The 61774-nt window shown below is 32.6% G+C and overlaps 4 protein-coding genes across 8 annotated transcripts; 3 read left to right on the top strand and 1 right to left on the bottom strand.

Moving 5' to 3' along the window:
- The first annotated feature begins 16945 nt into the window (after nucleotides 1-16945).
- Nucleotides 16946-20679, top strand: LOC114724281 (factor of DNA methylation 1-like). The gene is made up of 6 exons (XM_028910601.1): nucleotides 16946-17825; nucleotides 17979-18160; nucleotides 18698-18787; nucleotides 18912-19193; nucleotides 19748-19963; nucleotides 20443-20679. Exons 1-6 carry the CDS (start codon nucleotides 16946-16948, stop codon nucleotides 20677-20679), a joined length of 1887 nt encoding a protein of 628 aa, XP_028766434.1.
- A 3520-nt stretch (nucleotides 20680-24199) lies between these two features.
- LOC114724298 (factor of DNA methylation 1) lies at nucleotides 24200-30785 on the top strand. Of its 2 annotated transcripts, none has more exons than XM_028910629.1 (8): nucleotides 24200-24336; nucleotides 25809-26692; nucleotides 26838-27019; nucleotides 27567-27656; nucleotides 27771-28052; nucleotides 28625-28837; nucleotides 29521-29785; nucleotides 30491-30785. In XM_028910629.1, exons 2-7 carry the CDS (start codon nucleotides 25816-25818, stop codon nucleotides 29755-29757), a joined length of 1881 nt encoding a protein of 626 aa, XP_028766462.1. In that variant the 5' UTR covers nucleotides 24200-24336; nucleotides 25809-25815; the 3' UTR covers nucleotides 29758-29785; nucleotides 30491-30785. The 2 variants fall into 2 exon arrangements, with proteins under 2 accessions (XP_028766462.1, XP_028766461.1); XM_028910628.1 differs by having other exon boundaries at nucleotides 30478-30785.
- Nucleotides 30786-37761: 6976 nt separating this feature from the next.
- LOC114724297 (uncharacterized) lies at nucleotides 37762-48565 on the top strand. Of its 4 annotated transcripts, none has more exons than XM_028910626.1 (14): nucleotides 37762-38137; nucleotides 39047-39250; nucleotides 39402-39583; nucleotides 40299-40425; nucleotides 40505-40702; nucleotides 41354-41413; nucleotides 41797-42981; nucleotides 43097-43186; nucleotides 43798-43871; nucleotides 44574-44625; nucleotides 45186-45272; nucleotides 45361-45407; nucleotides 46008-46079; nucleotides 46151-48565. In XM_028910626.1, the coding sequence occupies exons 1-14, from the start codon at nucleotides 38036-38038 to the stop codon at nucleotides 48252-48254; spliced, it is 4584 nt and encodes a 1527-aa protein (XP_028766459.1). In that variant the 5' UTR covers nucleotides 37762-38035; the 3' UTR covers nucleotides 48255-48565. The 4 variants fall into 4 exon arrangements, with proteins under 4 accessions (XP_028766459.1, XP_028766457.1, XP_028766460.1 ...); XM_028910624.1 differs by having other exon boundaries at nucleotides 43091-43186; XM_028910625.1 differs by having other exon boundaries at nucleotides 37763-38137; nucleotides 43094-43186.
- A 4000-nt stretch (nucleotides 48566-52565) lies between these two features.
- On the bottom strand, nucleotides 52566-54506 carry LOC114724305 (CBL-interacting serine/threonine-protein kinase 5-like). Its single transcript, XM_028910637.1, has one exon. The coding sequence runs from the start codon at nucleotides 54129-54131 to the stop codon at nucleotides 52761-52763; it is 1371 nt and encodes a 456-aa protein (XP_028766470.1). The 5' UTR covers nucleotides 54132-54506; the 3' UTR covers nucleotides 52566-52760.
- Nucleotides 54507-61774: the final 7268 nt, after the last annotated feature.

Raw genomic sequence — 61774 nt, 5'->3', positions numbered from 1 at the left:
TACAACCAGCTAAACAAATTAACATTCAAACCAAAACCTACGTCTAATTATATTGCATGAGTAGTAAACTAAAACCCTAGAAGAAAACCAGAGTGAAGATATACATTGAACAAGCCGACTCCAAAAAAGGCAATAAGTGGCATCTGCCATCCATCATAGAAAGTTTTTTATTCAAGGAATCTCATCATCATGAGATGAACATTATATATACTTTAACTAAAGTTTTGGCCCCAAAGACGGACAAACAAACACAAGGAACCAAACTTGATTAATAGATCAAGTGAAGATTATATATATGTATATGTATTGTATATATCATGTGTGATTTGTCCACTCAATGTGATGCCTACCCTCCACTCCTCCCCCAACTTAATGAAACTTCTCAATCTTATCATAGCAAATTAACATAGGACCTCGGGCCAAGAGTATTAAGGTTAAAGTCTTTCTAACAAGTCAAACTTGTGTTTTCTTTCTTACGAGGGGTAAGACCATTTACCATCCCAACCAACAACTTGTTGGTAAACATTGCTAACATCATGACATCGAATAATAATAATAATAATAATAATAATAATAATATAATAATAATAATAATAATAATAATAATTCTTATTATTATTATTATTATTATTATTATTATTATTATTATTATTATTGATAGAAATGTGAAAGCAATGTTTAAACAGCTAAGGAACATAAAGAGAGCCTATCGACCACATTTTGTGTGTGTGTGTGTGTTGATTTTTCACTAGTCTTGCATGTGTCTATCTCTACCAAACAAAAACACTACTCTTTACAAGTCTGTCAATACCAATATTCGGTGTTGTGTCATTCAGTTGTATAATAATAGATTACCTCCGGTTCTTAATATAAGAACTAGGTAACTAATTTGAGTAAATTAAAAAAATTAATTAAGTTAATCATTTGTAATAAACATGTGTTGTCTTTTCTAAAATATTCTTGCTAATCATATGTATTAGACTGTTAGACAGAACTATTTATTTGATGAAATATTTAACATATGTAATTACAATAATGATTATCTTAAAAAATGAATAAATATTAGAGATAAAAATATATTAAAGTCTTATATTTAGGACTAAATTAAATGCTTTTATATTGAGAATCGGATGTGGTATTAATTAATGCATGATACACGCCTACTTTGGCTACCAAATCCAAAGAATTAATGCCAACAATCAATATTTAAATAGATTTAAAGTAATTCACATCATTAATGAGTCTCAAACAATGTATTTTGTTTTTGGGGTTTTGAGATGCATGGGCCCCTGCTTAAATTTTAGATGAATTAAGAGCAGTATGAACTACGGGGGTGTTTGGCTATCACCCCAACCATGGTTTGGGAAAAAAATCAGCCAAACACCCTATTTTAATATGAAACCACGGTTTGGGGGGAAACTATAGTTTCGGATGAAGCTATCTGGAGCTGCTTCTTGCTTAAAATTATTGATCGTTGGTGTGGGCCAGGGAATATGACAGAGAACGGGCCTCAATTATTTGCGATTCCTTCACTCTTCACTCTTGGTCCTATGCAACAGAGCTCTTCGATCCTTCACTCTCGGTCATACGCTCTAAAGAAAACAGAACCCTTCGGTCCTTCACTTCAATCTCGGTGCTTCGCTCTAAAGAAAATAGAGCTCTTTGGTCCTTCACACTTCAATCTCGATCCTTCACTTTTCAGTCCTTCGTACATCAGAAAACAAATTCAGCCAGAAGGCGTTGCCTTTCTCCTTTGCTCTGCCTGAGCCAGAACACGGTGCTGCCGGTGAAGTCGTGGTCGAGTCACGGTTTGAAGGCGCCGGTGAGAGAATCCTCTACTCTGTAGAAGAAGATCACCCCTTGGGTTGTGATCGTTCATTGTCTGGCTGGGTTCATCGTTGTGAAGCATTTTACGTGTTGTGTTCGTCTTGGTGAGGTCACCGTCGGTGGTTCCCTAGCTCAGATCCGGTGGTCAAGTAAGGCGTCTCCTCCTTTGAAAAATGAATTATTCCTCATTCCTTTTCTTCTTCTCCATTGCGTCGAAATCCTGGCTTCAATTTGCTGCTAGTCTCTATTTCGGTTGGTCATGCCTGTTCTGCCAACATGTAGTGCATCATCTGGTGGTCTTTATTTGTTTTCTTGGTTCATAGATTTGTTTCCTTCTTAGAATTAGTCTCACTGTAGTTCATTTTCGTTTCAGTGTTGGCTTGAGTGGTTGTTTGCTTGGTGCATAACTGCTTGAAGTTTTGCTTTAATGGTGGGTTGATTTCATTCCTCAATTTATTTGTGTAGCTTGATTTATTTCCTTCTTTGTTGAAACCGAAACTTCATGCTTGCTCTGGGTTAATTTGATTTCGATTTGCCTCCTCTGTTGAAACCGAGACATCGTTTATCTGATTTCAGTTTGCTTCCTCTGTTGAAACCGAAACATGATGCTACTCTACTTGGGATTGACTTGCTTTCAGAGTCTAAGGACATTGTTTGTTCAGATACACATATTTGTAATAATTTGGTCATTATAAATAGGTCTTAATTTGATTTAATTTGGTTATTAAATTTTGTGATCGTCATAATTTTGATAATTCTTTGTAATCAATTATTGGACTTTGTATTTCTGGTTATTACAATTAATTTCTTTTTTTTTTTATGATCATGAAAGGAATAGGAACATAGTTTCATTTTATGTTGGGTTAAAAAATTAATTACATCTATAAATACAAAGATTGAGTTTTTATTTGTTTGAAATAATAATGAAGGAAAGAAAAATGTTAATAGGGTATTCATAACTGATTTGGATAATAATGACACTTGTTATTTCAATTGATTTTGGGTTGATTAAGTTGTGATGACTGAAGAGCTGTAATTGTTTGTATAACATAATAAGTATGGATAAGGTGAGAGCTTCATGAGATCTAAAACTACAAAAGTATTTATTGACCTGTGCATTGAAGAAGTTCAAAAAGGGAGAAGAAAATAATGATGATGATGGAGTTGGATCTTTACATATACCCTCATCAATAGAATCTTCATCTCACATGGTTTGGCTTTCTGATTCCATAAGAGATCAAATTGTTCACTATACACAAGAATAGTCATGTCATTTTTATTTCTTTTTTTTTTTCCAGATAATGTAATGTGTTTGTTAAAAAAAACTACTTGGACAAATATATTTTCGTTGCAACCTCTATTATTAAGACAATTAATATGAAATTTTTTTGTGTGGTTATTTAATTTTGTGAAAAAAAATTATGGCATTTCATCTTTAAAATCTTTAAGAAATAATAATTTTTTTGGCAAAATAAATCATTTTCCTAAAAACATATTTAATTATTTTATTAATATATATACACATTATTTTTATTATTTATATTATTTATGTCTTATTTATTATGTTGTCAAATATATATTATTAACAAATTTATTACTTCAAATAAACATATATATGAAATATATCTTATATGTAATTATCATTTAAATTTATGCCTTTTTTAGTAATTTCTACACATCAAAAAGCACTTCTGACAACAACTATCCAAACACTCTCACTTTTATCAGAATTACTTTTTCAGAAAATCTATTCTTTCAAAATATTTCTCTCTAGAATCTATTCTCCAGAAGCTATTTTCCAAACTATGATTTGGCCTCATCCAAACACTCCCTACGTGCAGTTTCTAAATATTCTATCTGTCAAAACCTTGTTTTTTTATTATAGAATTCACTCCTTATGTACTATATTCATCTTAGCATAATCTATTTATGGTTAATAGAATTTAATCGACCTACTTGAATTAACGTCCAAAATGTTGATATCATCTTTTAATGGGAAAATATGTTCCCATATTTATATGCGAGCCAGAATAACATGCTCTCACTGTTATTTTTAAGATTTTAAAGTGGATTTAGAAAAAATTTTCTTTTCATTTCATCTAGAAAATTCAAATTTTATCTCATTTTATTTTCAATAATAATTTCTTAAAGTTTATATCTCTGGTCAAATTATTTTTTATTTAAAAAAAAAAATACTACTTCAAATCCATATATATGCATATATATATATATATATATATATATAAAGCTCTAATGCATGCATGTTAAAGAAAAGTTTCTGTAAAATGCAGGTTTGGAATATATTCTCTATAACAGGTGCGCATATATATGTATATATATGGTATATGTGTATTAATGAAGATTGATTTTTTTTTAAAAAGGTACAGTATTATATTGTATATTATTGCTATTCAATAGCTCTTTATCTATTTGAGAAAGATACTATTCCATGAAAAGTAGTGGAAATGATGAAGGGTGATTAATCAAGCCCATCATCATCATATAAAGATAAAGCCTGAAGAAAAGGAGTAGGGGGTTCTGCCATTAATGATTGTTCAGGATCTGCTATATGCAAATTTGATGTATGCTCTTTGAAAGGTGTTTGTGTGGAAGAAACTTGTGGATCTTCTAAAAGGAATGAGATATATGTACATCAATGTTTGAAACTCCATAATTCTACCTTTCAAACATCCAATCATATATAGCGGACAAAGATTAATACTCCTTGAAAATGTTCATGAAAAGATTCGGCTTTCCCTCCAATTATTGTCATTACAATTCCAAGTTATTTCGTTTAGGTCGAAATTTTAGTGGCACAAATTAATTTATGCTTTAAAAGTTATTAAATTTAAATTATCAAATTCATTTTACATCCGCAACTGTTGTGGTTAGTGGAGAGATGATCATATAATTAATGAAATATTTAGAACATATTGCGTAGATATTATATGTATTTTGAACCTACTGAGCCTATCAAAGTGGTCCATTATTATATCTATTTTTCCATTACAAAGCATGTTATATATATTTATATATATTTATAGAAGATCATTTGAAATTATTATTTTTTGTCATCTTTTACGCATTCATCTGTTTAAAAAAAATTCAAATTCACAACCTTGTGAATTCTTGCCTATATAGTTTTGTGAATTCATCCATTTACAATCAGATGGTTGGAAATAAAATGCTTAAGAAACCCCTGAGAAGTTCACATACGTCCAATTAACATGGGAGTTTAATTTGTTTACTTTAAATATGAGTAAGAAGAGTGAAAAGAAGTCAGAATGTAATATACGAATCAAAAGAAAAAACTAATAAATCGACTTAATATCATGCATCAAAGGTTTATGATCAAATGATGTCAACTCCGTTTCTATGCTTTCTTTCTTTTTCAAAATATAAGGCTCAACGCACACAGATCTCTCTAATATTATGTTCAAAAACTCTCAAACCCCAACAACCCAATTTGAAGAAACTTTATTTGGTGCCAATTTGTTCGATAAAAAGAATCTATTAATTTAGACTTAATAAGCATTACAAAATCTGGGATATACCAAAGTCCGTGTTCCTTCTTTCATTATTATCAATATTCACGAGGTCCATTATTGCACTCCTCTTGTCTTTAGTGTCTGAGAAAGAAAGATACACACACACACACACACACAATTAGGGAAGGTAGCTAGCAAATGGGTGAGTGAAGTGTGAAGAATTGGAGCCACACAAAAATCTGAGGTTTGAAAAGTGGCACTCCTCAAAGAGAATTATGAAATGAAAAAAGAGTCAAAATGAGTTGGCATTTTGTATCATTTTGTCGTCCACTTCATTCAGTCTGCATCAATTGGTCAACTTTTCTTTACATATATGAATTCTGCTTCACAAGTAAAGATATAAACCCTTCCTTAAGTTCAATTCAATTCACACCGTTCCTTTTAATTTCTTCTTTTCTTCTTATTCCCTTGTATCATGATGTGGATCCAATCATGTGATCTGTAGCCACTTGGGATTTTGCTAATTATGTTTGAACCTTGAAGATTATTAGCACTATGGTATGGGGAGATATATATATATATATATATGTCCTGTGCAAGATCTGTAGATTGATATATAATGCCAGTGCTAGAATAGAAGATGAGACGAACTTGATGTGTACTGACAATAATATTGTGTGTACCAAGTTCATTGCTTGTTATAATGCGAAAACTCATGCTTCTTTCCCTATTCAGATTTATTTAACTAGGTGATTTGGATTTCAAGAATCTAGATAAAAAATTCTTACAAAATCATTACTTGCCAATAGAGTCTTTACATTAATTAATGGCAAGATTGAAACACCTGAGGCGTTATAAAGCATGAGATTTTTTTTTTTTTTTGGATACAGAAGAGGGTAGAGCCCTAAAAGAAAAATGGAAACTATAACATGGGGGGAATTAATCCCAAACAGAAACTATAGCATGAGATTAATTGATCCTTACTAATTTACTGCTCAAATTTTGACTCAATATATGTAATAACTCGGTCCATGTAAATTATCGAGTTAAGAAACAATAGGAACTGGTGAATTGTGTCGCAAATTAAAAAATTATGAGGATTGAGTTGTACCAAATTAAAGTTCGGGATTAAACGGATAACTGAGAGAGAGGTTAAAAGAGAGATCAAAAGTTATACTTTTCCTTCTTTTTTTTTCTTTCCCCTCTTGTCAAGTTTATGGGAGAAATAGCTAGAACTTAAAAACCAGCTTTATAACTTAAAAAGAACACTTCAAAGAAAAATACTTATGAATTATTCATCAATGAAATCCTCGCATACATTAGCATGAAAATTCAAATAAAAAAATACTTATTTATTTGTGAGGTAACCTAATGAGTAGTGCTGAGATAAAGTGAACAAAACCAGAAGAAAACTCTTGGCTACCAGTCAAGATGGCCCAATATATGAAGAGACTAAGAGAGAGATCACTAATTTTTTTTTGTGTTTTGTTTTGCGCACTTGAAGGAAACTTCAATATCATCCATGTATATTCCCAAGTAATTATGAGTTTTACACACTGACATATCCTTTCACTCACTTGCACAATATAATAAAAAATAGAGAGAAGGAAAAAAAAGTAATGGTTCTCATTTCTTCACTACTGAAGAATTAATATTCCCTAAATATGATGAGTTTAAGCACATGTCCTGCCAACCATATGACCCAATCAAGACTCTTCAATAGTGCCACTTTTATCTCATCCATATCCTAGCTAATGCCTAACATATGGAATACTTTTTTTTTTCTTGTATAAAAAATGGAATAATTTCTTTTTCTGAAGTAATTTTGATTCAAGTAAATGTTTTTTTAATAAAAATTATTTGATTTCAAGTATTACGTATTGTCTACTCAGAATTCAAGTCATATTGGGACTTGAGAGAAAATTAATTTGTCAAGGCTTGTACCCAATACCTCATTATTAATTAAAGAGGAAATTATTTATTTATAGGCTTCAATAAGTTAAATAAAATAAAATATAAATAAGTTTCCTAATAGGTCCTACAGATTTAATATCTATAAGTGTCATTCATAAATGATGCAACTCAACTTATAAACATGAAATTCCTTGGATCTCTTAGTATTAAATAGAATTTTACGAAACTATTTGTATGTAATTTTCTTACATGCCCTGTAATTAATTTCTCTTATATGTACACATATATTCTATTTTCTTTTTCTTTTCATGTTATTTTATATATCACCACTTTGTGATGATAAAAATTCAAGTATTTTACGTAGATTGTGTAATTAATCTAGAAGAGTGATAATCAATAATATCAATGTAAAATATAAAATGTGTATAATCAACAGAACACACTATTTATAAGTTATGAACAATATAATATTTTTATTATATTAATGTGTAAATATGTAATATATATAACAATAGTGTAGAGATACTAATAATAGAAAATCGTACAAGATAAAATAAGTATAGGATTCATATTCATGCACATGAATATTTTTGTCAACGTTTTACTCCATTTTAGTGCAATAAAATATAAAACACACACACACACACACACACACAAAATTATAAAGAATGATCGGTGGAGTTTCTCAGGTAATGATTTTTTTTGTGTGCCACTCAAATTGAAAGTGATGGAAGCATTTAATTCTCTTTTTCTCTTTGTTTTCTTTGTAATTTTTTAAATTGGAAGATTCATCTTAAAGCCAAGAAAGGTTAGGGAAACTAATAATTAAGTGAGATTAAAAAAAAATCATTACACAAAAGAGAAGAAGCAATGTCCACCACACAAATTTTAGAAATGGAGGGCCTGACAGATCACATTGGTTTTATTGGTAAGCATGTATGATTAAAGTTTGATTTAATTAGGAGATTATAATTAAAGGCAAAAATTAAAAAATTAATAAAGGAGCTAATGGGTTGCTCTGTGTGTTTGTATTGCTACTAATTGTATTGTAATTTCTAAGCACATGCACTTTCATAACAAAATACTTTGTTTTTATTATTTTATTTGTACAATCAAACACATTGATTTACAAGGTTAATTATATTATTAGTTTCAATGGAGCGTAATATGCATTAAGGGACAATCAATTGTAGAACACGGAAATATATTCATGTAGAGAGCTTTTAAAAAATAAAATATATTGTGAATTAGTGACATATATACGAATTAATTTAAGGCCCATTCAGTTCAAAAAAAAATGAAGATTATTTATTTTCTAAGGTGAAAAAACTCAATTAAGATAATAAATCCTTCCTGTTTACATCATATCCACTTGTTCAGCGCTAAAAAATGCTCAAAAATAAACCACCAAAAAAATTGTTCAACACAAGTTACCGACATTTAAATTATTTAATCTTCAAAAGTTTTGCCCTTTTTAATCTATACTCCTAACAGCCGAATATTAACTCTAGACATTTTCTCTATTCTTTTTTACCTTTAGAGTATGTTTGGCTCAATGAGAAGAACGGGAGGGGAGGGATTTTAATGGAGGGAAGGAGAGGGGAGTAGAGTGGAAAAATTTTAATATTATCTTGTTTGGATTTATAAAAAAAGAGGGGATGGGAGGGAAAAATATTTTAATATGGACAATTTTACTCTTATTTTATTTAAGATATGGGTATAATATCACAATATAACAAAATATAGACATAATAGTCTCAACATAACAATATTGTCATTTCCTCCAAATCCTCCCAATTTTGGAGGGGAGGTTGAGGGAGGGATTTGGGTGGGTGGGTGGGTGGGTGGGTGGGTGGGGAGGGGAGGGGAGGGATTTTAATCATTTCCCCCCCTCCTCAACCTTCCCTCCAAAATTGGGAGGATTTGGAGAGAAATGACAATATTTTGCCATGTTATGACCATTATACTCATATTTTGTTAAGTTGTGACCATTATACCCATATCTTAAATAAAATAAGAGTAAAATTATCCATATTAAAATATTTTTCCCTCCCCTCCCCTCTTTTTTTATAATCCAAACAAGATAATATTAAAATCATTCCACTCTCCTCCTCTCCCCTTCCCTCCATTAAAATCCCTCTCCTCCCGTTTCTCTCATTGAGCCAAACATGCCCTAAAATAAAGCAAGAGGTATCTCGTGCATCCCTGAACTAATAATCATCTTTTGGCTAACTTGACCTCCTCCTATTCTTAAGACCAATAAAAGATAGTACTACCTCCGGTCCTAATTATAAAAGATAGTTGACTAATTTGAGGAGATTAAGGAAATAAGTTAATTAAGTTAATTATTTGTAATAAATAAGTATTGTCTTTTCTAAAATATTCTTTTTAATCAAGTGTATTGACTAGAATTACTATTATTAGAAGAATTATCTTGAAAAAAATGTATAAACATGAGAGACAAAATGGATTGGGGTCTTATATTTAGGACTAAAATAAAAATCAAACAAGATCTTATATTAAGAACCGGAAGTAGTATAAGAATATTAATATGTTACCCATCAACTATATCTTTTAACTAAATCTTAGGTTCTGACTCACTCTTTGTAGATGAACATTGTGGACAAACCCTTAGACAAAAAATCTCTTTGGTATTGAATATAGTGCTCATTTTTGCAGTTAGATGCGAGGAAGGGACAGTGAGAGGGGTGAGTGATGTTCATGAGTCAGCAAGCCTTTCAATGTGTATATAGGATTTCGCATGTCTCCTTTAGGACTTGCATTTCATTTTCCTAAATCTCGCAAAGACGCTGTCATATACTTAATATACTACCTTCAACCCTTGTTATAAGAATCAGTTGACTAATTTGAGTAGATTAAGATATTTATTATTTGTAATAAATAGATATGTATTAGGTAAAATTACTATTTGATGAAGCTTTTAATATCTGTAACTACTATAACGATTAGCCTGAGAAAAATGAATAAATATAAAAACAAAGTGAATCGGCGTTTTATATTAAGGATTGGAGATAGTAGTTAAGTATTTGTGATCTTTGATATGTAGGTTTAACTTTAATTCATTAACTTTTTCTAGTTAATTTCTTTTTAATCCCTTATCTTTTAAAACATGATCAAAAGTTTCCCTACCTCTCTAACACTACTAATGATATTAATAAAAAATGTTGACAGAACATTATTCCATATTAGCAAAACATTCATTCTTCAATGCTAACATACACGTTAATCCAACTCAATTTTTCATGAGGAAAAGGTGCAACTCATTTTGAGAAAATAATTATATAATTTTCTTATGAAAAATAAGCTATACTACCTCCAGTTTTTAATATGAAACATCGTTTGACTTTTATTTTGGTCCTAAATATAAGATTCTCAATCTACTTTATTTCTCATATTTATATTTTTTTTTCAAGATAATTCTTTTAATAATGATAGTTCTAACCAATATACTTAATTAGTAAAGATATTTTAGAAAAAACAACATATATTTATTACAAATAACTACCTTAACTTATTTTCTTAATCTAGTCAAATTAGTCAATTAGCTCTTATATTTAGAACCGGAGGTAATACTGTGATTAATTTTTATAAATTTTTTATATTGATTAATTTTTCAAAAACTTTAATCAAATAGATGTCATTTGTGTTATATAGGTCCAAATAAAAAGCATAAACATAAAAAATGAGTTGGATTAATAAGTCATTTTCATCATGACAAAATATTTTGCAAGTATTTGAGAACATCTAATGAACAATTTCCGTTAATTTTTTGATACATTTTTAATATTATTGGTGTTAGTAATGAAGACCCTTTTGATTCCATTTTAAGAAGTAGAATTAAGGGTGTGTTTGGATAGAAACCAAACCATGATTTCAGAAGTGCTTTTACGGATTACGAAGTAAATATGTGAAGGAGATTATCTCGTTTTGCGGAAAAGTACTTCTGAAACCACGGTTTGGGGATACCCAAACAGGCCCTAAAATGAGAGTGAGGGACCAGAGTTAGACCTAGCAAAAGTTTATATATATATATATATATATGTATAACACAAAAAGAAAGGGATTAAGCCCAATATAAATTGCACGTTATTCAAAGGTGGGGATAAAAATCCTAAAATGCCATATTGATGTATAAAACAAAAGAGGGCACCCCACTAGAGCTGGTAGAAAGAGGTCCCGGGGTAGGGGTATTGACAATCAGATGGTTGGCCTCTAGGAGCCCAAACCGATATCTGACCAAACCAGGCCTGAATATTTTCTGCGGCACTCTAATGAAAAACACTAAGATGATTTCTCATTCGCATCTTTTTTTTTTTTTTCTCATTATTTAAGAATTTTTCTGATTCTTGATATGAGAGCTAATTTAACTTTTAATTCAGTTTTAAATATAAGATCGCATTCTATTTTATCTCTTATATTTATCTATTTTTTTAAAAATAATCCTTACAGTAGTTGCACATATTACATATTTCATCGAATGGTAGTTTTAGCTAATACATATAAATAGTAAGAATATTTTTGAAAAAACAACACATATTTATTACAAATAACTAACTGAATTAATTTTTTTAATATACTCAAATTAGTCAACTTGCTCTTATATTAAGAATTGGATGTAATATTAAAAATAGTATAATTTTTTAAACCCTTTTTTGGGTACAAACCATATATTTTAAATCTAGGATTCAGGCAAAAATTAAAAATTTTAAACCTTGCTAGCTTTCTACCAAGTATGTATACACAGATGAATGAAATTTGAAAAATTTAAGAACTTTTGAGAGCTCAGCTCAGATAAAGGCAGAGACAAATCAAAGGAATCAATGGATGAAATGAGAAATCACTTCTCTAATTCCTTGCTTGTTCTAGCACTAGAACTTTTACTTGCAAAAAGGGGGAAGTTTGGTTGAATTTCGTGCCTCATAATTATTTGTCATGTTGATGCTGTTAGGATTATAGTTTTGATGATAACAAAGTCAGAATATCAAGGTTAAGTATTTTGATCGATCAACTGATCGATCAATCGTTTATCGCTAAGGTTTCAGATAAATGATCAAGTGTAAATCAGGTCTATAGTAGGCTTTTGGATCGAAGAACTATTCGATGAACAATTAATCGATAAAGTGATCGATTATCGCTAACGTAAAAATTACATAAGAGTATGGTTAATTATCGATAAACTGATCGATAATATCAGGTAAACAATCGAGTTACTGATAAGAGAACCAAATCTGAAGTGTACTTATCGATCAAGTTATCGATAAATCAGTCATCAATAACGACTTCGATAAAAGGTAACACAATCTACTTGTTCTGCACATTAATTCTGTTACCAATTTATCGATCATATTTTCGATCATTTGTTTATCGATTACGTGTTCGAACTTTATGCTCTAACTCTCTGAATGCAGGTGATCAAATTCACTGATGGATCGATAACCTTATTGATCATAAAATTATCGATCACATGATCGATAATCAATGTCTTTATCTACTCTTATTCAGTTTTTCCTCAACCAAATTATCGATAACATTATCGACAAATTTAACTTGTTTGCTTAAAAAAGTTTTCACATAACATGATCGATAAAGAGACTAAGGATTGATTTATTCGCATTAAGTTATGGTGAACTATTTTTCGATCAAGTAATCGATCACTGGTTTTTCGATAATATGATCGATCATAGAACTCATGTTTTCACAAAACGTGATCGATAATCTTTTCCTTTACCTTACAGGATTAAACTTCTTTCTTCTCTTTATCGATCACTTGTTCGAATGTTCATTGATCGATCATCTGTTCGATCATTTCAGATAGCTGTGTCCTTCATTGAATATATACATAACCATGTTTTATCGATAACATTATCCACCATACATTTATCGATAAGATGTTCGATCATCAATGACTGAAGCTTCAGTTCAATAACATTTGAATTATCGATAATCTGTTCGATCAAACATGTGTTCGATCACTTGTTCGATCATGGAACGATTTCCTCTTTCTATGATAATTCTTAGAGTCAATGATCCAACACTTGATCGATAATATTGGTGATCTAATTCGAAAAGTCTTCATTCTGTTTATCGATAACTTGATCTATCATCAAGTAATCGATCATCTTTTCGATCAAACTAAACCAGAATGACTTTCTGTTCTTCTTACTGATAAATGGTTTCGTCACAAATCTTTGAATGATAAATTTGTTTTCTTTCTGTGTTCAAGATTAAAGCACTCACCACAAAACTCTCATTTGTTCAAAACTTAAAATATGCAGATTAATGAAAACGAGTGCAACGGCTCTTCAACAGGATTACATAGACTGCGACCTACAGTGTCAGAAGCTCAGACGCATTAATGGCGGAGCCGTTGAAACCAGCGAAACACGCAAACGAAGTCACAACGGCTAGAAGCTCTTCCGTCTAACGGCTACTTAACGATATCAACTATAAAAGGCGCGAAGAAGCATTAATGAAGAGATTGAATACCGGAACTACCACCTGCGATTATTTAGTTACGCATTCAATACTCTGTTTTCACGTTACTACCGAGCATCAGTGTTTATCATTAAATTCACTCTGTAAGAGAGCCAATTACTACTCTTATTAAAACTTGAGTGACACTCAAGCGTGTGGACTCTTGAGAGGGGTTGTATCCTTACGGGAGTAAGGGGGAGTGATTGAGCGATTCAATTACTGTACCGAGGCACCAAGAGCCCTGTCGATCTTGGAAGATAGTGAAATACCCAGAGGTGTTCTGGGGACTGGAAGTAGGTCACGTGGTTTAGACCGAACCAGTATAAATCTTGTGTCTCCTCTCTGCGGTTAAAATTCTCCATACTCTGACTCTCTGTTTTTATTCAATACTTACACGCTTTTGATTATAATTTTTTGTAACTCACCCAATTCACCCCCTCTTGGGTGAGATTGTTTCTAACAGATGCATTTTACTGATTCAGGGTATTCTGTTAATAAAGTAAAGTAATACTATCTCTGATTTTAATATAAGAGTTAGGTTTGACTTTTAATTCAATTATAAATATAATACCCTAATTTACTTTGTCTCTCATATATATCTATTTTTTTTCTAATAGTTGCATACGTTAAATATTCTATCCAATAGTAGTTTTGACTAATACACATAATTTGCAATTTGTAAGGGTATTTTAAGAAAAATAACACTTTTTTATTATAAATAACTGACTTAACAAATTTTCTTAATTTATTTAAATTAATCAACTAGCTCTTATACTAAGATTGGAGATAGTATTATAGTAAATTACAACAAATCAAGTATTCTCCATTACAAAACTTTGACGGTCCATATTCAACTTTACATGAATCAACTATTAGTCTATAACCATCAATACCTTCCATGAATTAATGTGTATTTAGTCATTTATATCCTTTATTTTTTTTGCCTTATCATAGAGTTAAAAAGATCATCCCACATTTTTTTTTATTTTTATAAATAAAATATAAATTTCATTTCATGATTTTTTTTTAATGACATACCAAAAAATTTTTCCATAATTAACCATCATTTCATTATGCTATATATATTTTCTATGATTCTTTGAACCAAATTGTCATTTGGGACAATGAATTCAGTAATGAATGAACAAATTATTCCCTCCCATCTTCAATATAAGAAATAATATAGTGATTTATTTTGGTCTTAAATTCTAAAATAAACATTTTTACAACTATATTCCAATCCAATCACATGAATTATTAAATTACATCTTAACATCAAACTTCAATAGCAAAACCATAAAAAATTCACCATAAATGTGTTGCAAAAGTAAGGATGTTACATGTAACATCCCAAAAATTAGACCTAAATAGTTAGAAGTGCAAAATAAGAGGTATTGGTTAACAGATTAAACAAGAGTTAGTGAACTCAAGACAAGCTTTAGAAACATTTGGAAATGTCCAAGAATGCGAAGGAAAAATTGAGAAAAATGAGAAAAGTTTTAATAATGACAAGATGGTTCCAAATACGTTCGTGAGGCATTAAAATGATATTTCAAGAAGGAAAAATACTCCTCCGGTCCTTAATATAAGACCCATTTAACTAATTTGATTAGATTAAGAAAGTTAGGTAAGTTAGTTAATTATAAGAAAAGTGACACATTTTTCCTAAAACACCATAATCATCTTTTTTAATATCCCCTCTCCTTCTTCTATTTGATTATGGTTGAGGGAGTATCTATAGGGGTAATTTAGAGAAAATTGATAAATATAAGAAATGGGTCTTATATTTAGGACCAAAACAAACTCAAGAATTGGGCCCTATATTAAGGAGCGGAGAGTATAAGATTAGGTATCACATGTCGAGAGGATAATTATGGGATTACCATATAATCATTCTTAGGAGAAATATTTATTCCTAGATGGGATAAAATTAAGAAGGGAATGCTTGGCCAAAAAAAAAAAATAAAGAAGGGAACGAAGTGGAAGATTTTAATGTACCAACAAGCATGAGGTGAAATATATTTATTGTATAATACAAATAAGTTATTTTAATTATCTTACTAAAATTAATAAACATAATTATTAAAATTGTATAAAAATTATTTTAATTTTAATTTTTATTTTTAATCAAGTTCATAATTAAAAAAAATACATATTGTTTTTATCTCCTTGCCCAAAATTGATCCGAAAGTTATTTTTGAAATTAATAGAACGTTCCATTTTTTTTTTTTTTTTTAACCTTCACAAACGGCACTAAGTCCTTTCAGCTTCTCTTACAGAACCTTGAGCGAGCCTCTGCGCTACGACTGCGAGAAGAAGCATTGTGCCGAGAGTGCTGTTCCGTCGGCTGCTAACGGAGCTTTGGACGGCGACAGAGACCGCTCATAGTTATACGCAACGTTCGAAGGTACGCTGTTTTCTTCGCCATTTCCCTGAATATGTCGATGGAACGTTACTTTTGTTTGCGATGTGAGAGTGCAAAATTCCTGTTTCCCTGTAAAAGTCGACGGAGCTTTGTATGTAGCGATGTAACGATCTGAGTTTCAGTTTTAACCTTTCATTTATCGTAAGAAAAGTTTCTCCTTGTGACCAAATAGAAGGACCTCAAAAATGTGCAAGATGTGTTGCTTATTTTACAAGTTTTCTTACTGACTGGGGAGCCTTTCTTACTGAGTTTTGAAGGATTTTGTACCTGCTGCAATTTTCACTCCTCAAGAGAGTCTATGGGTGAGGTTACTTATTTAGTTATTTTTTGAGTGTTCTTGCTGATTTTACAACGTTTCTTGCCCAATTTTCAAATATTTCCCATTTGGTCCTTCATGCAAAATATGGGGCAAGGGGCTAGGCCCCATTCTCTAATGCCGCATGTGATGGCCAACCTCCCAAAAATTGTGCTTTTATGCCTATTAATTATTAGAATATTATATCCTACGTAAATTAGTGACATTTTGAGAGTGAAAAATTGTTAAAAAAAAAAAAATCAAAACCGCCCCATTTCACATCCCGAAGACATCAAAATGTCAATAATTTTATGTAAAAATCCTTTGAGAGGTTGGGGCGTCGTAAGTGGCATTAGAGGCCCCTTGCCCAAAATATGTTTCTCATTTGCTAAGTTATATAATGCTAATTTTGGCTTTGATAGTTTTTTATGTTCCCCCCAGAAAATTATACACAACCTTTGTTGATTGCGACTGATTTTGGTATTTGTATACAGAGCCTGAATGGACATCAGCTCTGGAGAAGAGTCAGATATCAGTGAATCTGAGATTGATGACTACAAGGACAAACCATATGAGCAACTAAGGGCTGGGAACTATAAGGTAAAAACTGCAAATGGCACTCTCAGATGTCCTTTCTGTGCTGGAAGGAAAAAGCAAGACTACAAATACAAAGACTTGCTGCAACACGCATCTGGAGTGGGTGTGGGTTCTGCTAACAGAACTGCAAAGCAAAAGGCTAACCACCTTGCTCTGGCCAAATTTTTGGAGACTGATTTATCTGGTGAAGCAGAGCAAGCCCAAGGGCCACCCTTACCACAACCTCTGAGTCAACCTCAGCGAGATGATCCTTATGTCTGGCCCTGGACTGGAATAATGGTAAACATACAGGACAAGAGCTTACATAATTCTGAGTATTGGCTCAAGGAATTGGCTAAGTACAGGCCCTTAGATGTTCGTATGTTGAATGAAAATGACGTAACTGCTCAAGCTGTGGTAGTATTTAGCGATGATTGGAATGGCTTTTTGAATGCTAGTGATTTTGAAAAGTCATTTGAAACTAAACATAATGGCAAAACGGATTGGAAGCTGCAAAACATGCAGCCAGGCTCAGACATTTATGGGTGGATTGCTCGGGAAGATGATTATCATTGTGAGGGGTCAATAGGGAAATACCTGCGGAAGAAAGGAAGCTTAAAAAGTTTGTCAGATATTGTCCATGAATCATCCAAAAGCAGACATAGTGTTGTGGCAAACCTAGCGAATGAAATTGATATGACAAATGAGAACCTCACAGAATTGCAATGCAAGTACAATGAGACGGCTCTGTCACTCTGTAAGATTCTTGAGGAGAAAGACCAGCTACAGCATGCTCTTCTTCAAGGTTTGTCCACTCCCTATCTGCAAAGATTTTGTCTTCTTGTATGGACTACAAATGGTTTCAATCGACCATTTTACTATTTTGATATGCATTATTATATTCTTATGTGAATCGAATGCAAGATATCAATGCATAGTTGCTTCATTTTTTTGTCAGAGAGGAGGAGAAGGCATCAGACTGCATGGGAGGTGAGACAAAGGATAATAGATGAACAAGAAAACTTAAACAAGGAATTAGAGGCAAGAAAGCGGAAGCTTGATTTGTGGAGCAGAGATTTAAACCAAAGAGAGGCATTAACTGTGCAACAGAGGCAGAAGCTTGAAGAAGACAAAAGGATGGTAATGATACACCACTCCCCCCCCCCCCTTTGTCTCAGCGTTTCGTCTTGAACATAATTTTTTCCCCTTGATCTTGCTTGCTCATCGCTAACCACCCAGGTAAATTTGTATGACAGTATTCGTTTTTGGTCTGTTACTAGAATCGTCAGTTACTATGATGAAGCGTCTTTTTTTCCCCTTTTCTGATCTAGCTATTCCCTTAAACCAACCCCAAAGCAGAGGCTTTTCCTCATTTGTGAACTTGACCTATGGTTTGTTCACTGTGGGAAAATGAGATATGCAAAAATTACTACAGTTTTATATACAAAGTGATTATAAAAAATAACTAGTATATATATTATATATGAAACATCTTAGCTTTGAAGATCCAATGAAATTTTTGCCATGATATTGCTTTTCAAAACCCATAAGCAATCCGGTATTAGATGTTTAATATCTCAATTTCCATTATTGTGGCAAGTTGGTGCCCTTTAATCTGAAACTATTGGCATTTGTGGTTTACTCCTATGAGATACTAATACCAATCTCTCTTTTCAGAGTGATGTGAGGAATGAATCCCTCAATAAGGCTTCTGCGGAGTGGAATAAAGCTGATGCGAATATTTTCAGAATTATTGAAGAGCAAAAGGTTTCTCTGCTTTATATTGTCTAGAATGCGAAATTACATTGTCGCAGTCTAGCATTTGCTTATTATAACTCAGTTCTTTTACACAAGGATCGCTTTCTGCTAATATGCATCTCAATGTTTTCAGAGAGAAAAAGAGGAGGCTATGAGGAGGATTTTTGAGTTGGAAAAGCAGCTTGATGAGAAGCACCAGTTGGAAATTGAAATAGAACTGTTGAAAGGGAAATTGAATATGAGGAAGCATCTTGGAGATAATGACGCTCTCCAGATGAAGATTAAAGAAAAGGAGGATGAATTGGAAGAAAAAATGTTTGACTTAGATGTTAAGAATTTAGAGAATCAAACACTTATTGTCAGGGATCGTCAACGCAATGATGAACTACAAGAAGCTCGTAAAGAGTTAATAGAAGTATGATTTCTTTTATTATATATTTATGCTTTATCCCTATGTTTGTTTTTATAGAAACTGAAGCTGACAATAAATAATAGAGTTTTCATTACCTTTAAATATAATGAAACAAATATCTGATAATTATTTGGATTCATGCTGCTCATGGGACTTTTGAAGCACTTTTAGATGTATGCATGTGAAGGAGTGAAGGAGAAAGACACACACATATTTCTTTCACATTTTCAATTCTCAATGGAAATAATAAGGAACAAATAATTCTGATATCATATGAACCATTGATCTTACATGAGAACGAGGTAGCTAGGGACAAATTGTTCTTGTTTCTTTACTAAATATTTTTTTTAGTGAAAATGACACGATTGAGGTTTTGCTGTTGTTATTTTGCACTATTACATGATTTCCTCCAAACAAATTTATTTTGTTTCAGACATGAAAACAACTAACTACTTTTGCTTATCAAAGTCATGCTCAACTGTGAACCATATTTTCTTGAGTAGGATTATTGTGTCTGGAGAGAATACTAATGTTTCTCCTTTATAAGTATGTTTCAGGGTTCAAAGAACATGCTAATTAATACACGAACTAGTATTGGGATTAAGAGATTGGGAGAGCTTGACGAGAAGGTTTTCGTAGATGCCTGCAAGAAAAAGCTCCATCTGGAAGATGCTCAGACAAAGGGTGTCGAGCTATGCTCTTCGTGGCAAGAGAACGTGAAGGATTCAAAGTGGTATCCTTTTAAAGTGATCCCTACAGATCATGATGAAGAGGTGTGCTTAAGAAAACCACAATACTAGTTTGCCATTTACTTACTTTAATCATGCTTTATCCTGGGTTGATTTGTATCTATTTAGCGCGCGTTTGACTTTCTTTTACAACCACCAAGACCATAGATTTTACCTGCTTCCATCAAAACCACAGTTTTTGTATTTCCAACATAAAGCCAGCCATGCTCTATAATAGATGAATAAAAAGAGTGGCTTAGCATAGTGTAAATGACACCGATGTATTTCCCTCAAAATTACACAATAAAAATGGTAATATAAATGTGTATGTGGGTGTGGGTGTTACACTTTTGTATCCCAAGTTTGGATTCGAAATAACTATGCATGTTATCAATTGTAGTTTTAGCCCCATCATGCTCTCCCCTGTTTCTTATTGTTCTGTTGTCTTTCTCCTTAGTTTCCAGTCAAGCTATTTGCATAAATAGTTTCATCTGGGATACAAAATCCATGTTACATTGATGCAGCTAATACTTAATGAAGATGATGAAAAGTTGCAAAATCTCAAGAAGGAATGGGGAGGTGAAATATACATGGAGGTCGTTACCGCCTTGAAAGAAATGATTGAATACAATCCAAGTGGTAGGTATATTGTTTCTGAACTATGGAACTTCAAGGAAAATAGGCAGGCTACTTTAAAAGAGGTCATCAGTTACATTTTGGGGCAGATTAAGCAACTTAAGCGTAAGAGGACAGCACGCTGAGCGTAAAAGTTGAGGTAAAGAGTTTTGGAGCGAAGCTAGATCCTAGTTTAACTGGTCCGTACGGTAGGGTTTTATTTCAGTTCAGTTCTGGTTTAGATAAGTGGCATTAATGGACTGATTCTTGAGCTCATGTTAATATTAACGTCATGTCTTCACTGAACCAAGCATGCTATATGATGTGCATCTTTTGGCGTGTAAATGTTTAAAATGTTTATATGTGGTTATGTTGAAATTCATTATATAATTTTAGTTGGAAACTTAGAAGTTGGTTGTATCTTTATGCACGTTACAATATATAGATTCTTATGGATGAGTGATAATATTGGTTTATATCAAGCATCTTTAATGATAATTTAATGTGCATTAATTTCTTAAATGCTATGGATCATAGTGGAACATTCACATTTAAAAAAAAGCTACAATATTAATTTGCATTAATCTATTCTAGAATCTGTCCAGTTTGTAGCTAGATTCATGTTATGTGGCATTTGTAATTTGCTCAGACTTGATGGACCTATCATACCCTAGCATCTTTTATGTAATACTACTATGTATTTAATATAAATTATTTGTAATACATTCTGGCATGCCAAAAAATGTACTAAATTGACGAAATTTTCCTATTTTATGTTTATTAAAGTTTCTCTAAGACATTTACAAGTCATTCATAAATCTCTCCCTTCTTTTTCTTCCCCTTTCTAATTAGAATTAAACAAGCGTAAAGTTGAAAAAAAAAGCATTAATTATGTTAGTAACTTATATTTAGTATCAAAACTTTCTCCTACAAGTAACTTACATTTAAGATTGGAGTGGTATATTGATTTTATGAACATTATAGATTTTTATTATCTTAGTTTTTTGTAAAATTTTAAATTGATTTTTTCACTTGATATTATGTAAAGATAATGGATAATTGTTAACTATGTATAATTTTAACAATGATTGCTTTTGATTCTGATGTTATTTTTAAAAGAAACATGTTTAAATTATGGTGGATGTTTTTGGGGGAAACTCCTGGAAAAAAATATCTCTAAAATTTTAAATTTTCAAATCAGAAATAACTACAAAAATATGTTATTATTTGCTTTTTAAACGTTGTTAATTCTTATTAAAGTGTAATAAACAAAAATGGTTTGAAATTTTAAAAGTATTTTTTTGGGATTCTTCCTATTTTTTTTTATATAAAATGAAATCATTTTTCACATTTTTAGCTATTTCTTTCAGTTTTTGCTGGACCAAAGCCGGCCCAAATAGGCTTGTATAACTTTCCTCTTGCATGATTCATGCTTCTCCGCTGCCTTTTCCATCGCATGTACTTCCGTCTCTGCACTATTCCCCATTTTTTTCCTTGGAAATATTCTCAAATCAAGTTTCTCTATTCTGTTTGCTCCTTCCCTTCAAAGTGGTTCTAATTCTCAATTTGCAAAAGATATTTTTCTAGTTATATAGGCATCTAAATATAGATTTCTCTTTAGGTTTTAAAATGATTAATTATTATTTTAAATCCTCCATTAGTGTTAGCAAGAGGGTGAAATTTATTCATGCCAAACCAAGCTCTGTATAGCCAATGGTCTCAAAGATGAGTAACATGAGATTTTTCTTTTAAGTGAAAATATTTTTGATCCACTTGTAACCTTATGTCATTATTATATACGTTCCTTTAATTTTCAAAAAATAGCACTTCGATATTTTTTTAGGGGAAGTTTGGCTGCTACAATTTTTTTTTTAAAAGCACGTGTATTTCAATTGTTGTATAATTTTTTAAAAAAATTTCACTGCATCCTTCAAATATACTTATGAAAAAATAATGAAAAATTTATTTATTTTCATGCCCAAAATTTGTTGGATTTTTATAGTTTCCTTATAATAATGAGTCTTGAACTCTGTACTTATAGTCTATTAAAGAGAACCGATATGAGGATTGGCTCAATAACATGTGAGTTTTCACAAAATAAAAACTAAATTTTAAAAATAAAATGATGGAATAAAATTTTTATGCTAATAATTGTCTCATTGTGCATATGATTTGTAATTGGTTTTATTCTGGTTTTATTTATGTCATGGGGCAAAATTAATTCAGGTATACCACAAATGAGAGTCACATCTTCAGCCTCTAGCTCTATTTTTCGTAACTAAAGATCAATGACCATGGAACTAATAAAATTATAAAACTAGAAAGACGTAATTAAAAAAAAAGATCTACAAGAACTTAACTAAAAATGAGGTCAATTACTAAAGGGATAATTAATATATAAGTCCTTATAGTTTCAACTGGTTTTTAATTAGGTCCCTATAATTTTTTTTTCTTTTTATCAGATCTTTATACTTTCATATATTTTTAATCAAGTCCTTATAATTTTTTTTCTTTTTATCAGGTCCTTATTGTTTTACTTTGTTTTTAATTAGGTCCTTGTAGTTTTTATTCTTTATTCTACAAATAATAACATTTTAAAAATAATAAATTATTGTAACAATCTTATGTTAATATTCTTTTAAATTTTTAGTTAAACAAATATATTATTTATTTTCAATTCGAATTTTTATAATTATAAAATTCAAATTATAATAATAAATTTATCTAAAATTAAAATATGATTATAAATAATTTATATTTAAGTATAATTATTATTCTGATTATTTATTAATTACTAAATGATTATATTAATTATTTTGTCCAATTATATAATTATTAATTTAAAAATGAAATTAATTTTAAAGAATAAAGTTAATAAATAATTTTTCAAAAACTACAAAGCACCTAATTAAAAAATAAGTGAAACTATAAGGGCCTGATAAAAAGGAAAAAAAAATAGAAGGACCTAATTAAAAATACACGAAAGTAAAAGGATCTGATAAAAAGAAAAAATTTTATAAGGACCTAATTAAAAATCAGATAAAACTATAAGGACCTGGAGATTAATTATCCCATTACTAAATTATAAGGATAATTAGATTAATTTTTACATTCTATTTTCGTAACAATAATACCAAATATTAGAAAGATATGTTTTTCTTTCATTTTTTAACATAATTTTATAAGATAAATTTAAATCTTATTTTTTTCAGGAAAAATTTTAAAATCTTTATTTAAAAAGAAAGTTAAGAAAAATGAAAGTAAAACATGGGTGTCCATTGTTTTAGAGAATTACAATCAACTTTAAAAAGAAAAAATAATTACTAATAAGTACTACCAGTTTTTAATATAAGACTTTGTTTGCTTTTATTTTAATCCTAAATATAAGATCCCAATTCACGTTGTCTCTCATATTTATGTATTTTTTTCTCAAGGTAGTCTTTCTATTAATGACACATCTAACCAATACACTTGATTAGCAAGGATATTTTAAAAAAGATAATATCTATTTATTACAAATAACTAATTTAATTTATTTTTTTAATCTCTTCAAATTAACTAACTCTTATAATTAGTATCGGATATACTAATTATTTTTTTTAACCGATACTAATTCCCCCGTTGTTGTTTCCTCTCCTCAGTTCTCACTCCTATTTCACCAGTAAAAGTAAGTCCACCCTCCGACCTAGGCGAGCCATCGTGCTGCGAGAAGCAGCATTGTGCGAAGAGTGTTCTGTCGACGGTGGCTAACGGAGGTTTGGACGGCGACAGAGGCCATCTTTCGTCTTCCGCGACTTTCAAAGGTATGGCGTTTTCTTCTCCATTTCGCCTGAAGATGTCGATGGGAACTCTTTTTTTTTTTTGGTACTGTGGGCTGTGAAATTCATGTTTCTCTGTTGATGTCGATGGAGCTTTGCATGATCAGTTTATCGTGGTCTTGAGTTTCAGTGTCAACTTTTTTGTGTATTAAATTTTTCATTTTCGATCTCTCCTCTTTTTCATCGTTGTCGTTGTTAATGGCGTTTCTCTTGGTGACATCTTCGGCTTCAGCATGCCCATGAGTGGAATCTCTATTTACATTCCACATGCCTATTAGAATAGCTTCCTCACATGACATCTTGAACAAGGAAAACAGCATATATCTAAGGACGAATTGGGGTTTCAAATTTCTAATTAAAGATTATTCTTTCAAATAAGGATGCTGTGGGAAACTGTTGGAGTGCAACATCAAAAGGACCATTTGATGCTAGGTGGATTCTAAAGGAACCTATAGCTGTTACTTGTTAATGAATGTTAACTGGGTATTTTGCTTGCGCACTGTCTTGTTCAAATTTCAAGTTTTCTTTACTTTGCAGTATACATCTCGAAATATGGTCTGTGGGTTTGAAATGCTGTTTTGTGATGTATACTTGGAAATGCGGAAGTTCTCGTTTGTGGTACTGGCGTTGAATGAAATTCATCATTAGACAGCAGAGATCCATTTTGAAATCCCATATTGTTCATGCCGTTTGTTTTGTGAATGCAATAATTCTTCATAATTTAAGGTTTTTGATATTGTAATGTGCCATTGTCATTTCAGATGAGCTATTTCTTCAGTTAGCTTCATGATAATACGTATTTTGTTTTGAAATAAAATTGAAGCTACTGGTTGTATGTGCTGAGTTTTTAATATGATAATTTGACAGTTTGATAATAGTATAATACGTAAACGTTTGGCATATGGCTAGGTATATTGAATGGTGGTAAATCATGTTGACTTCTCAATCGGCTTCAGGACATTTAACAGAGCAACAAAGATATCCAAATTATTGGTGGCTAGAAGCCTGACACTTTCTGAATTTAATCTTGTTTTATGTAACCGGGGGAAAAAGCAAAAGAAAAACTGCAAGAGATTTTTATTTTGTAAATGTTATAAAAGCATTATATATATTGCACGTACTGCATCTACAAAACCAATAATTGCATGTGAAGATGTTTAGAATTGACATTGTAGTTTTAAAGCCAAATTTTTCATGGAATATATTTTATTAGGCAGATATGTCAATGTTTATATCATTCAAATTGTAAAAGTAATGCTATTCTCAAAAAGGTTGGTGAGGTTCTTGGCATCCAATGGTATTTGTTAATTCAGTCTCATTTGGATATGCATCTGGGTTCAATATTATTGTCCAGCTTTTGCTAATTTTGGCTTTCATAATTTTATAGTTTACCTCCCAGCAAATTATACACAACCTTTCTTCCCTGATTTGGGCTGATTTTGGCATTTTGTATGCAGAGCCTTAATGGACATCAGCTCTGAAGAAGAATCAGATATCAGTGAATCTGAGATTGATGAGTACAAGGAGAAACCATATGAACAATTAAGGACTGGGAACCATAAAGTAAAAAATTCAAATGGCACTCTCAGATGTCCTTTCTGTGCTGGAAAGAAAAAGCAAGATTACAAATACAAAGACTTGCTGCAACATGCGTCAGGAGTGGGTAAGGGTTCAGCTAATAGAAGTGCAAAACAGAAGGCTAACCACCTTGCTCTGGCTAAATATTTGGAGACTGATTTATCTGGTGAAGGAGAGCAAGTCCAACCACCCTTACCAAAACCTGTCAGTCAACCTCAGCAGGATGAACTTTATGTCTGGCCCTGGACTGGAATAATGGTCAACATACAGGATAAGAGTTTACATAATTCTGAGTATTGGCTGAAGGAGTTGGCTAAATACAGGCCCTTAGATGTTCGGATGTTAAATGAAGATGACCCCACTGCTCAAGCTGTGGTAGAATTTAGTGATGATTGGAATGGCTTTCTGAATGCTAGAGATTTTGAGAAGTCATTTGAAGTAAAACATTTTGGTAAAATGGATTGGAAGATGCAAAACGTGCAGCTAGGATCGAATATTTATGGATGGATTGCTCGAGAAGATGATTATCATTGTGAGGGGCCAATAGGGAAATACCTCCGCAAGAAAGGAAGCTTAAAAACTGTCTCAGATGTTGTCCATGAAGCATCGAAAAGCAGGCATAAAGTTGTGGAAAACCTAGCAAAGAAAATTGATATGACAAATGAGAACCTTAACAAAATGCAATATAAATACAATGAGACGACCTTGTCATTGAGTAGGATGCTTGTGGAGAAAGACCAGCTGCATCATGCTTTTCTTGAAGGTTTATCTACTTTCTTTCTGTAAAGAATTTTTGTGCTTGTATGTGCCATACATTGACTATATACTATTTTGATATCATTTTTATGTTCATTAATGTCAAAATTACTTGCAAGATATTGATGTATAATTGCTTCATGTTTTGTTAGAATCAAGGAAAATGCAGCGGAGGGCACGAGAGGAGTTACAAAGGATACTGGATGAACAAGAAAAGTTAAACAGTGAATTAGAGGCCAAGAAGCGGAAGCTTGATTTGTGGAGCAGAGATTTAAACAAAAGAGAAGTAGTAACTGAGCAAGAGAAGCAGAAGCTTGAAGAAGACAAAAGGATGGTAATGAGACACCGCATTTTCTGTCTCAGTATTTTGTTTTATGCGTTGCTTTTTACCCATGATCTCACATGCTTATCCGTAACCACCCATGTAAACTTGTATTACTGTTTTGGTTCTTGGTCTGCTACCATTATTTACCTTTTTTTTTTTTTTTTTTTTTAAACTCCTGGGCTGAAGCCTATTTTTGGGTCCATCTATTTGCCTAAACCAACCCGCAAAGTGGAGACTTTTCCCTATCTGTGAACTAGACCTATAGTTTGTTTCACTGTGGAAAAATATAGATCTACAAAAGTTAGTATAGTTTTACATTCAAAGTGGTTATGAAAAATAGCTAGCATATTCATTTTATATGAAGCGTCTCAGCTCCAATGGTCCAGTGAAATTTTTTTCTATGATGTTGCTTTTCAAATCCATAGGCAATCCCGTAGTAGATGCTTAATAACTCAATTTCCATCATTGTTGCGGGCGTGTTAGTATTTACTCTGAGACTCTTAGCATCTATGATGTACATCTATGAGATACTAATACAATCTCTTTCTCCTTCCAGAAAGATCTAAGGAATGAATCCCTCAATAAGGCTTCTGTGGAGCGGAAGAAAGCTGATGGGAATGTCTTGAGACTTATTGAAGAGCAACAGGTTTCCCTACTTTGTATTGTCTAGAATGTGTACATTGTAGCAGTCTTGCATTTGCTGCCTATAGCTTAATTCACAATGATCTCCTTCTGCTTATATGCACCTCAATGTTTTCAGAGAGAGAAAGAGGAGGCATTGAGGAAGATTATTGAGTTGGAAAAGCAGCTTGATGCGAAGCAGAAGTTGGAAATGGAAATAGAAGAGTTGAAGGGGAAATTACAAGTGTGGAAGCATCTTGGAGATGATGATGCTGTCCAGAAGAAGATTAAAGAAATGAATGATGAGTTGGAACAAAAAGAAGTTGAATTAGATGATGTGGAATCCATGAATCAAACTCTTATTGTCAAGGAGCGCCAGAGCAATGATGAACTACAAGAAGCTCGTAAAGAACTAATAGAAGTATGATTTCTTTTATTATATGTTGATTCCTGATCTCTAAATTTCTTCATATAGCAAACATAGTTAACGATAAATAAAATATTTTTTTCACCAAAAAAAAAAAAAGATTTTTCATTTTCTTGCAATATAGTTTAAAGAAGTGTCTGCTAAGCATTTGGATTCTTGCTACTAATGGGACTGATGAGGCACTTTTTAGATGCGTGGTTATGGGAAGGAGTGAAGGAGATAGAAAAAGGTGTATATATTTCTTGGACATGTTCAATTCTCTGTACAAACAATAAGGAACAAATAATTTTGATATCTTGTGAACTATTGAACATAGTTGAGAGAGGGAGAGGTAGGGACAGATTTTTCTTGCTTCTTCACTAAATATATATTTGTAGCGAAGTTGACATTATTTTTTTTTTTCCTGCTGCTTTGTACTATTAGTTGATCTCCTCCCAGCAAATTTGTTTTGATTCAGATATGAAAAGAACTGAATAACTATGCTTAACTGTGAACCATATTTTCTTGACAAGGATTATTATATCAGGAGAAGATTTTGAACCCTTATGTTTCTCCTTATTTTTCAGGGGCTAAAGAATATGCTAAATGCCCGAACTAATATTGGGATTAAGAGAATGGGAGAGCTTGATGAGAAGGTTTTTGTGAATGTTTGCAAGAAAAAGATCGCTCTCGAAGATCCTCAGACAAAGGGTGTTGAGCTGTGCTCCTTGTGGCAAGAGAACTTGAAGGATTCAGCGTGGCATCCTTTTAAAGTGATCTCAGATCATGAGAAAGCGGAGGTACGCTAAAGAAAACCAATAATATTTGCTTGGCATGTGCGTACCTTTTTTTTTTTTTGGTGATAGGTGAGGCTTAAATTCCAAAGCAACAACAGAAATACCAGAAAAGACAACAAAACTTAACTACCCCTCCCATAGGCCACCCCTAAACAATTTGCTTGGCACGTGCCTACTTTAATTAATGTTTACCATGGGTTTGGCTGCTGTTGTTGGGATTACCTCCGCAAGAAAGCTCTCTCAATATATCTATAATCTTTTAATTTATCTTTCTGGTGTATGATATTTTCTGTTACCTTCAGATTCAAATTTATTTACGAGTTAGTTTGTCAGATTGTCGCTGATTTTCAGGGATTGTTTGTCTACTTCGTATCAATTTATCCCTCACTGAGATGAATAAAAAGTGTGGCGCAGTGTACTGCAATTGATACTGATCTTTTTCTCTACATGTGGGTGTGTTACAATTTTGTATCAGAAATTTAGATGTGCCTTCCAATCTATTTTAGAAGGTAACTATGCATATTATCAATTATGGTTCGAGTCCAACATGATCCCTTGCTCTTGTACTATGGTGTACTTGTTCTGCTTTCTTTCTCTGCAGTTCCCAGTCAAGCTATTTGCATATTACTTCCAGAACAGGTAAATTGATTGATGTGGGAAACATAATTGATGTTACATTGATGCAGGAATTAATTGATGAAGATGATGAAAAGTTGCGAAATCTCAAGGAGGAATGGGGAGATGATATATACATGACGGTCATTACGGCCTTGAGAGAATTAAATGAATATAATCCTAGTGGTAGATATATTGTTTTTGAACTATGGAACTTCAAGGAAAATAGGAAGGCTACATTGAAAGAGGTCATCAATTACATTGTGGGGCAGATCAAGCAATTTAAGCGTAAGAGGACAACGCGGTGAGCGTAACGGCCCCCTATGTTATGCTAAGGTAAAAGGTTTTGTTTTGTTTCAGTTCTGTTTAGTTAGTGTGGTGAGTTCACGACTCTCGAGTTCATGCTCATAATATTACTGTCATGGTCACTGAACAAAATAAGCTGTGTTGTGTGCATTTGCTTTTGTATAATTTTTTTAAAGGTGACTAATTAGAAATTTAAAACTTGGTTGCATCTTCATGAATATGTGAAATGTTTAGATTTCTTATGTTTGCTTTTATCCAACATTTTAAATAATCATTCAGTTTGCATTTCTTATGCGTTCTGGTTCCTAATTGAATATTCAACTGAAAAACATTAATGTATCATAGAATTTGTCTTTTTATTTATCTATTTTGGAATTTGTATGTTGACTATGACTTGACTAAGCTCCATAAAGGAACTGACTTTGTGACCAGCTTCAAGTTATCGACCGTAATAATCTTATATTTTGGCCTTGATGACAAGTCCCTCTTCAGTTTTGGTTCTTTTCTATTTACGGTTCTTGTTTCCTTTTTCGTTGTCTGCTGGTTTAACCTGAGCAGCAATTGCAGATTGTTTCATTAACTGGTGAATCTAGATCAATAATAATTATTGAATCACATAATAGGAGTAATGGTGACTAACGTGTGACCTCTAATTCTAAATATATTTCATTACACAGTTACCATATGATACTGAAATTAATATCGTCGATTGTCTATAACAGATCTTTGGTGCAGGCTCAGCAGAAGAAAGTGTGATATTTCAAGAGAAGATGGAAACACATTGGTTCTTTGCCTTGTGCTTCTGAGTCACAAGCCCTTTAATTAATGTTGCTGTGTGTGAGATATTCCTAAAATTGTCATTAGTAATGGAGATGAACCTCAGCAGAAACCTAAGTTTCAATTACAACTTTCGTTGTCTGTTTTAAATAATCGGACTCCTCCTTATGAAGGTTTAGCTGTTCACTAGAGGATGCAGAAAGAAATTTGCCTAAGATTGTTTATGCTCCTAACCCTTTTTTCCTTTTCTAGGTAAGGCAATGCTGGGATGGTTGCAATAAGTTGAATGGTTAGCTTTTGGGTAAATTTTTTTTGTGGAGAGAATGATATAAAAAGAAGTTGAAAACTGCAATATTCCTATTCAGGCACCTAAAAAGTCAAAATTCCAAAAAGGAAGCTATGCCTGACTTGGTATTTTGTAAATATAATTAAATGACAAAAATGTTTTGTATAAAAAGGTTTATGAACAGGTAATGATAATTATTAAATAGTATTTCCTTCGGTTCAAAATATAAGTTAAATTTTAGGGAAAATTACACTCAAGTCCCACAGAACACAATTAATTATTAAAAGGTCCCTTGAAATCGCGAAATGATTCTGAAGTCTCTAGGGACTTGTGTGTAATTAATTCTAATTGTGAAATTACGTAGTTATCCCTGTTAATTTGAACCTATTTACAGCCTCAACAGTGGCTGTTAACAACCCGAGAAGAGGTGGTTAACAACCTCAACAACGCTCCTGGTATTCCACACAGTGAGTTGTCATGAGCACTGTCGAGGTGTTAATCACGTCTTCTCGGGTTGTTAACAGCACTGTTGAGATTGTAAATAAAATTAGAACCTATTTACAACATCAACAGTGGCTGTTAAACACCCGAGAAGAGGTGGTTAACAATCTCAACAACGCCCCTGGCATTCCACAGAGTGAGTTGTCATAAGCATTGTCGAGGTTGTCAATCACGTCTTCTCGGGTTGTTAACAGCCACTGTTGAGATTGTAAACGAATTGTTACAATAAAATTAACAGGGGTAAGTAGGTAATTTCACAATTAGAATTAATTACACACAGGTCCCTGGGGACTTCAGAATCATTTCGCGATTTCGTGGGATCTTTTTGATATTAATTGTACTTTGTGGGATCTGAGTGTAATTTTCCCTAAATTTTATCCATTTATTTTATTAAGAAATAATTAAAATTAGTTTAAAACAATAAATATGTAAGGCATATTTTTTCCTCCCAAATATGTTCTTATTAATAAAAAGAATAAGTAAAAATGTAATAAATGAATCAAACAGAAAAAAAAATGAGGGTAAAATTAGAAAAAACTCATTAATGCTTAGACAAAAGTGAATTTTATGTTCTAAAAAAATCAAGCTCTTCTAACAAAGTTTAGCTTGTATTTTGAACCGGAAGGAGTAAATGACAAGAAATATACTAACAATGACAAGATATTTGTGTATATAAGTTGTAAACTGATAATGACAAGTGTTGAACAACTAATGACAAAAAATGTACTAGTAATAACAAATTTGATAGTTTTTTTTTTTTTAAAAAAAAAAGCTAATAAGAAAGCATTTTAGTTATGTGATTATATTTACAAAATACCAAATTGGGTACCATTTTTTTTCTTGAGATTTTGACTTTTTAGATGTCTGAATTAGAATATTGTATTTCCATTTCCTTTTATATCGTTTTTCTTTTTTTTAATTGATGAATAAAAATTAAGGTACATATTTGTTTGGGAAATTTGTTTAGGTTAGTATGGAAAATAGCAACCAAGTAATTCAAGACTCGTTTGTCAGATTCATTAATTCTGTTTTCACATTATGTATTAGTAAGATAATAAATTTATTTCACAATAATGCTTATAGAATTTTATAAATGTTGAAAGAATCGTCTGAAAATATATTAGGTGGCTTCATTCATGAAAAAATTTCTCTCTCTTCTCTCTGTTTTTTTGTTTGTGTGTAAAAATGTGAAGTCCTTGAGTTCCATAAAATTGGCGTCTCTTTGATCAGGGTGAAGTGGCTTATGGTACCTACTTTATACATCGGCCTCACTTTCAATTCGCATCCTCCGCTTCTTAATGGTATAGTCAAGAAGATATTAAGAAAATACAAAATGGTAAGTATAAAATTTCAGATACAAAAGAATTTCAGGTGGGGGGGGGGGACATGGTCAAACTAACCGTTTAAGGCATGTTTTAGAAGCCACATGGCATGCCCTAGCTGATAATTAGGAATTAATTCTCTCCAAACTCATTGTCAAAGTGGATTTTGCAATAATAAAGTAATAATTCCATCAAGCATTTCAAGAACCATAGATAAATTAATCAATATATTATTTTAAAGATTAACTCACCTGAATATCTATCTGTCTATCTATACCTATCATAGATTTGTTTTACAGTACCCCCACAGTATTTTATTTAAACATTATTTTTTTATATATGGGGCCTGTATTTTAAAAAAGAAAAGAAAACTAGGTGTGGGACCACATTAAAAAAATTGGACTGAGACCCACAATAACATTACAATTATTTTTTTGATACAATAACATTACAATTTAACCAACTAAAATTGGGTCTAGCTAAAGAGACTAGTCCCTTACGAGGTAGCGAACCAATGTTTGAATCTCTGTTGGAAGAGAAGTCCATATTTAGTACCCGACAGTACCTCCAATAGGAAAATACCTATGTTTTAGCAAAATAACAATAATAATAATAACATTACAAGTTTAACTTTACAAATTGTACAATTTTAATTATACAAATTGTATAAAATGGTGGTGGATCTTTTATTACATATTTCTTGTTTAAATCTAGTGATTTGGAATTCTCATCTAATTAACCTTATTTATTATGAAGATATTGTCAAGCAAATTATGAATTTACCTATCTCTTGTTAAATCTATTTGACAAGTTAACCTGGAATGGTAACCCTTCATGTGAGTACCTTGTTAAAGATAGAATGGAGATCCTTTGGTCTACACCTACTATTATGAGCTTAGTTTCTTGGGATTTTTGGTGTCTTTCGTGGAACCTACAGCTACCATATAAGTAGCTAGTATTTATTCGGAAACTGTTAAATCAAGCATTGTTGACATCTGATATCCTAAAAATTCATCATGTAAAAATTCATCATGGCGACAGTATTACTTTGTGCCAGTTTGGTTTTGTTGAAGAGGAATTCTTAGAACACTTGTTTTTTTCCTGCCCTTATACTAGGGCTCTTTGGTATGATTGTTTTTCAATTCGGCTTGAGCTCGGCAGCTTTGAGGATTTCAAAAACTGGATCACTTCAACTTTCCTTGCTTTGCTAAAACAAGGTTATTCCCCTTTAATTTGCGGTATTATTTGCGTATTGCATACAATTAGACGGAAAAGAAACAAGTTTCTACATGAGGGTAAAAAAGATCATCCCTTGATAGTGATTCAGGAAGTTCAACATATAAGCTCATTCTCTACTTTGCTTTTGACAATATTTGTGAGCAAATATGTCTACAGCAAAATCTTCATTCGGATCCCCCTCAATAAATTATTCAGATGCATGATTGGGATATTCTTCTATATAAATATAAAAATGCTCACCCACTATTGCCCTGGTATTCTCTACTATCAATGCAAACTCCTGAAAGAATTTCTCTAGCAAAACCTCATTCTGGCAGGGCAACCATTTCTTTCCAAATGTCTCAGGGCATGTTTATTTTGGATAAAATAATCTACCATGTTAAGCCCTCAAGCCAAACTATTGCTGGGCATCCATAGTATTGACAAGAGATTCCTTCAACTTTCAGCTTGCTCTATCAACCATTCATTTATTTATTACCTGGCAACAAATCCTTGCGCTTCTTCACTATTATTTTTATTATAAGTTTCATGTTATTTCTAAAGACTGTTTCTCTATTTAATTCCTTTTCTTACTCTCAGTATGTACTTTGTAAACTTTACTTCTTTTTAATATCATTTTATGTTTGGTTCCCCAAAAAAAATTAAACAAATTGTAAAAGCTTATGTCTGCAACCCAATGAATTTTCTTTGTCAGAAATTTAATTTACGCATAATAACAAATTCCATATAAAATAATTTATTGCTTGTATTGCTTAATATGTTTGGTAATAAATTGTAGAATAAAACAAGTTCTAATGAAATTAATTGCTTGTATATACACATAATATATGTATTTGGTAATAAATTCTAAATTAGACCACGTTGTTGTTTACATTGTTAACATGCATGAGTGTATTGAATTTTGAAATAAAATATGTTCTTTAAGGTTTTAATATACATGGCTTGGAAAATTAAAAAAAGTAGTTATCTAGATCTCATAATATCATTTTAACGTATGTTTTATTCTTGTAATTTCTAAATAACTTATAATAAACGAAGTGCATGGACAATAAATTTCAGAATAAAATATGTGGTTTAGGTTTTTAACATGCGCAGAGTGACACATTGTTTCAATTTTAATTTACATGAGGATAAAAAAGAAGTCTTAAAATGACAAATCATTCCTTTTGTAAGATCTTGACTGCAAAATTTTTTTTATATTCACTAAGGTGTTCCTGTCAACACAAAAGCACAAAAAACCTTGTCAATGGGTAAACTATTATCATCATCCTTATATGCCTTTCTATTTTTTCTTCCCTAACCAGAAAATTTTATTACCAAAAAACAGCAAGAGGTACAAAGTACTACTTCCAATCCTAATTATAAGACCTCGTTTGTATACTACAAACGAGGTTTTATAATTGGGACCGGAGGTAGTATCTAATAGAAAAAGAAAACCGAGAAATTAACAAAACAACATAAAAAACTATAACAAGACTAGAAACAGTATCAGCTTCCAAAATTCTTTTGAGCAGCAACAGAGGTCTTCACATCCAATCGACCGGGCATGATCCCTTCAATGAAGCCTTAAAAGACTTCAACTTAAGTTGTCCTTGTCTAAGATATTATCATTCGTTATGCAAAATCTTGTTCTTCGATAGAGACTTTAGTGATTTGAAATGAAAAGTATGTAAGTAATTTTGTTTCACAACTTGATCCCTAGATGAGTTCAGGATAATTAGGCATTTCAAAGTCCTGAATTGAAATTTATATATATATTTCTTGAACATTTTTTCTGTCTTTCTCCAAAAAAGATCATACAATCACCACATAATTGGTATAGAAATATGATAAATCATTTTCTCACCATCACATTTCTGCCAAATCAATCATCAAAATAGGCGAAAGATTGTAGACATGTTTGGGAAAAATGAAAATGGACACATGAAATATGAGAATGTTTCGGATACAATAAAATGGTTGATACAATTTCTATTTTAAGTATGCCACTTTAATTTTATTTTCCAATTTCAGCAGTATTAATTTTGATTCATTAGTACTTGATGATGGGTTTAATTTATCCATTGTTGCGATTTAATCACATCCAACTAATGAATTATCGAATTTTGACAAGTCCCTAAAGTTGATAATAGGAGAGGAAATCTCTATTTTTGTCAAAGACAAGTAAGCTTTTATCATCATCATCATCATACTTTTTTATTTAGCTTGGCCGTTATTAAAACATTTACAATGTTATCTTTTAATTTTATCTTGATCTTAAATTTACTAGTTTGTCACGAATTAATTTAGATTTCTCATTATTAATGTTTTTTAACGTTTTTATTGATAAAATTCTTTTATGTTAAGTCAAGAGATTCCTTACTTAAATTTGGATTGAAATAGGATAATAATATAAGGAATTTAAATTAATTTTTTTCAAAAGAATTGATCAATGAAAAGCCAAATTAAAACGTCACATAAACAAATATCCATGATGAAGTGTTGCAATTGTGAATAAATGAAATTATGTTTAGTTACGTGAAGGGCAAGCAAGGGAAAGTGAGAAACTACAATTTGCCGCCATTGTTTGGATCTCCAAAACTCTAAAATATCTTTCTATATTAAGAAGGTTCCATGAAGATGAAGATGTAGTTCTAATACACATAATTAAAGATAATAGTAATATTTTAAAAAAATTAATACTCATTTATGATAAATAACTAACTTAATTAATTTTTTAATATCTGTAAATTAGTTATATAACTCTTTCCTTAAAAAGTGAAAGTAGTACTTAATGTGGTTGATGTTCCATTGACCCCAAATTGGGAAGAAACATTTTACCGTGTCAACCTCTAATGGATAGCTGCGAGCATACCTCCAGTAGGTTAAAAGCCAGTCGGATGGAGTTTTGTTAATTCTACGTTTGGATTAGTTTTTTTTTTTTTTTCAAAAAACACTTTTGTTTATAAAAATAAATATGTAAAAAAAATTTTATCTAGTAAAATCTAAAAATGATTTTAAGCTCCATCCTAATTCTACATGAGAAGGTGGTACCACCCCAGCACTGATCTCTTACCCATCTTGAAGGATAGGCAAGGTGCTCATCTATTATATTTTTTATTTTTTGTCTTTTAAAAATTGTAAAAAATATATAAAATTGTACCGTTTCATAAGTGGTAAATATTAGAAGCACGCTGAACTGAGTTTTGAACAAGAAATCAAACCTAAAATGCTAAAATGATAGAAGCATCTATTGTACGATCATGATCAACTTATCCTCTTTTCTTTTCTTTTTTTTACTCTAGATTAAAAAAAAATAAAAACAGCAAAATGTTAACACGTTGGTAGCCTATAGTTTATTGTTATTGCTTCCAGGTTTACGATCAACTAGCTTGTGTTACTCCACGCAATGCACAGAAAGCTTGTAAATCAGAAAGACTTTTTTTTTCTAATGAATGCAACTTCTGAACAGTGATTTATGTCTTGGGCCGGTGCTAAGCCATTTCTAGATGTACTGTGATTTGGTAGAAGAGTTATTGATTATCGATTGATATTGATGATGCTTGTAGATAGCACACATGACACGAAAATGATAATTTGTGTAAACTTCAGCAATTTTGATTTTAAATATCTTAACGATGTTTATCATACTTAATTTTACCTTGAAGTTAAAATCTGGTGCAATGGTTTTCCTTTGTTTTCTCCGTTGACGACAACAAGCACTGAGGAAAAAGGTGAAATTTTTATCTCAGTTGCCAACTTAGTACAGTGAAGACCAAAGAAGAATTCAAACCACGAGGATAAAATGGTAATTGTCGCACAAGTCCCACGCCCAGCTACAGAGGCATTAAAGCGCCAATGAGAGAGTCTCCTTAATAAAAGAAAGAAGCTTTTTTCATGGTTACTCTAATCCGAGAAAACTGCCCAAAGTAGTATGTATTAGTGGGATTCGACATCCGAAGACTTTCTTTTTGTGATTATGACAAAATGAGTGAAATTTGAAACCGGTTTATGTTGGAAGTGTATGCTTGCATGTTCAACACTTTGCCAGATATCCCTGATTTTGTTGTGTTGTGTTGTTTGCATTTGCTTGGTGTTTGGCTAGGGTTATGAATATACGGCCCTCACTTTCAACGCAAATGTGGTTGAGTTTCTAGGTTTCTGAGCTTGAAATCAATGGCTCCTCCTGACAGAGAAGTGCTTCAGGCGCTTGTAGATGTTGGGGACGGCCTTCTTAATCATCCCTCTTCCAGTGATCAGCTTCTCGCTCTTCTTGATGTGATTTCCTCAATTCCCTTTCTTCCGCGTATCTTCATTTCTTATTTATGTTCTGGGAATTTCAATGTTTTGTTGAATTGGGTTGGTGTTTATTTGCTGCTGCATTCTGTTGCTGTTATGGGTTTATGATTCATGGTGGAGATGTGTGGTTTTCCTTATCCATTTTTCCTTTCTACAACAATTTTAGGTATTAGACTCTATTTTGATGTTTGCCTTGCCATTTCTTTTGGTCTAAGGGAGACTTTAGTAGGAGTCTAATTAGGGAGAGGGTAAGCAAGTGGGAAAACAACCCCCCATGTTGAGCCTAGGGTCTTGAAGCTAATAGGCATATCTAATAGGTTGGGACACGCAAATTCTGCATCTGAATGGAGCATTTTCAAGTTGGAGTTTTGTAGTTTCCTTAAGTTTCTTTTTTCTTAGAATGATTCTCATGGAGGTCTATTACTTTCCTTAAGTTTTGTAGTTTTCTTAGAATTATTCTCATGGAGGCATTTGATACTAAGTGAAGTTGATGCTCTTTATATTTTTTATGTTGTAGTAATATGGAAAAATATGGTATGAATTTCTCTTGTATATTTCAGAATAAGGAATGAGGTATATCACAGAAGGGAGGAGCCTAGTTATTTGGCTCATAATGACAAAATAATATCCTATCGGAATTGTATCTGAACCTATAATAATGATACAGATTACACCATTTACATTAATGAGAAAATATTCTAGTATCTTCGCAGATGTCATAGCAAATGGCCTTTTGTAAATTGTTGCATTATATGTAAGCATGTGCCTGTTGGTGGGTGTGTGAGCTCTTGCTTTCGTTCTTCTGGTCAAAAGAATTCCTCTACAACAACCCTTCCCAACGTAGTGCGACTCTGACTTGATTCTCTCGTGTGGTTTTCTAACTTTCAGAAACTTGAGAATATATTATCAACTTTGGATCAAGAACCAGATGAGACCGTGAAAGAAGCAATTCTACCATCAATGAAAGCATTGATTTCAGGTGAACTTTTGAGGCACTCAGACGAGCATGTTAAGATTTCTGTCGCATCTTGCATTGCTGAGATTACCAGAATAACAGCACCAGATGCCCCTTATGGTGATGAACATATGAAGGTAATAATAGTTATTATATAAATCAAACATTTCATATTTCTATCAAACCTTGTTAAGAAACTTCATATACAGATTACAATTTCTTAATGACTGTGCCATTTATTTCTTGCTGGAACTATGCATAGATTGAACTACATTTCATGGTGAACAGGAAATTTTCAAGCTCACAGTTGAAGCTTTTGAAAAATTATCCGATGTACCCAGCCGCAGTTATGACAAGGCACTTTTAATAGTTGATAATGTCGCAAGGGTCAGATCATGCCTGCTGATGATGGATCTTGAGTGTGATGACTTGATCGTTCAAATGTTTCAGATTTTCCTAAGAGTTGTTAGGTTGGGGCCATGTCAACATTTCTGCTATCTGTTTGTTCGTATGCAAAACATATTTGGATATGAAATTTGTAAATCTTGCTGACAAAGAAGGTGTATTTTGGTTTTCGCAAGTGGGTATTAATTAAATATATCAATTATGGAAAAGACAGAAATTTAAGAACTGATTTATAACCTTTGTTGTATCGCAATTAGTATCGGTACACAATTTTGAATTTGTCAAATTGATGCTTAATCAGAGATCACATTTAGATGCCTTGAGTTACGATTTGTTCCCTTTATTTTTACGCTGTGCGTAAGATGTACAGCATCTGAAGAAAATATTGGCACCCAACTTCATTTGCACTTAGTTGGCATTGACATTATTGACATATATAGTTTACAAAGAAGTTCATAAAAGGATTAAAATACATTTTGATGTCGTAATTCGGACCTTACTGCGAAATTATATATCTGTGATCTTTGAGAAGATAGATGAGAAGTACTTCTGAAGGTTAAAATGCCTTTGATGAAATTTTTGTGTCGGGCATCTCAAGTGAAGTGGTGCCACCGAAAGAGTCGAGGATGTCTCTGCCATTGGGTAGCTCTTAAAGTTCTGGGATGTTGTTATTGTAACGAGTACCAATGCAAAACTAGCTTGCTTTTTCCCTCGTCCTGAATAACTTCATACACTTATAGATTTACTAATGGCTTGTGGTTTTTCTTCCTCAATTTCAAGGCCAAACCACCCTGAGGTTGTGACCTTTGCCATTGAAGCAATAATGACAATGGTCTTGAACGAGAGTGAAGAAATTTCTGCTGATCTTCTACGAACAATATTAGATGGCCTGAGAAAGGAAAATGAGGTAACTTCCTTTGCATTATGTCAATTTCTTCTCATCTCCTTTTGTTAAACTTTGTTGATTTCCTTTATTAATTTCCCAGGCAATTTCACCTATCTCTTGGTCATTGGCGGAGAAAGTTATCACCAATTGTGCTGCTAAGCTTCAGCCCTATGTTATGAGAGCGGTGCAGTCCACTGGCAGACCTCTGGATGCTTTTGGTGAAATAGTAGTTTCAATTTGCCAGAGAGGATCTGAAACACTTCAATGCAATCACTCAAATGGTTCTGGAGATCCATTGGTGTGTTCTACTTGTCTTATGCAACACCCTATCCAACCAACTGGCATAACTACTTTTTTATTTTCTTGCTTGATCTTACCTTTGCTGCATGACATGAGAAACCATGTAACAAATTTAATTCTTATGCTTTCTCTAGAACCTTCACCATCACTGTTGATTTCGTTAGTTTATTTACAATTCCCTTTTGATCAAATTAGATTTAGGGACAGATCTTTGTTTCATGAATATGATGAAAGCTAAGGTACTGCACACAACCAACTGGATAAATGTCTGTGACATAGGTCAACAATAATGTGCAGTCGGCCTTTTGTTACTTATATTTGGTCTGGATAATCCTGTTAAAATGTTATGTACTTGTTGGAAGGATTGACTCTCCAGAAATCAACTTTGGATGAGGGGAAAGAATTGCTACAATAGATTGAGTGAGAAATCCATGTATTGATCTTATCTTGTTGGAGTATAAACCCTAATGCCTTGTTTGTTCCGTCATCTTCATATTTTTAATAAATGCTCTGTAATAATAGGACCTTACATAGTTTCACAATCCATACTCCCCATAAGCTTTGTGTTTCCTAACAAACAGCTATTTAAGATGGTTTGAGGCTTTGAGCTACATGTAAGTTAGGATTGGTTGTGGTGCAATGCTTCCAGGTTCAGGCAGGTGAAAACGAGCTTTCCGTGTGCAAAAGTGCAGATGAGCAATACTGTGATGTAATTATCTTTTCCATCTCTCTACAAGTTATTGTATTTTATTTACATTATACCACAATTGCAAACTTAGCATAATGAAACAATCAAGCCATATTTGTTGGAGATCATGATCCTATCCTGCTTAAGTCTTATTGTTATTATTCTTTGCATTTTTCCTTTCTGACTTATGTCCCTTTGTTTCCTTTGTATTCTGGTTGTTATTAGTTGTTGACAGTTTGTTTTGAATTTTGAATTAACTAAGTTAGTAGGATTGATTGGGAGTCTTGTTCCCTACTTCTCTTTATGTGCATGCCTTCTCTTATCACAATGACAATAAGCATTCAGAGTATTATTCCGCTGATTTTCTAGAATATTAAAGCATCTTTATTCTTTGGGCAATTAAGGACCAAGAACCAGATATGACTTGTGCAAGACGTGTTGCTCAAACCATGGATGATTCCAAGCTGAACAAAAGAAATCCCAGTTCTACTGTGGACAGTGAAACCATCAAAAGGAAAAGTGCAAAGAGACAACCTTATTCTGATCTTACTAAGAATGAGAAAAGAAAGAATACAAAAACCAATTTAGAAAATGGAAATTCAAGGTCAGTTGAAAAATCAAGTTCAGAAGCTGAGCTTGATGTCATGCCAAAGAAAAGAGGTCATAGACCCAATTCTTTAATGAATCCTGAAGAAGGCTATGATCACTCTCAGATTTGTATGAACAGCAAATCTGCAAAAGCAGTTAAGCTTCAAAAGGCTAGCAACGGTGGCTGTTATTTTCCAACTGAAAATGTGGGTGAAGTTTCCCAACCTAAAACAGGGAAAACCATAAAACACAAAAAGGCTTGTGATAGGGGTGCTGGTCTTCCACCTTCTAAAAGCTCTGCATCCCAAGAGGATAAGTTGCTTTTAGAACCTAAAAGTACTGGTGAACTTTCTCTACGTAAAACCAATAAGAAATCCACAAAAACATCTCAAGGCAGAAAGGCTTGTGATAGTGATATTGAGCTTTCACCTCCCGCAAATCATGATTTGCTAAAGGACCCTGTTCTGAAGAAATCTGAAAATAAGGGCTGTAAAGCTCTAGTATCCCAGCGTGAAACTGACAAGAACATTGATGCTGCTCAACCTTCAACAGATCAGAGAACTCCTGACAAAAGCCATCGCAAAAGGGGTCGGCCAAGGAAAAATAGTATCACCAATAATCAAGGTGCTGACCCTAGGTCTGTATCAATGACCAAGGAAGACCATTTGATTGCACAGAATGAGGATGTTTCTTTGGAACCTGCTAGTCTGAGGTCGGAAAGGGATCTTGAAGTAATGAAAGAGGCTGAAATGAAAAATCAGGCACCTCTGAGGAAAATCAAAGTTGCTTCCAAGACTGATGAGAATACTGCCGTGAATACTGAATCGGTAGTTGATGACATAATTGGTAAGCCTGGTGAAGATGAGAAAGCCACGCCAGTGATGAATATAGAAACAACAAATACAGAGGAGGATCAGGCCTTAACACAAACGAGTGTTAAGAGAAGGAGGAAGCTTGATGCTCCACCCAATAAAGATGTCAATGGCTCTTGTACTATTAAGGTAGGGCCAACTGACCTGGTACTATCTGCTTGAACAGAACATGTATATAAGTACTAGTAAAATCTCACTTTGTTTGTCTTCTTGGAACAAATATTGTGACCAATTTTAGCAGCAGCTAACTGAGTCTTTGGGTAAGAAACTGACCGGAGCTGAAGAAACCCCTCAAACAAAACGAAGGAGGAAGAGAACCACTGTTAGTGTTGAGGTATGTGTTACTTAGGCTGTGTTTGAGATCACATTTCTGATGTGACTACCCTTCTGGGAAATCACGTTTGAAACCTGACTTCAGAACATACACATAAAAGGTTTATTCAGATGTATTGAAATTTCAATCTTTTCTATCTAAAACTTTTGAGATGCCGCTTTACCTCAAGCATTTTTGTGACACTTCCCAGTATTTTTTAAAAGGTGACGCTCAAAAATAATGATTGTGTTAATTATATTGAACCTATGAGTTGATATATCTTGTAAAGATTAATGAAGGAATATAGACGTTTCCTTCACATTATTGCTTGATAGTTGAAGGAAAAAAATGTTTGTTTCATTCTTTTCAATCGTGCATGCATCTTAATCATTGCCTAGTGTCAAAATTTACGGCTTTAGGGACTACTATTTTGTTTGAATGATAACGCCAAAATTAACAAGACTTGATGAAGCTTTATTTTGAAAATTATAACAAAAACTCTTTTGCATCAGAAGCATTTTCATGGTGTTCATCCGGTGGAACCTGACCCCTCTCAAGTTGCTTATTTCTCAATTTATGCATCTTTTTTGGCCAAATTTCTTAATGTTTGTTTTCTGTTACTTTTTCTTCAGGCTTCTGAAATCCATGACTGCAATGAACCTTCAGTTGGTAGCAGGATCAAGGTCTGGTGGCCAATGGATAAAAGGTACGTGTTTCCGTATCACTATTGCACAATCCATTTCTATCACTGCATTTATCTGCTACCAATGCTTTCACTTGATATGCTTTAATGCTTGACAGGTTTCATTACTTGAAACGTGAGAAAAAAAAATAATTTGTCAAATGATGTAGAAAAAAATATCTTTCTTTTCATTGTAGAAATGTTCCCTTATAGTGAGCCCAAAAAAAAACAACTAAAATGGCAAATAAAAGAAATTTTGTGAAAGGAAAAACAGAAGTGAAGATTATATTATTAATTATTCTTGAAGGAAAAGACATAAAATTACTGAAAAACTTTTAATATATCTATTACTTCGTAAATATAATTTTATGATCAACAAAAGGAATAAAATATTGAAGGAAAGAGATAAAAAATTGTAAGGGGGGCAAAGTTAAAAATTTTGGGGGGCAAAGTTAAAGCTTTCTTTAATGACAATGTTATTTGCATACATAATACATATAAATTTTTTCTTCCTCTTTGTGTGAGGTGGGGTAATTAATCCCACATACATATGTTCGTCCCCTGGTCTTCTTACATGTGGACCTGACATGTCGATAGCTTTAAGTATTGGTTTATGAATATACTTTCTTTGCCTCCGTCAATCAATTGTTGATCGATGCTTTTCAAGGACCAGCTGGATTATCCTATATATATATATATATATATTGACCTACCATTTTTTTCCAGGTTTTATGAAGGTGTTGTTGATTTTTATGACCCTGCCAAAGGAAAGCACAAGGTGAGATGGATTTCACTGATCCTATTTTATTTGTTTAGACCCTTATGCTTATTTAAACATTCATCAATATTGTGAATTTCTGACAAGGCTGTGTCAAACGATCCTTCATTTTCAATTTGTACTTATCATGCGAGGAGGTGATCATTCATTTCCTACTTTGCTCGGATTTTTACCATGATTCTACGGGCTGTCAACCTAAAATTTCCTTGTGCTGGATTCTCAAATACACGGACTTATCTTTTTCAAGTTAGATGTATGAAGTTGTTGGAATTTATATATTTAATGAGAGGTATGAAGAATTTAAGAAAACTCTTGTAGTTGTAGATTAAGATACTAGTTCATTGTAACCTACACAGGCATAAAGAGTGTGTCTTTTTGTCTGATCATAGTAGGAACATAAAGGAACTTCTGCTCTCCCTATCTTGTCAACAATATATAACTTGCCCCAGTTGTATACTTTACTACTTTGGCAGTGACTTACAAAGTGTGAAATAATTTAGGAAACTGTTTTTTTTCTTTCTTTTTTTTGCCCTTTTATGTTTCTAATTCCTTTTCAATAGATTTTATATGCTGATGGTGACGTGGAAGTTTTAAACCTCAAAAAGCAACGGTGGGAGCTAATTACAGACCATGCTTCACCAGATGCAGTGAGTTAAATGTGGATGCTTATTACATTTTCGTTCTGTAAACTGTGTCATAGATATAGCTTATACTTCCTGATCTTCTGCTTGCCAGGATCGAGAAATTGGCCTTCAACAGATTGAGACGGTGACATCAGATACGTAAGTAATACCCATCCGATCTGAGAAACATTAACGCAGAATATTACTGATAGTACTGCTTTCACCTCAAGCTATCCAGTCAAACCCTCAATTACTGCTGATATGAGAGCATCATCCTGTCCATGCAAAGACTGTCTTTGGCCATTATCAGTTCCAGGATCTATGTAATTGCTTCGAAGTTAAAGTACTTGACGATGGGCATGAGTTTTTCTTAAGAGTAACTGGTCGTTAAAAATTTGTTGACCCCATTGTCATTATAGGTGTGCTAGTCTTCTGTCCGATATAGGGCCTCCTTGCTGCTTATGTTTTGCTTTAGCCAGATGCTGTATATGTGGTCTGAGGTCTCAAATCTAGGGGTACAACCAGATTTCAATGCTCACAAATTTTCAATCGATCTTTCCTTGAAAGAGAATAGGAATATTTGTTTTAGGCACCTTGAACATAGTGTTGGAGTTCTTATCAGTCGCTGGACATAAATGTAGTCACTACGTTGATGGCATTAATTAATTATGCATCCTTTATTTGTTTTTGGTTTGAATCTGCTTCTTATGGCTTTCAAGTTTTAAATGTTCTATTGACTTTATTGTTCATGATGTGTAGAGAAGATAAAGGAAAAGGAAATTCAGCACCGGAGTCCGCCAAGGGAGCAAAAGCCAGTTGTTGCAGGACAAGGTTAGTGTGCATGATAGATGGTCTAACTGTGTTTTCTGAGTCCCTATTGAAACCTTCTAATGAATCTATAGGGGAAGAGCATCTGCTAGAATCTCCAAATCGGAATCTGTGAAACCTGCTAGAAAATCCAAGGATGATTCTGTGGTTGATGAACCCGCTGTGGCTCATGAATCTGCTGTAACTAAGAATGAGCAAGACTCAGCTGGGAAGTCAAAAAACAGAAGATTGAAGATTCTTTCTGATCAGAAGATGACCAAACCTAAAGATAGTTCTGCGCTTGATGAGCCCACTGTAGCTGGTGAAACTGCAGTTGATCCACCTAGAACTGAGAATGAGCAAGACTCAGCTGGGAAGTCAAAAGCCAAAAGGTTGACGGTAGCTTCTGATAAGAAAAAGATCAAACATAGAGATGGTTCTCCACTTGATGTACCCATTGAAGCTGATGAATCTGCAGTTGATCCTCCTCAAACTAAAAATGAACAAGAATCAGCTGGGAAGCGTAAAACCAAGAGATCAAAGATTCTTTCTGGTAGGAGAAAGATTGAACCGAAGGATAATTCTGCACCTGATGAACCCATTGAAGCTGATGACTCTGCTGTTGATCCTCCTCAAACGGAAAATGAGCAAGAATCAACTGGGAAGTCTAAATCCAAGAGGTCTAAGATTCTTTCTGATAAAAGAAAGATTGAACCTAAGGATAATTCTGCACTTGATGAACCCATTGAAGCTGACCGCTCTGCAGTTGATCCACCTAGAACAAAGAATGAGCAAGACTCAACTAGGAGTTCTAAAACCAAAAGATCAAATATTCTCTCTGATAAGAAAATGATTGAACCTAAGGATAATTCTGCTCTTGATGAAACCATTGAAATTGATGACTCTGCAGTTGACCTACCTAGAACTAAGAATGAGCAAGAGTCAACTGGGAAGTCTATAACTAAGAGATCAAAGATTCTTTCTGATGAGAGAAAGATTGGACCTAAGGATAATTCTGCTCTTGATGAACCCATTGAAGCTGGTGAATCTGCAGTTGATCCATCTAGAACTAAGAATGGGCAAGAGTCAGCTGTGAAGTCTAGAACCAAAAGATTGAGGATTCTCTCTGATGAGGAAAAGATTGAACCTAGGGATAATTCTGCACTTGATGAACCCATTGAACCTGATGACTTTGCAGTTGGTCCACCTAGAACTAAGAACGAGCAAGACTCAACAAGGAACCCTAAAACCAAAAGATCGAAGATTCTCTCTGATAAGGAAAAGAGCGAACCTAAGGATAATTCTGCACTTGATGAACTCGTTGAAGTTGGTGACTCTGCAGTTGATCCACCAAGAACTAAGAATGAGCAAGACTCAACTGGGAAGTCTAAAACTCAAAGATCGAAAATTCTCTCTGATAGGAAAATGACCAAACCTAGGGATAATTCTGCACTTGATGACCCTATTGAAGCTGATGACTCTGCAGTTGATCCACCTAGAACTAAGAATGAGCAAGACTCAGCTGGGAAGTTTAAAACCAGAAGATCAAAGATTCTTCCTGCAAAGAAACAGATCGAACCCAAAGATAATCCTGTGCTTGATGAACCCATTGTGGCAGATGAATCAACAGTTGATCCTCCTCAAACTAGTAATGACCAAGAATCAGCTGGGAAGTCTAAAACTAGAAGATCAAAGACTCTTTCTGATAAGAAAAAGATTGAACCTATAGATAATTCTGCACTACATGAACCCATTGTGGCTGATGAATCAGCAGTTGATCCTCCTCAGACTAATAATGACCAAGAATTAGCTGGGAAGTCTAAAACCAGAAGATTGAAGATTCTTTCTGATAAGAAAAAGATTGAATCTAAAGATAATTCTGCATTTGATGAACCCATTGTGGTTAATGAATCAGCAGTTGACCCGCCTAGAACTAATGATGAACAAGACTCAGCTGGGAAGTCAAAAACCAAAAGGGTGACTGTAGTTTCTGATAAGAAAAAGATCAGACCTAGGGATGATTCTGCACTTGATGAACCCATTGAAGTTGATGAAGCTGCGGTTGATCCTCCTCAAACTAATAATGAACAAGAATCAGTTGGGAGGCCTAAAACCAGGAGACTGAAGATTGTTTCTGGTATGAAGAAGATCGAACCAGACACTGAAAACGTGCAGAAGGCAAAATTGCGAAAGGCTTGAATCTTGTAGTGGGAAATGCATCAAGAATATGAGCAAAGGTGCCAACAAAGGTTACCGTTCTTTAAGTTTCATGCAATGAGGTTGTGCAGAGAGCTTCTAATTTTGGCTTTATTAGTGTTAGAATTTATCTCGTCTTGTTTCATATTTTCTTTCTCCGTTATGACAGTTATATGTACTTAGGATTTGCCAGGCTAGGTTCCCTTCCTGAGCAAACAGAAGGGCTCTTCTTTCATATTTAATCTCAAAACTAAACATATGTTAATGAAGTGTGCAAGCAGTTTACTGCAATGGAGAAGGGCATCTTCAATACACTCAAGTGGAGGGGGGGAAACTATAACAGTGGCCATTAGTTATGATGAGCCTTTTTTTTCATTTAATACAACTAGTGGAAGGGGAAAACTACAATAAGGGAGGGAATCTTATTAGCGCTGTTGCTGAGGCAACTAGCTGTTAACTATGACACGCAGTTTAGTGCTTGAGAAGAATCGAATTGGACAAGTAAAATGGAATGCAATGAAAAGAAACAGAGTGAGTGGAAAGAGAAAATTTCATTGATAAAAAAATGTTGTTATTTTAACTACATGAATGTTCATAGATATGAGAAAAGAATTCTTTTCAAGAGAGTTGACTCAATTAAAATAGTAATTTTTGTAAAGGAATGGCAGTTAGGTACTCACTGTAAAATTGTTTAATTGGGAGGCTTCTTTCGTTCCCTTGTCTGAAGGGGTGACTTAACAATGACAAAATGTTACAGATAAGATGTTATTTTGATTTAGTAAGTGGCCCAATAATAACAAGCAATCTGTATTTGAATTGAAGATTAAAGTATCACATTTAAGCTTGTGAATCAAATGGATCACTACCATCTAAATGTCAACAAGAGTTAGATAACCTCAAGCATCACCTAATTTATTAGACAGCAGTTGGATAGACTTTATCTTCTCTCTCACACAGACACACAGACACAGACAGAGAGTGTCGAGGCAGAGCAAAACAATAGTTAGGTGAATTGGCCTGCATTTTGATTGATGAATGAGGATCGGACACCTTCAAATCTCTGTTGTCATGGCTAGGTAATGTGAGACAACACAAGAAGCAGACTGACAACAACCTGATCATCAAAGACGTGGCCAATGTTTGTATGCAAAATCATCAGCCTTTCAGGAAAAAGCGAAATGAGCTTTGAAGTTAGAGTATTATTGAAAAAGTACTTTTTTTTTGGAATAGAAAGTGAAACCAACAAAAAATCTCGAAGTAGCAATAAAAAAAATCTGATTTCCTCTGCCGACCTTCCCCTCTGAGTCGAAAGGTGATTGATTTAGAATATAAAAATTATTTTCCAACAAATAGGAGTGTTTTGCTACGGACTGAAAACAAAAAACTTTAAAATGTTAAATACATAAAAAGATTATATTAAAATATTGATTGTTATATGAAAAATACTTCAAATGCTGAATACATAAAAAATTATCTTGGATACCTCATGCCACTAAAAAAACACCCTAAAGTATTGAATACAATTTAACCTAAATATATATTCCTCTGATCCTACTTATAAAGCACTTTCAGTATATTTCACACAGATCAAGAAAAACCTTAAAATGCATTAACTATCTATTAAAATATTATAAATTTTCAACTTTACCCATATTTAATATATACACTTTTCAAAAAAGATAACTACCTACATTATAATAAATGATAGACAAAATAGTATATTCACACTAAAAATTTAATGAAGTGACTTATAAAAATGATTAAAAAAATTTTCTTTTTCTGTCTTATAAATAGGATCAGAGGAGTATGTTACTTTTTTAGACCTAAATGTAAGACCGATTTTGTAATATAATTAAACGAAATGAGCTGATTTCATATCAAACGCAGGACTTTTTTGGTTGGCAAGTTTATCGTGCTGCTCGTGATAAGTGCTTTTGAAATCCATTTGCCAAAATTGGTCCAAAGAAAGCAATTTCAAAAGAGTGGGGACCCACAAGGCAGAATAAAAGTAGTTGTAAATGTTGAATTTTTAGGGGTGGGGTTTGGGAATAGGGAGCCACTCAGTATGGATATAATGGAGGGTCGGCCTCATGCTCGTTGCACTTTCATTTGGTTTGTTCTGCCAAAAGTAACATTTTTTTCTCCGTAAAGGCCCCTTTTGCTCTTCACCCACCCCACGCCACCTGACCCCACCACTCCCCTTTTATTTTATTTACGCCCCCCAACATTTCTTTTTCTTCTATATTTGTCCCATCTGGCCATGACTCCCTTGATCAACCTTTTTTTTTTAGCCAAAAATATCTAATCCCCTTACATCGTAAATTATTCAAAAAAATTTTAGTACTGATCACGAGATTCTCTTCATAAGTAATTAAGTTTTTATATAATCACATTTAAAAAAAAAAAAGAACTTCTAATTTCACTTATTCTAATCTTGATAAGGTAGCTGTTTTTTTTTTTTTGACACATTCCACCTGAAATTTTGCTGTACTAAGAGAAAACCATTTATGTATATTTGGGAATTTAGTTTCTCTTCCTTTTTATTGCGGACATGATAATTTGCATTTATTTATTTAATATTTTGATGATACTTTATAAAGTATTCAATTCAAACTATTTAATATTTAGCATTATCAGTTAATTTAAATTTAAAGAGTTGGTGTCTAGAATGAAATTAACTCTCATATTTATCCAATACTTGATTTCAAATCTTACATGAAATTTTGAACTTGACTTCCCTAGATACTTCCTTGAATTTTAAATATAAAATACTTTTAACTAATTTGTAGAGTAAAAAAATAATTAAAATCGTTGTTCGTAATTAATATATATAGGGAATTTGTAACGTTATAAATTTAATATGTTGGGATAAAACTGTCCCAATAAATAAGAAGATCATAAAAAAAAAAATCAGTACAGGAAATAAAAATAAAATAATAATAGTTGGCAATAAATGCTTCATTATGATTCCAATTTTTGTGTGCTTGCGTGACACTATGGCTAGGGTATCTATTCTCCCTCTTTGGGTGAAGTTAGTGTAGAAATTAGAAAATGAGCACCTCAAGAAACCAGGTTCTAAAATGATCCAAACTGTGTCGTTTACGTCATCTGCCTTGTTGATGAAGCAATATCTGATTAGGGAGTACCGTAAGCTATGATGTGGACTCCCCACGTTTAATTTTCTTCCTAATCTTTCCCTTTCCTCATGTCACATCCTTCCACCATCTTCATCTTTCCATTTCCATCCTCTTCTCTTAACGTATTATGATAATGATACTGCAGAAAGGGTTTTATTTTATTTTTTTTGAAAAATTTTCTGATGAGTTTATATTTTGTTTTGGAAGTTACTAAAAACAGACATTAATATTAAATAGCATATTATCCCCAATCCTACTTTAATCTTCTTTTCTATTCTTATCACAAGAAAGCAAATCAAAAAATTAACTTCATGTCCTCAGCAAGCTATAAATTTACCAAGATATTAATTAAGCTGAATTAACTGGTCAGCCAAAACTGGGTTTGAGTTGGTGCTAACATGACTAATCAATAACAAGTGATGCTTGATAAAACCAGTTATTATTTGAATTTGTCAATTTTTGGACTTCTATTTTTTTCCTTTTATTTGGACTTGTGTATAAGCATTGAAGAGAATGACTAATAAGTAAAAGGAAAATCACAAAAAAAAATTATAGAATTAGAAAAATCACACGGAAAAACCAGTTCATAAAAATTATTATCAAAACCCATAATAATATTGTTATGAGTCCCAATTTACAATTTTTCTAATTCCATGGTTTTTTTTGGGTAACTTTCCCATAAGTAAATGGCAATGAATGTAATATAAAATTTTAAATCTCATTATTATCTTTTCGGTTTAAGTTATAAAAAATTATTAACCTTTTTCTTCTTAAAAAAAATTATAACCCCTAAATCACTTTAATTTTTGAGAAAACCCACAAAAACACCATTTTAACATTAATATCTCGTATTCACTACAGTGACACTTGTAAATTACCCACCACCAAAAATTTTAATTTCACAAGTTATAAACTGATTAGGCCACTCTATAAACAGGGATTGATCCGAATGATAAGCGGCTCGATTCCGCTTAAGTAAGGTCTCAAGTTCGATTCCTCATGAATATAGAAAACCCTTGTTGGGAGACTCACCCACCATACCCAGGTGTGTCAGGACAAAGCTCTGGTGAACGGGTGGTGGGGAACAAAAAAGAAAACTAAAAAGAAAACTGATTAGACCACTCTTGTTAGTTTAATAATAACTAATTCAACCAACGTTTCAAGACCCTGAATAATCTTTGCTCACTCTTCTTCTCAGTTCACAGTCACAGCCTTGGAAATTTAAACTACAAATAATAGGATTCACAAGCCTGGCACCCAAATTAAATAGTAGTAGTAGTAGAAATAAATCAAATAAAAAACATCCCCAAATTATTGTTCTTCTTTACATAGAATCAATCTCTCCTCCAACATTGATATCTCTGCCTTGAGCTTATGGATGAGGATTGGCGTCACCTTGCCAGCTCCAGACTATGTCTTTCAGCGCAGGTCTCACTTGTTCCTCACACAGTTTCACGTACTCCAACGTATCGCCGGAGGACTTGGAAAACTCCACCACCGCCACCTCCGGCGCCACCTCGAACACCTCCACCGTCATCCCCAGCTTCCCTTTCCTTCCCTCCGTCGTCCCCTGCATCCTCATCATGTACTCCTTCCTCCCCGTTATCCTCAGATTCAACTTCCTCGCCACCGCCTCCAGCTTCCCCACCACCGCCGCCGCCGAGAACTTTGTCGTGAACATCGACGGCGACCTCTTTCTCGTCTCAAACAATCTCCTCAGATCAAACCCATGTGACAATGATGAAATTATCTCAAACGCATTGTAAAATGGACGTGATTGTGCTGGGTTATTATTATTATTATTTTCCCCTCCCTGTCGTCCTCCTCCCACCATTTCTTCGACTTCTTCGATGTTGTCATTATCTGCGAAATCTTCAAAATTTGGTTCCCTCATTGAAAATGCGATTGGCCTCATGAACCCATATTGAAACCACGGATCCTTCATGATGTCTTCGATCGAATATCTCTTTTCTGGGTCGACCACTAATAATTTTGAGATCAAATTCTTTGCTTCGGGTGAAATCCAATCTGGTAATACGTACTGAGCTTTGAATGCCTTCTTGTAAATTCTCATCACATTCTCACCTTGAAATGGCAGATACCCAGAAAGCAGAGCATAGAGAATTACCCCACAAGACCAGATATCTGCTTTCGACCCATCGTAGCCTTTCTTCTTCAAGACCTCCGGCGCCACGTAAGCCGGCGTCCCACACGGAGTCACGAGCATCCCGTCGGACCGGCGCTGCTCCGGCAACGCAGAAAGCCCAAAGTCGGAGACCTTAAGATCCTCGTTTTCGTCGAGGAAGAGATTCTCAGGCTTGAGATCCCGGTGAGTGACGCCGCGGCTGTGACAGAAATCGACGGCGGAAATCAATTGCTGGAAATACTTTCTCGCCAAATCTTCCTTCAATTTTCCTTTCGCGACTTTAGCGAACAACTCGCCGCCTTTAACATACTCCATAACCAGAAAGATCTTTCCTTTGGTCGCCATGACTTCTTTCAGCTCCACGATGTGTGGGTGCCGGACCAATCGCATTATAGAGACTTCTCGCTTGATCTGCTTCATGAGCTTGTCCTTTCCTTTTTCAAGCCTCTCCTTCTTAATCACCTTAATCGCAACACTCTCGTTGGTGACGAGGTTTCTTCCATGGTAGACCTTTGCGAAATTCCCTTGGCCAAGGAGCTTCCCCATCTCATACTTGTTGAAGATGATGCTCCTCGACTGTCTCTGTCCCTCCTCCATGTCGGACGACAACAACAACAACAGGGTCGGGGCGGGCTCGGCGGCGGATTCGGCGGCGGTGGTGGTCGGTGGCGATGACCGTGATGATGGAACAATCAGTTACCGCAAATAATCATTTCGAACAGACCCAGATCGAAAAAAATCGATCTATTCATTGAGGGTGTGTGACGAACACACAACATTGGGCTGGGAATCTTCATACAGTCAGAAACAGAGGAATTACAGGTTGGGATTGGGGAAGAACTGGGGAAGATAGATATAGGAGCTGGATTGGGGGCGGAACGGAAGAGAGAGAGGATAAGAAGAAAGACGTCATGGTGAGTAGGAGAGAGCGATGAAAGGAAGGATTGTGAAGAAGGCGGTTTTTAAGAGAGAATGGAAGACGGCTATGCGTTTGTTTGTTACAGAAATAGAAAAGGGCAAAATATCTGAAACCCTAAAAAAATTGCCATGACAGAGTCAATGAGGGAAGCAACAGAGCGAAGAACAAGTGGATGACACGTGGGACCCAGCTGAAGCCAATTATTGGATAAGCAATTTTAAAAAGTGCAGTAAATAGTGATAGGCTAATAGTAAATTACTAAATTGGTTTTTGTTTTTATTTTTTTAATATGTCTAGGAAAAGTTCAAAGTAACCTGACGACAACAGAATTAAATTATGATTTGTGGATAATTAATTTCTTTCCAATAATTTTGTTTTAGGGATATGTAGTATTGCTTTTTCCAATTAAACCATGGCACGTGAAGGAAATTAAATCCTACAAAGTACAATTATAGAGTACTGTGCTGAAAAAATATCTAATTTTAGCACCAATGTTTTTTTGGTACTTTAATTTTAAACATATTTTTTAAAAATAGAAAATTACACCGACATATATATCTTTGATATTTTGTTGCAATTTTCCCTTTTTACGTTTCAATTTATATTCCCTGCTTCTTCGGGGGAAGTAAAGACCTGTGTTATGAGTTAATTTGATTAATCAAAACATCTCTTTTAAAACTAAAAATATATTTTGATTAAAATTTTTATCTTTCTATCCAACCACTCACCATAAATAACACAATTTATATTATATACATAATAAGTAATAACCATAATATTAAAACCCTGTTTGTCATAGTGGTGAACGAGTTTTTAGGGGATCAAGAGTTTTAGACAAGGTGATGTGATGAAATTTTTAAAAAAATTTCTTTGCTGAGCAATATTATTTTGAGTTAAAGAAAATAAAATAATTATGACACATATATGCCCTGGTAAAAAAAAAAAAAAAGACACATATATGAGTTATATAACTAATTTTTATAAATTAAAAAAATTAGTTAACTAGTCATTATCTCCATTCTCAATATAAGATAAATCATTTGATAATATTCAAAAAATTAGTTAAGTTAATTATTTATAATAAATAGATCTAATTTTCTTAAAATAACCTTATTAATCATGTGCATTAGAATTACAGTTTAATGTCTTGTGATCGCACCGGCCGCCGTATTTGGATGGGGTCTCAAGCCCGAACCTCAAGTTGAAATGTTTATATACATGCATGTGTTTAATTATAAAAAAATTTTTAAAAAAAAAGAGAGCTAGCCCTTAATAAAACTTCTTAACACATGCAATTCAATCAAATGTAATTGTGTATATCTTCTTCCCTCGCTCATATATGTTAATATGAATTTTTTTAAAGCTTAAATAAATTTAAGACATATTTATTGATCAGTAAGTTAGTTGCTCCCTATAAAAATTATATTACTCTCTCGCGTGATTAGTATAAGAACTAGACAACTAATTTATAAAAATTTTAAAAATTAATTAAATTAGTTTTTGGTTAAAAATATGTGTTGGTTTCTCTAAAATATTTTTTTAAATTATTTGTCTTAGAACGACTGTACTCCTTGATAAAAATATCTTAATATATGTAATCAATAAGAACAATTTGAAAAAAAAATTATAAGATTAATATTATTATTGATCCTTATAGTTTGATCAAATTTTGGTTTTAATTTCTATAGTTTTTTGTCCATATAGTTTTTTCCATCAAGAATTTAGTTTTTATAATTTCATAAGGACTTCAGTTTGAGTTTAACCACGTTAAATGACTATAATGACTAAAATCAAAACTCACTAAAAATATAAAAATCTGAACCAAAATTTATTAAAAGTATAAATCACAAAAGTTTTCCTAATTTTTATTTTTTTCAGGGGAAATTGGAGAAAACAATTTCACTTTTTGAAATTAATGAAATTAGAAATGAAAGTTGAAAAAAAAGAGAGTATGACTTGAAATGTTGAGAATCATATTTTATTGTTAAAAATTATTTTTTTTTTTACTCAACATTAATTTTTGCAATCAAAATTAATTTCTTTGTCTTTCACCACACATTTAAGTTGTCTGTTTTTGTTTAATCTCATAGTGAGTTATGCCTATGGTTGACATAAGTCCTATTTATAAGTCACTTTTAATATATTTTACATAGATCAAGAAAAATTTTAAATTTCATTAACTCTCATTTAAACTTCAACAATTTTTGATTTTATCCCTATTAAATATACATTATGCCTTATGTAAACAAACTCAAAACAATAATAAATAAAAGGTAAAATTGTATATCCATATAAAAATTTTTTTTAGTGTTTTATAAATATGATCAAAAAATATCTTCTGTCTCGACCCTATAAATAGGACAAAAATATTTTTAAAAAATTTTGATTTTAGTTCTTATATGTTTAATAAGATTTTTTTTTAATCTATACTTAACGGCGTTAACAAAGTTGGCAGCTTTAAATTTAGAGCCAAATTCTTATGAAACTACAATAAACTATACGAGACGAAAAACCTGTTTGCAACAACGGGCATCAAAATTAACATTTGATTAAACTGTAAAAGCTTACAATAATAATAGCTCAAAATTATAAATTTAAAAGACAAAATAAATTATTATTTTATACTTATAATCAAAGCAAATTTCTTAGTTAACTTTTATATCTAGAAGCAGGATGAAATATCATAAATTGGAAAAATAAAAAATAAAATACTACTCCTAATTTATAAGATTTAGTTTATAAATTACAAACAAAATCTTATAAATAGGATTAGTAATAATATTTTATTTTTTAATTATAAATAAAATCGATTAATTGGAATCAAAAGTAGAAAGAGGAGGCGAACGGGAAGGTACAGGGGAGGAGCGTGTCCCATTGCAAATGGGCCGCGTGCTGACGTGGGATTGAGTGGATCACAGCTAAGGCTGAAAAAGGTTTGTGTGGTCGTCAGGGTTTAGGTTCTTATCTCTTTCATAATAATTAGGACACCTGCAACATGAAAAGTAAAATTCTCAAAATTATAAATCATAAATAAATATAAAACCTTTTATTTTTATTTTTATTTTAAATATAAAACCTTAATTCATTTTATCTCTTATATTTATACATTTTTTTAAAAATAGTTATTTTAACAATGATAGTTCTAACCAATACACTTGATTGGTAAGGATATTTTAGAAAAAATAACATATATTTATTATAAATAACTAACTTAACTTCTTTTCTTAATCTCCTCAAATTAGTCTACTAACTCTTATAATTAGGATCAGCAATAGTACCTTCTACCTTTGATATAAAAGTTAATTTATTAATTTAAATAGATTAAAAAATTAGTTAAGTTAATTATTTGTAATAAATATGTATTTTTTTAAAATATTCTTACTAATTAAGTGTATTGGTTAAAACTATTACTCCTCCAGTCCTTAATATAAGACCCATTTAACTAATTTAATTAGATTAAGAAAGTTAGGTAAGTTAGTTAATTATAAGAAATGTGATACGTTTTTTCTAAAATATCATAATCATTTTTCTTAATACCCCATCTCCCTCTTCTACTTGATTATGGACTTATGGTTGAGGGAGTATCCATAGGGGTAATTTAGAAAAAATTGATAAATATGATAAATGGGTTTTATAGTTAAGACCAAAACTAACTCAATAATTAGGTCCTATATTAAGGACTGAAAGAGTATTATTATTATAAGGACTATTTTAAAAAATAAATAAATATGAGAAATAAATTAAATTAAGATTTTATATTTAAAATTAAAATAAAAATAGAATGTGATATACACCTTTCTGACGTGTCTCTGACTATTCCCCCCGCCACGCTCAATCATTCACTCCCCTCACCCGTAGGCCCCAGTTTGTTTTTTCCCCAATCATTTTAATACGTACAAACCAACAATGTGCAACTTGGATTCCAATCTCCCCAAACCAAAACATGGAAGCTCATGGTATTAAAACCTAAATCAGTCCACCCCTCATACCTCTGAATTGGATCTGACTCATCTCATCATGATCATGAAAGGGTTTTAGATAAATCGATTGAATTTTTAATTTTATATTTTTTCCTCTACTTTATTGAGTTTGAATCGATATCATTTTAAGCTAAAACAAACAAAAACATAGCATCATTATACTATAATTTTTGTTATGTAAGAACATTTTGTACTACCTCCAGTCCTAATTATAAGAGCTAGTTGACTAATTTGAAAAGATTAAGGAAATAAGTTAAGTTAAGTTAGTTATTTATGATAAATATGTGTTGTCTTTCCTAAAATATCTTTACTAATTAAGTGTGTTGGGTAGAACTACTATTATTAGAAGGACTACCTTAGAGAAAAAAGCATAAATATTAGAAACAAAGTGGATTGGGATCTCATATTTAGGATCAAAATAAAAATCAAATAAGATTTTTATATTAAAGACCGGAGGCAGTATATTTTAATTAAATTATGATCAAGCTAAGTTGACCTACACATTTAGATCACCGACTATTGAACCACTGTTTGAACCGGTTTAATACTACCTCTGATTTTAATTATAAAGGCTAGTTGACTAATTTGAATAAATTAAGAAAATAAGTTAAATTAGTTATTTGTAATAAGTATGTATTATCTTTTTTAAAATATCCTTACTAATCAAGTTTATTGACTAGAATTATCATTATTAGAGGAACTATCTTGGAAAAAAATGCATAAATATGAGAGACAAAATGGATTGGGGTCTTATAATTATAACCAAAATAAAAGTCAAGCGAGGTCTTATATTAAGAACTGGTAGTAATATTTTAGGGATTGTTTGTTGGTGAATTGGATTTAAATCATCTAGTGAAAGTGTTTTCGATGAGTCGAGTGAATAGGATTTTATATTCTTTTTTCTGTTTTATTGAACTCAATCTATGTTGTTTTAAGTAGGGGTGTTCACAGGACGGATCGGGACCGGGACAGGCCCGTCCCGGTTCCGTCCCGATGAACAGTAACGGGACAGATTTTCTGTCCCGTGTCCCGGCCCGTCCCGGGGTTGTCCCGGTCCCGATCGGGACGGGACGGATCCGGGACGGGACCGGGACGTCCCGAAATATTTTTTTTTAATTTTTTTTAATTTTTTAAATTTTTTTAAAAAAATCTGATTTTTTTAATTATTTTTTTTGAGCTTAAATCTTATAAAAACATCTTTTTTATTTGTTTGGGCACTCTTAAACAAAAGCTCAAAATATTACATATAATAGTTATTAAAAACTCTAAACAAAAGCTTTTAACACAATAAATGACTTCACGCCAACGAAGAAAGAGAAAATTGCATCGTATTAACTTGCTCCAGAGCCGAAGAAAGCATCATTCCAGTGATACGAGTCAAGCCCGAGACGTTTATCATACGAAATGAAAATAAGCAACTATCTTAAATAACGTATTAGACTTGGGTTCATCGGATGGACCAATTGGCACAAATTTGTGAGATCAGGCAAATTAAGAACACAGGCCAAGACCACGGACACGAGCCATGTCTTCTTCCTACATCTATGAAACAATAAAATTATTCAAAGGCAAATCTAAGGTTACACAGTTGCACAGTTCCAATTGGAGACGAAACACAGTTCAAATTTGTTGCTAAAAATTCTAATCATCAATAATCTCAAATCATTAACAAATATAAAAACTCTAAATAAATATATCCATAGTTCCATACAATAGTCTCAAATCTTAAAAAAATATGAAAAAAAATGATATTATATAAAAAAATTAAAAAAATTAAAAAATTTTTTTTTAAAAAAAGGAACCGGGACGGGACGACCCCGTCCCGTGTCCCGTCCCGTCCCGGTCCCTTTTTTGTCCTGTCCCGGTTTGTCCCGTCCCGAAAAATTTCGGGACGGATCCGTCCCGTCCCAATAAGACCGGGACCGGGACGGGCCGGCCTTGAACACCCCTAGTTTTAAGTTAAATCGAAAAACAGCACTGTTGGATTCGTATTTTAATAATTCTATTTTATTGAACTATGTATAATTTATATACTTGCAAATTAATATATTTTTATTTAAATAAAACTCTTTCTAAGTTATGTACAAATGTTTTGTAGAGTATATTTTAATTAAATCATGATTAAGTAGACCCTGATTTAATTATAATTAATGGGATTTAATTTTTTTCTTAATTCTGGTGAAAGTGCTGGAAGTAATTTAATTCTGATTAAGTTTGTAAAGTGTATTTTTAGTCCCTTAATATCAAACATCAGTAACTCTCATTCACAAAATATGGTGACTCAACAAATTTAATACTGACTCAGTAATAAAATACTAACAAAACCTGCTTAAATTTTAATTATTTAAAATAATGAAAAATTAATATGTCATCTATATGAAAGTAAAAGTTAATGATCTTAATATTAAGAGACTGAAAATATATTTTACAAATTTAAGAGACCAAATTAAAATTTTTATAAATTCTTTTAGCAAATTCTTTTTATAAATTTTAAAAAATCAAACGTATATTATCGCAGAATGAAAAAAGAAAAAGGCATAATAATATCAGGATATATCATATAATCTTGTTAAGAAATAGAAGGAATAAAATGCGTGCTGGGTTAGAGATTGGGGGGTGTATCTGACGTGTTTCTGAGTGTTACCCTCTCAATAATACAATGCTCCCAGGACAAAATAACACAACTTGCATGTCCTGCAATCATTAGTAATTTAAAAACAACAAACAAGCTACAATCCACACAAAAAAAAAAAAAAAAGACAACAAGCAAGCAAAACAAAAATATGCTGCTTATATGGGGAATATGCTTTTCACATGTTGCAGTACAATTTCACCTGAATATAAATATCTTGTGTACTTTTTTTCGACATTATTAATGTTAATGTCTCAGCCTAACTTGTTAAAATAGATAAATGTTGAAGATAAAATGAATTTAAATCTTATATTTAAGATTAAAGTAAATCTCTAACTAATTCTTATATTCAGGATAAAAAATACTATCTCCGATCCTTAACATAAGAACTAGTTTGATGTTTAATTTGGTCCTCAATATAAAACCTCAATCTATTTTGTTTCTCATATTTATTAATTTTTCTCAATGTAGTACTATCTCTCTTAATTTTTCTCAATGTGTGGTATCTGCAAATGTTAAAAGTTTTATTAAATGGTAGTTCTAACAAATACACATAATTAGTAAAGGTATTTTACGAAAGACAACACCTATTTATTACAAATAACTAACTTAGCATTAATCTTCTTAAATTAGTTAGCTAAATTTTATATTAAGAATCTGAGGTGGTATAATTCAATTGAGGCCTCAATATTGGCCCCCCAGCCTCCTA

Source organism: Neltuma alba, unplaced genomic scaffold (assembly GCF_004799145.2).
Source record: "Neltuma alba isolate B1F8T4 unplaced genomic scaffold, ASM479914v2 tig00012184_pilon, whole genome shotgun sequence".
Classification (NCBI taxonomy): Eukaryota; Viridiplantae; Streptophyta; class Magnoliopsida; order Fabales; family Fabaceae; genus Neltuma; species Neltuma alba.
This window is presented reverse-complemented; position numbering and strand designations above follow the sequence as displayed.

Excerpts from the sequence above, each read along its gene's own strand:
- LOC114724298 (XM_028910629.1), top strand. The coding sequence starts at position 25,816 with ATGGACATCAGCTCTGAAGAAGAATCAGATATCAGTGAATCTGAGATT. Across the intron at positions 26,693-26,837 it reads GCATCATGCTTTTCTTGAAG|AATCAAGGAAAATGCAGCGG; the intron begins GTTTATCTACTT and ends ATGTTTTGTTAG. Across the intron at positions 27,020-27,566 it reads TTGAAGAAGACAAAAGGATG|AAAGATCTAAGGAATGAATC; the intron begins GTAATGAGACAC and ends TTCTCCTTCCAG.
- LOC114724297 (XM_028910624.1), top strand. The coding sequence starts at position 38,036 with ATGGCTCCTCCTGACAGAGAAGTGCTTCAGGCGCTTGTAGATGTTGGG. Across the intron at positions 40,703-41,353 it reads ATGGTTCTGGAGATCCATTG|GTTCAGGCAGGTGAAAACGA; the intron begins GTGTGTTCTACT and ends CAATGCTTCCAG. Across the intron at positions 41,414-41,796 it reads CAGATGAGCAATACTGTGAT|GACCAAGAACCAGATATGAC; the intron begins GTAATTATCTTT and ends TGGGCAATTAAG.
- LOC114724281 (XM_028910601.1), top strand. The coding sequence starts at position 16,946 with ATGGACATCAGCTCTGGAGAAGAGTCAGATATCAGTGAATCTGAGATT. Across the intron at positions 18,161-18,697 it reads TTGAAGAAGACAAAAGGATG|AGTGATGTGAGGAATGAATC; the intron begins GTAATGATACAC and ends CTCTCTTTTCAG. Across the intron at positions 18,788-18,911 it reads GAATTATTGAAGAGCAAAAG|AGAGAAAAAGAGGAGGCTAT; the intron begins GTTTCTCTGCTT and ends CAATGTTTTCAG.
- LOC114724305 (XM_028910637.1), bottom strand. The coding sequence starts at position 54,131 with ATGGAGGAGGGACAGAGACAGTCGAGGAGCATCATCTTCAACAAGTAT.